This window comes from Amblyomma maculatum, chromosome 10, assembly GCF_055883805.1.
Source record: "Amblyomma maculatum isolate TAMU_Amacu chromosome 10, ASM5588380v1, whole genome shotgun sequence".
Lineage (NCBI taxonomy): Eukaryota > Metazoa > Arthropoda > Arachnida > Ixodida > Ixodidae > Amblyomma > Amblyomma maculatum.
The window spans coordinates 99,535,613-99,607,701 of NC_139353.1; the positions used below are offsets into that span (position 1 = coordinate 99,535,613).

Genomic DNA, 72,089 nt, shown 5'->3' on the forward strand with positions numbered 1-72,089 from the left:
GATTGCCCTCTTTTCATAGTTTCTAGTGCTTTCTTGACCTCGTCCTTCGTCACTGGTGGAACGTCTGACTGTTTTTCCCTACCGCCAATCTCATTACGGTCTTGACTACTTTGGCTACTGCAGAGATCTGTATAGAATTCCTCGGCTACTTTGACTATCTTTTCCGTATTAGTGATGACGTTTCCCGCCTTGTCCCTTATCGCATACACCTGGTTTTTGCCTATGCCCAATTTCTTCTTTACCGCTTTAAGGCTTCCCCCGTTCTTACAGCATGCTCAATTTTCTCCATGTTATACTTCCTTATATCGGCCACCGTGCGCTTATTGATTAGCTTCGATATCTCGGCCAATTCGATCTGGTCTGTTGGATTGGAAGCTTTCATACTCTGGCGTTTCTTAATCAAATTTTTCGTCTCCTTAGACAGCTTGCCGGTATCCTAACTACCCTACCGCCTACTTCGACCGCGCACTCAGTAATGAAATCTCTGAAATTATTGTTCCTTGCCTCTAGGGTAATGTCGCCATACTCAGTTAAAGCTGAATACCTATTCTGTAGCGAGATCCTGAACTCTTCTACCCTCCCCCTCACCTCCAATTCGTTGATGGGTTTCTTTCTTACTAATCTGCTGCGTTCGTTCTTTAGATTTAGGCTGATTCGGGACCTCACTATCCTGTGGTCACTGCATCGCACTTTCCCGATTACCTCTACATCCTGCACAATGGCAGGGGTTGAACAGATTAGGAAGTCGACTTCATTTTTAGTATCTCCGTTAGGACTTTTCCATGTCCATTTCCGGTTATTCCGTTTGCTGAAGAAGGTATTCATGATTCGTAAGTTATTGCGCTCTGCAAACTCAACTAGTAACTCCCCCCTACTATTCCTAGAACCAATGTGTTAGTCACCTACTGCCTTGTCTCCTGCCTGTTTTTCCCTACCTTGGCATTGAAGTCGCCCATTAGTACAGTATACTGCGTCTTTACGTTTCGTATTGCTGATTCTACATCTTCATAGAAGCTTTCAACTGCCTGGTCATCATAACTACATGTAGGTGCATAGGCCTGTACAACCTTCCGTCTATACCGCTTATTAAGCCTAATTATAATGCCTGCAACCCTCTCATTAATACTATAGAATCCATCTATATTACCCGCTATATACTTATTGACAAGGAAACCTACTCCTAGTTGTCGCCTCTCTGGTAAACCTCGATAACACAGTACATGCCCATCCTTCAGTACAGTATATGCCTCATTCGGCCTCCTAACCTCATTAAGCCATATGGCATCCCATTTCATGCCTTCTAGTTCCTCTAACAGCACTGCTAAACTAGCTTCACTAGCTAGGGTTCAAGCATTAAACGTTGCCAGGGTCAGTTTCCAATGGCGGCCTGTCCAGGTACTGAAAATAGGTACTGCGTGCTTTTGTTTCCTGTGGTCCTTTGCGCACAGAAAATATTGCAGACACGAAACCACGATTGAGCCTTTGACAATGTTTAAAAGAATGTACTACTCAAACCAACTGTCATGCACTGAGTACTTATTCTTGCAGATAAAAATATAAACTGCTCGAAAAACGGGACAATAGGTGAAGGAACACAAACACGACAACACAGGCGCAAACTTCCAACTGGTTATTGGTGAACGAAAGCACATGCTATATACATGAGGGAGCCGAGCCAAAAAAACCACGGCTATCTTTCACACAAGACGTGATAAACGGCAAGAAGGTAAAAATAATTTATCGTAGTTTTCTTTCACACTATGAGAAAACTTATTGCAGAATGCCAGATAAAAGGTCGAGCACTCAAACGTGATGTTCCCAAAAGGCATCACAAGAAAACCATCAATCAGACTGAAAAAAATAAAGCTGAAGCAAAAAATGTTTGGTAAGGCTGTGAAACAACGTATGGGTGTATGGAAAAACAACGGTGGCGTGAAAACTTTGACAGAGATGAAAAGAAAAGGTGAACATTAAAGGAGGAAAAAGCGTTTCCGATAAGAGGCCAGGGGTAAGCGGAAAAGACGGAACAATTATAGCCAGCTTAAGGAATCATGTGAAAAAATGACTGGATGGAAGTAACAACGAACATTTGTAAAGGTAAACCTAAAACTATTAATATCAGCTAAAAAGAATCATGTGAATCGAAAAATTAACAAGGAACAGTTGAAAAGGTGAGCCTGAAACCATTAAAACCAGGTAGAAGGATTATGTGCAACATCGACAGAACGGATAAAACAAAAAACAGTTGTAAAGGTGAAGAATAAAACTACGCAACAAATTGCATTTGGAAAACTGAAAACCGTTTATGACCAAGATTAGGACACGAAAAAGCATCAGAAAACTTAAAGATGGCCTTCCAAAAACAGAATTTCACTCGCTGAAAGCAAAATTGTTGGAGTGCTCACACATCTCTCACCAGTTTTTAAGATATGAAAAGCTTCAACAACCAGCTCGCTCGCAAAAATATTCTACTTATTATTGACTCTGTAAAATCACATGGCAGCACTGAGGTTCCGTGTAACTTGTTTTCCCCTAGTTGCCCTAAAGTACTTTCAATAAGGGAGTATCACCCATATTATTATTGTGTATCCTTGCCGAAAACAACCTCTGCGACAACTAATGTTGCCCTCATGGAGGCTTGCATTCGTATAAAGCAGCAATCATTTTGACTTTGTGCTGTGTTCATAGCAAGCCAGCACGTTTAACCATTTTGCTTTGCTTAGACCACGAGGTAAAGTATTAAATTGAACGTGTTCAGCTTGGAGCATCCGTGTGGCATGTCTTCAGCCCACGTTTTCGCAGCAAGAACGTCTCAAAGGCGGCGTCTTAACAGGCAATGGCATAGGCCCTCGACTATTAAGTCGGGTGATCCGAGTTTACTCCTGGCTGCTGCTCATGCGTTTCGACGTATGCCAGGCAAAAAGCGCCAGTGAGCTGTCCGATCTGAGTGTACAGCAAACGATCCCATCTATGTGGAATAATTAGAAGCCCTCCTCTGCGGCATTTTACATAACCATTTTAGCTTTTCGACGTGTAGCCCCAAAAAAACCCTGGAAGCAGGTGATTGTCAATGCTCTCTGCTCTGTTGTCGAGGGTTCCTGTTTCCAATGTAAAAACATGACCTAAATTTAAGATAAGTAGTCATAAAACCCTAAAAACAAGAATAAAATACTCGACATTTTTTTTTACTTTTTCGTCCGATAAAAAAAACGAAGAAAACTGCGTTTTTAAGGTTCCTTTTTTTTTTTTTGGGGGGGGGGGGGGGGGGGGGGGGGGGGGGGCTTTGACATTTCCATCCAAGGTGTACAGCCGCCCTGGTTTTTAACAATATAGCGCGAGCACCGACCAAACTTGTGGTCAGCGCTTCATAACAGCGATAAGCGTGTAACACGGCGAGAGTTCGCGAATGCGCACGAATGTGGAGCGTCGTCTACTACGCTACTCCGATCATGAAGACACACGTCCGGCCACAATATCTGTTCGTAAAAAAAGAAAAAATAAAGCGGCGGGCAATAGAGCACATGTGCTTTGCTTAGTGCTTCTGTTATCGTGTTTGCACCTGACTGAGGGCCGCTAATATCAGAAGGTTCTCATTACCTGGTATATTTGCTTTCTTTTACATTTTTCTTATCTCAACTCTGCTTCGCCAGCGCGGCCTTTCGTAATAGGAAAAAAAAGAGATAAATCACGTCTAAGTGTCATATTTCATGCGCATTTGCTCTACGGCCCTTCGGCTTTTCGTAAACAGATATTGGGCAGGGCGTGTGTGCTCTTATCGGAACAGCGTAGAGGAAATTGCTCCCTCTTCGCGCGCGTGCGCGAACTCTCGCCATGTTCTACGCTATCGCCGTTATAACGCGCTGACTAGCAGTTTGGTGGACGCTCGCGCTATATTGTTAAAAATCAGGGCGACTGTACGTTAACCAAGCTGTTTTTTTATATCAACAAATTGTGAGCTCCGTGACCATAATGGCAGTCGTCACCAAGAGGCTTACAAGAAATATTTTCCCCAGAACCATCTGCACAGCAATAACAAATTAACCACAGACTGCTTGGCATGTGTAAAGCTCAAGGTTCAGCAGGTGCACGAAAACCAACAACAAAATTGAGCAGTATTATTAACCACCGTGGTCAAGGTCTGTTCGAAGTGTGTGTGGCCGTGCATTTTTCTTATGCAGTCACTCCTGCTGCTCAAACCCCACCCTCCTAACAGGAAGTGACGCATGCCTTTTACTCTATTTTGCCATGTATTTCATAAAGTTTAGAGGGAAAGCTACGGGCGCTGCACTTCAGCCAACATAGGTGCTCTAAGCACCATGGGCCGGTGTACTACGTGGTGCGGGATAGTCGGATTTTATCAGGAAGACAGAGTGGTGTTGCTACAAATATTTTATAATCATGTGTGTGTGTGTGTGTGTGTGTGTGTGTGTGTGTGTGTGTGTGTGTGTGTGTGTGTGTGTGTGTGTGTGTGTGTGTGTGTGTGTGTGTGTGTGTGTGTGTGTGTGTGTGTGTGTGTGTGTGTGTGTGTGTGTGTGTGTGTGTGTGTGTGTGTGTGTGTGTGTGTGTGTGTGTGTGTGTGTGTGTGTGTGTGTGTGTGTGTGTGTGTGTGTGTGTGTGTGTGTGTGTGTGTGTGTGTGTGTGTGTGTGTGTGTGTGTGTGTGTGTGTGTGTGTGTGTGTGTGTGTGTGTGTGTGTGTGTGTGTGTGTGTGTGTGTGTGTGTGTGTGTGTGTGTGTGTGTGTGTGTGTGTGTGTGTGTGTGTGTGTGTGTGTGTGTGTGTGTGTGTGTGTGTGTGTGTGTGTGTGTGTGTGTGTGTGTGTGTGTGTGTGTGTGTGTGTGTGTGTGTGTGTGTGTGTGTGTGTGTGTGTGTGTGTGTGTGTGTGTGTGTGTGTGTGTGTGTGTGTGTGTGTGTGTGTGTGTGTGTGTGTGTGTGTGTGTGTGTGTGTGTGTGTGTGTGTGTGTGTGTGTGTGTGTGTGTGTGTGTGTGTGTGTGTGTGTGTGTGTGTGTGTGTGTGTGTGTGTGTGTGTGTGTGTGTGTGTGTGTGTGTGTGTGTGTGTGTGTGTGTGTGTGTGTGTGTGTGTGTGTGTGTGTGTGTGTGTGTGTGTGTGTGTGTGTTCGTTGAGGATACGCGGCGGTGCTGTTTACGCCTCAGTGATGACGATGCAATCCATTTTAATGTGCATAGCAGCACTTCCATTCGAAAGGTTGGGAAAGGTTTAAATACCGTAAAATGGGGTTACTTTGTGACAGATTTCATACGTTTTCATTCTCTCGCTGAACAATTATCAACATACAGACGAATGAATAGTGTCATAACGCTGCTAAAGCCTTCCCTCACATGACGGTATGTTCTATAAATCCACATCTTTATTACAAACGGCAATATTCTGGTTAAAAGCTGTCACAAAGTTGCCCCGCCGTGTGGGGCAGCTTTGTGACAACGTTGTTTTTCTTTCTTTCTTTCTTTCTTTCTTTCTTTCTTTCTTTCTTTCTTTCTTTCTTTATTTATTTGTTCCTTTCTATTACAGAAAGCCGGAGCGAAAGCTAAAGGCTACAGAGCCTGACTTTTCGCTGAATATCATTGGAAAAAAAGGGGCTGACATAAAGTTACCCCATCAAAAGTTTATTTGCGTTGTCTACAATTGGTTTCTGCTCCGGCAGCGTTACAATTGTATTGCAAATAATTGATACATGTACCTCCTCAATCAAGATCTTTTACTTCAAAGATGCCTCGCTTGCCTACTGGCTATAGGTGATTCAATTGTGTACAAAATTTCTTCTTTTGAGTACAAAATAGCGTCTTCGCGGTCCGGCCATCTCCAATTCTTTTTGGTCCTCTCCATAGTGCTGACGATCTACCCCTCAGGTTTGACTTCCGTCACTCTTCCCGGGAAAAGTTGTCCTTCGAAGTTTACTACGACAAAGTCATCCCCCTTGAAGGTGCTTTCTCCGGAAACCGTACCGCAAACCCTCGAGACGTTGCTAGTATTTGGAACCACGGAAGTGGTAGGAGTTTCCGTTTCCGATAGGTTGTCAAGACTTCCGCAGAGTACCTCGGAATCACTTGTATCTCTTTCGGACCACTTTTTGTTGTCTCCATGCTGACCATCTGAAGACGATTCGCTGTCACTGCTTTCTTCTGCGCGGTCGTCCTCAAGAGAAGACCTCTTCCTAGGTCGTCTAGCTCTGATACCGGAAGAAGAGCTGCCCTTGTTTCCGACTGTCCGTTTTCCCGTCCTGCTGGCTTCTTCGTTGGCGTGTCACAAAGTTACCCCGCGAGGTATCAACATTTCAGTCTCCTTTCTACAACCTTATACAAACATGACTTGATTAAATTTAAATTACAGCTTATTTTAGCCTAGATATTAGCAATCAGAAGTACATAGCTGTTTTCGCTGGTTTTCGCATGCGGACGGGTCGAGCACACTAAGATTACGGTGCTTCACCAGATGGGCGCTAAGACACGATTCAACCTGTCGACGTCTGGGTTACTCCGGAGCGCGGGAACTTCGGCCGGGTGCCGGTAGGTGGCACGGCATATCAGGCGAACTTGTTGAGTGGCTCGTAACTTTTCGGCGGCGCCTGGTCGTGGCGCGAGATGTAAAATACAGAAAACCGAGCGCTTGTCACAAAGTAACCTCATTTTACGGTACAGTTTTCCCTGCAACGCATGTTTGTTTACTGGCGGCCAAACAGCCACAAAGTCAGAGAGTGCCAAAACAGATTTTGCTGAGGATAAATCTGGTTTTGGTTTGACCTCAATAACCCTTTAAGCTCGTGCTCTCTATGGCACGCCTGTAGCTTCTTTCAGTATGTTTCAGACTATCTGTGGACCTAAACGTCACTGAATAGAATGTGCGCACCTGTTGTACTTTCGTTGGCCACCTGCGGCGAAGATAGATTAGCTGCCACGAGCTCTTCTGACTTACTGCTACATCGCACAGCTGAGTTATTCATACTGTATGGTGTATTTGTAAGCCTCGAGTGTACTTTCACTGATCCAAATAGCACAGAGCATTTTTAAAACGCTAAACGCTATAAAACACCGAGACTGAAGATTACATGCCCTAGTGTGGCAGGTGATACCCACCTAGTCATTAGGGGTGGCTGAATTTTCCGATATAAGGCCTACAAGTGCGAACCCAAATTAACTGAACCTTCGAACTCACACTTTGACATCACTTCACCTAGAAGGCAGGCACGCCGAACAAAATAACAGCAAACGACTTTTTTTTATCAACATTTGAGGTTAATATTATCCAATATTTCTTACCTCCGCGTGGGCATTTATGACGCTGTTTAATGAATACCATGTGGACTTGTTAAGGTTAACCCAGCATTAAAAAATGGCCGTGTTTTCTGCCCAGCCGACAGAATTCACATCTGTGTAGCCTGTCTTAGTATGATATAGACTAATTCGGTAACATTTTAAGTACTAGCTATTCAAAACTAGCGGACACAAACATTTTGCACCAGTGCACAATTTGTCATTTTATTTACCAGCCTAAAGGAATGCTGTCACAAGAGCAGTTGTTGGCGCTTATCTCTCCTTTAATACACATGCAAAACATCATTACTCAGAACGCTACAGAATAAAGACAAATGTTCTCCCTGAGACGTGTCTTTGCGCCTTGTAGATATTTTAAATATTTGCTGTCGCCATTTTAAATATATAAATATATTACGTCAGCCCTGTTGTCATCTGGCACCTTTTTTTATTGTGTGAATTATGTTTGAGAGCAGGTGGACAAAAGTACTTGACATAAACAGTACCTAGATAAAAATATTTCTACCAGCTCTTTTTACTGACCCCATTCCACAACTTCCTCTCTTTTTATCGTGTGAATTATGTTTGAGAGCAGGTGAACAAAAGTGCTTGACATAAACAGTACCTAGATAAAAATATTTCCACCAGCTCTTTTTACTGCATTCCACAACCTCCTAATTTACACATTGATTGTGAGCGAATATATAAAAAATTGCTGATTAGTATTTGCTAAATAAAAAATTGTTGATCCAAGATTAGGCCGCGCAACTCTCTGCCCCCTCAGTTGGTTCCATCGGACTAGGCCGTCTCATTTTTTTAAGCATTTGCTTAATTTTTGCTGCAACACCCGGCGTCTTTTATAATAGTCGGTAGACAAAAAATGGTACCCATAGGAAGATATTTCTGCTCATTGTATTGTAGCCCATCACTGATATATATATATATATATATATATATATATATATATATATATATATATATATATATATATATATATATATATATATATATATATATCTTGTGAAGAAGAAGAAGATGAGCCCTTTTTGCTGGACGCTGATGAAAAGGAAGCAGTCTGTGGAATTGTGATCACGCAGATCATCGTGCACTTCCTTGCCGACCTCGACGCCGTCCTCGACGTATAGATTAAACCTTCTCTTACACTTGGTGGAGGTGCGGCCTGATACCCTTGCCTCACGCTGGAGCTTCGCACCCGTACGCTACCGGTAATTCACATGGCCGAAGACAAACACCCACCAACCGCCCCGAAGACCCCGCCGGTCATCTGCTCTGGCTCCTTTCGCCAGCGAGACCCTGCGCTCTTCAGTGGGACAGACGACACCGACTGTGACCACATACTTGCTTCATACGAGCGAGTGAGTTCGTGCAAGTGGGACGACTCAACAAAGTTAGCGAACGTTATCTTTTATTTGACCGGAGTCGTCAACCTGTGGTATCGTAACCACGAAGCCGATATCGCGAATTGGCACTCATTTAAGACGTAGCTTACCACCATGTTTGGTCGTCCTACTGTACGCAAGCTCCGTGCTGAACAATGCTTGCACAATCGAACGCAGCGGCTCGGCGAGACGTTTGCCAGCTACATTGATGATGTGCTCCACCTGTGCAGTCGCGTAAACGCCCAGATGCCCGAGGCACAAAAGATCAAGCACATCCTGAAGAGCATCGATATGACACCTTTCTTATATTAACATCCCGGGATTTGACAACTGTTGCACAAGTTGTCAACCTTTGTCAAAGCTACGATGAATTGCGCAAGCAGCGACTCCTCCCTCGACAGCCTTCCGCGCCTGTGGAATCACTTTCTGGCCTCTCCGCTACATCTGAGACCTCACCGCAGCAGCTCAAAGATTTCATCCTTCATCCGAGAGGAAGTTGCTCGCCAAATATCACTATTGCCCACAAACTGCGAGCTTTCCCGCAATTTGGCGCCCTTTCGACAGGTCATCGCCGACCGCGTGGCGGACGCCCTTCCCCCTGTGCACCCGCCAGCGCCCATTCCTCAGCCCGCACAAGCCATTGAGACCCTCGCATACGCCGACGTCGTTCCACCTGTCGCTACACCAATTATATGCGGCCCCACTCCTGTCGCACCGCTGACGTACGCTGCGGTCGCTGCCCGACCACGGCCACTATAGCTACCCTGTGGTGTACGCTACGTCTCCAGCGCCTGTACAAGAATATCTTCAGGCGCTACAGCCTTTCGTCCCGCCTCGACCTCAGCGCCGCAATCCATGGTGAACAAGTGACAACCGTCCCATTTGTTATTCTTGTGGATGTGCTGGCCATATTGCCCGGTACTGCCGAAATCGCACTCCCGATGATTTTCTATCGCCCTGAACATCAGCTTCCTGGCAGCCAACCCGGGATCAGTACGCAGCCGCCGATTCATCTGCAGGTTCCGTTGCGAATGACCGTACTACCTTTTCTCCACACCGCTCAACTTCGCCGCGTCGTCGCTGATATATATATCAGTATACTATTTGCTTATTAATTAACTCTTAATCCAAGACTAGCCCCGTAACAACTTCAGTCCCCGCACCAAATCTGTGTACGCAGCCTGCGGTGAGTTCCTTGCACTAGCGACCGTCCTAATTACACACCCAATTTGTTGAGCACTTACCAACCGTACGATTGACTGATTGATTTAAAGGAAGGGAAAGGCGCGGTAACTGTCTCACTTGTTTTCTGTGGACACCTCAACCGCGGCGAAAGCGAAGAGAGGAAGGTAGGAGTGAAGCGGAAAGGGAGAAAGAGGAGCCGTAGTGGAGGGCTACGGAGTAATTTCGACCACCTGGGGATCTTTAACGTGCGCTGACATCGCACAGCACACGGACGCCTCTTCGTTTCGCCTCCATCGAAACGCAGCCGCCGAGGTCGAGTTCGAACCCGGGTACTCCGGCACAGTAGTCGGGCGTCTTACCACTGCACTACCCCGGCGGGGCCCAACTGTACGAACCGAAATCTTTTTCATTGCAATCTTGTTACGGGATTGTTGCTGCCACAAATGATTTCCAACCGTACGAACTGAAATCATTTGTAGCAGCAACAATGGCGTAATAAAATTGCAATGAAAAACGCTTGTCTCTAACTGCCGACTTTTTAGAGCGCGGCTCTTTCGCCCCCGTTCCTGCGTTTCGCGTCATCGTCGCCGTCGCCCTCGGCCTTGTAACCAGCTCCGGCCCCCTCTCAGCCCACTAGCTTCCTACGTAGCACTAACCAGTAATAATTGCTAAATAGTCAGTAACAAGTGCTATTACCTAGTCATTATATACTTCTAATTAGTCATTACTCATGACTAAACAGTCCTGAGTAATGACAAATTTGTACGTCATCACATATGATGTCATCATGATGTCATATCCAGCCATAACTAATAACCTGAAGTGATAATGACGTCACATCTGGTCATAAGTGCTGATGACGTCACTAGGAGATTCACGCATATACGAAGCTGACCCCGCCGGGCGTTCGATCCAGGCGTCCGTGCGGCGCCTTTCATTCGGCTCTTCCTCGAACGCCGCACCACAGACCATATAGAAATAGACGCAGTACAGCCGGCATCAGCGGTGTTTAAAATTGATTGACATCAAATTAAAGGCGCAGTATCTGTCACGAGAAAAGGAGAAAAGTGGCAGTGAAAAAAATGAGAAAGAGATGCCGTAGTGGAAGGCTTCGGACGGCCACAAAACTTAATTCGTGGCAGTTAAGGACTGTTAGTTGAGTGTTTCTTGAACGAATATGTGTGAGCAAATAAAAATGTCTGTAAATTGTACATACATGTCTTGCTCGAATTTTTTGCCGCAATCTATCGAAAAGGTGTGATAGCTGATGAGCTACGCTCAAATTTCGCATTCGAAAGTAACGTAATCGTCAGCAAATTTTTTATGCAAATGTTTCATTTCTCCCTGCACATACACTTTATTCGCTCCAAAATTCTTTTCTGGAGAAGGTAATCTTCGGCTATATAAACACAAACGCACCATTTCATTATAGCTCGCACAATTCGGACTTCGTTTTCGCTGAACCTCCGGCACCGACAATACTTCTACAACACCTAACCACATCACCAACAAGTGTTGTAAAGTAAACAGGCAAATAAGCAACTGAGATATAAAGAAGGAAGGCAAATCGTCGCCATATCAAATTTTATTACTCAACAAAAATTAAATAAACGAAAACTACTTAGCGCAAGCCATGTCAAGGGTAAACATGAATCTCGTCGCCATGCATTGTCATGCATATTCTTGGATTTGGCGGAAAGGCGCACAACAGTGTGTGCCGCTAAGATTTTACTCTTACGTAGATATTCTATAATAGGTAGTGCGTGTGACAGAGCTCTTCAGGCTGTGTCATCTAAGGATAATTTTATTACCCTTAAGAGCCTTTTTTGAGAAAGTGAGGAGGTAGAACGAAGGCCAGACACCGCATGACAATAAAACCAAATCAATAAATTGAGTTTAGCACTGTACTGTGAATTTCAAATCATATATTCTTGTGCAAAAACTAACTAGCACAAACTACAGCTGTAATGATGAAAAACCTCTCAAAGATGACTACACTAAGGAGAAGTTTGGCCCCTGTCTCATCGTACATCATTTCTAGAATAAAGCGGCAGACATTGGGACATGTCCTTTACATAAGCTCTGCACAAAGACACTGAAATCGCTATTGAAAAAAGAGGCCCCACTTCACAAGCCAGTAGATTGGCGTGGTATAAATCGCAATTTAACAGAATCTAATTGGTTTAGGCTGATGCTGGAGTCATCCAGGTTGCATTGCAACGGCTGATCAAGGACCACGGTGTACTTTCGCAGTAGGAATGTCACCAGAAGGAAGATCTCCATCGAGGCGAAGACTTCTCCCGGGCACGACCTTTTACCTGCAATATTATGAATAGCAAAATACATACTATCTATATAAAGTCACTGCACAAAAGATTCGCAAGACTTTTATGATCCAGAAGGACTCCCAGACTATGCGGTTGCAGATATGCACGAATGCCAGCTTTCCTTTGTAGTCGTATGGCTGCACTTTAGAGGATGTCAATGCGTAATTACTTCGCTGTTACGAACTCTGCAAAAATTAACCTCCGCCCCATTCCTGCGAAAGAGATGAGTGCCGCTGAAGGTGGTACCATGACAGCACCTAACCCAACCAGCTGAATGGTGTCTCTGCACCCTTGTTGTTTTAAAAGGTTTGTGGCTTTCTCTGAATAGGCGTCATCATCAGCACCTTCGTTTCATGACATAACCCAAAATCAATCGCCTCTGCCCGATCGCCGGTGAGAATCATATGCGGTTATAAATTGCAGTTGTCTCTTTGAGCCCCCCCCCCCCCTCATTATCTTTATATAGAAAATAAGACATTTAGAAACTTTATCACTTCGATTGAGCGCTTCCATAACATACCGATAAAAAATGCCGGTTGTCTACTAGGGAGAACAATTTACATCAAGTAGCCCCTCCCTCAGGACCCGCCATGACTTTTAAGGGCTATGATGCTCGGCTGTCAAGCGCAAGCCTTATAATAACGCCAGTCACAGCGGTGGCATTGTACGCAAGCGAAATGCGTTGCGAGATGTCACTGCATTTCACAGAGCTTGAGCGGTTTAAATTAGCCCTGAACCCTACATTTTGGTGTCTCTCATATACCCTCGGCCCACGAAACTTCGAAGCCCAGGGACCGTACCCAATAACACATCAGGACAGAACTTGCCAGCATCTTCCCTGTAAGCAGATACTGTGTATTGTATTCACACCTATCTCTATCGTCAGTATCTCCCGCGGACACTTCGCTGTTGGCCTTTGAGTGAACGTCAAAGTGAATATGCGAGCACAAGGAGGCGGTGTTAATAAAGCAACCATTTCAGTGTTACAAAAACAATCGTTTTCACGCGTTATAAAACATTGATAAAAGTATAGTTGCAGAAACATTAACTCACCTACTGCAAAAGGTATCACATTCTCGAGCTTTTTCTGAATAAAAGCGCCTTCCTTGTCAAGAAATCTGTTCGGATTAAAGCGTTCTGGGTGATCCCAAACTGTGGTGTCGTAGTGGGCAGCCCAGAAGTTGAAAAGGACGACCGTCCCTTTCGGGATAAGAAACTCGTCCACTAAAATGTCTTCGTTTGCCCTGCGCACAAGAATATGCAGTCGCTTATATATAGAGCTCTGATACACCGCATTATTGCCTATACAGGGCTTTCACAATGTTTTCTAGAAAATTCCTTACAAAAACTTAGGAACGTTCGCCTTTATCTAACTCCCATTGAGCGGAACATTCGTTGTACCGAACGCAAGTGACCTTTCTCTTAATAGCACCAACGATCACTTTGTGCAAGCGTGGCAAGGGCGGCTGCGCAGTTTTATCCCCCTGCGCAGTTTTATACCCCGTCATTTCATTTCATTACCTTAACGACCCCGTGTTGGTGGTACTACATAAGCGTTAACGGAGTAAGACCACTTGACTAGGCAAACATCGAGTATGGTTAGAAATGGCCGTCGGTCCGGCATGCCTGCTTTCAGTGCGACACTGCTGCAATGCCAAGAGGCCAACCTTTAGTGACTAGCTGTTCTGCGGTGAAGCCGACTTTGTTACCCGAAGGCTTTCGACGGATCTCGCGTGGCCTGCTTCGCTGCTGAAAGAAAAGGAGCAATCACCTGAACCGCGTTTTGGCTGGTTTATTTTTAAGTTCCTAGTGGACAGGAACTCTCCCTAAAGCAGCGCCCGCAGAAGCTTTAATCAACCCTAACTCCAAGTGCACTTGTACCGCGCAAGCCCTGACAGCGCGTTCTGTCCCAATGAAAATATGTACAATCGTAAACTTACGTCTTCTTGCGCGCAAATAATTCAAAAGCATTGGGAATTCTGTCATGCCACCTGGTGCATTTGACTGACACTACGCTTGCGAACATCTTTTCCATTAGCCCAGTTGGCGTAAGGGCGCGTCATATTTCTCTACGTTACATAAAAGAGTGGCGCAGATGGGACGTCTAGGAAACGGAGATGTTCTCTGCAAAGCGAGAGATCGTGTTGCAGTTTTAAGCGAGGAGTGATCGACTTCGGCGGTAGTACAGTGCTCTCGTTTGTGGGGCATGAGCGGTGATCTTTCTTGTGCGACTTTGAAACCCAGTCACGGCAGTGACCTCTTTTTTTCTTGATTGTTAATTCGCACGAATGTGCTATTCTGGCATGCTGTGTCCACAATTTCTGTACACGCCAGCCTTGCCAAGAAATGCTTTCGCATTAATACTAAGAGTGCACACTCGCGCCCGCGGAGCGACACGGAGAGATGCATCGCTATTTTCAATGCTTGACACAAATGAACGCTCGACGCGTGGGGGCGCATTCGTGCGCCCAGCGAGCAGCTGCACACGCGACAAGCTGTGGACTTCCAGTATGCCGGTAGGACGCATATCGCAGTAGGAAGGGCGCCGCCAGCGTGCGCGCAGTTTATGCTCGTTTCTTAGTTAATGAGAAGCTCATCCGTTGGCACCACTTATATAGCGAATTGCCGATATATCAAACCACATCATGATTCCTCCGAGTTCTATATTTCTGAAAGCGATTTGAACGTTAAGTATTTAATTGTCTCGGCAAGAAAACAAAGGCCGCGTCAGGAAGTGCAGACTACCGACGATCACTTATAAGGCGCAAGCTTTTTTAACACAACCTTTTCATATTTAATTGCTGAAAAACCCTGCGTGTTACTATTTATACGCCCAGATTATTCTATGACACTGTAAAAACAAGCCTAATTTATATTCACTTTTGGATTCTTTTAATATACCACCTCGCATTTCGTTCTATGTTAGTGCACACTTCCCATAACCTACCACGAATCCGGCCAGTTGCACGCAATTTTTTCAGCGAGATGGCAATAGTCTTTATTGGGTGAAAATGCGAACCACAGCTAAAAGTGCGAGTATGTAATAAAACTAGCCCTACTTAGTTTGAAACTATCGCTTTTCAATTTGAGAAGAACAGTGGCGCTTTTAAAGTTGTCACCTAACCATATGCATGGCAAGACGAAGGTTTATAGCAATGTCGATTCCACAAATTTAACCCTGAGCTTGAGATACAGCTAACTTATGCCAGCAGAGCTCCTAAATTATTCCCCCATCTGATCCTCTCATCTTCCTCGCCCCTGCTGCGTATGCTTCCTCTTCGAATACATGGTCATCGTTATTTTCACTCCGCACATCAGCCCTGACCATGCCCGTTATTTCTGATCCATGAGCTTGGACAACTTAGACTCGCGTTTGTCCCTGCCCCACTAGGCTAACTTCCTTGAAATCGGCATTGCACCCAGTATATGAAACACCAAATGTAATGAACACGTATCAGAAATAAAGTGACTAATCTTCCCGACTCACTCTCTTGGCATTCCCAGTGGAGGCGCTGGCTTCCACCGGTGAATTTCCCAGGAGCAGGCCAGCGTGTAAGGCATCCTGCGTCGATCGTCCCATGTTGCATCCCTGTCAGGGCCAACAACTTTGTCGATTTCTTCCTGTACGAGGACCTGCACCTCGGGTCTAGCGGCGAAGTTCACCAAGTGCCAGTGCATAGTGTTGGTCGTGCTGAATGTGCCAGCTATGAGGAAAGTCTTCACGTTGCCCACCAGAAATCGACCTAAAAAAAACAAAGAATATTGATTTGATAGCTTTCCGATACTCTGGGTTTTCCCTGTCAATTGAAAGTGTGAAACGTGTTTATTCTAGTATAACTAAATATTCCGCAAGGCACGAGGAGAGAAACAGAACGTTTCCTACAGTGCGATTTTTTTCTAAAAGGTGCGATTTCTGAAATTTCACTTTCACAATGACTACAATTGCGCATAGGTTTTCCTAACCCTAAAATTATCTGCCGCCAAAATTTGGTGTACAGTTGGATTACTCTTTTTGTACAGCCAACTGTTTAATGACGAAGTGCTGGTAACCACATTTGCACTGATGATTTCTCACACATAGGCATTTTGGTGCTTTCTGAAATTCATTGCCACCATGCGCTCTTAATTCTGCACTTCTTGCCTTACCTCGCCCTGTCCCATTCAATACCCTCATCACTTTGCGATCTTTTCGACCGTAATTCGCCTCGTTGCTTAGATTACTACAAAAACCAGCAGCAAGGGTCAGGTTTTCAATTGCAAGTCACTGTAGCTTTTATCGCAGTTTAATTCTTGGATTTACCTTGAAACGGAGAGTATTTGTCGATGCCTTCCGCTATCTTCTTGATATATCCCTCGATGAAATCTCGTCCTTTTGTCTCCCTCGAGCTTGACTTGTATGACTGTATCTGGTTCCTTAAAAGAAAGGAGTTAAATTTATTTATTTATTTACTTATTGGTTTGTTTATTTACCATTGCGTAGCTCCATCAGGTAGTAGGAGGGGTGGGTGTTGATGCACATTTAAAAAACGACAAAATATGAAGAATAATTGTGTACTTCAAATCAACTAGACAAGCAAGACAACAAAAGCACAAACTAAAAATGTAATGGTATTCACCCCGATAATGATCAACTGTGGCGCGATTGCATTCACCAACTCATGCAATAAAAGGGAGCAATACGAGCCAGGTAGTCTGTTCCATTCCTCGACCGTATGAAGGTAAACATTCTACTTGAACATGCTGGTTCCACCAAAAGAAAGACTGAGGTTAAGTTCATGTTAATGCATTGCGAACAGGCAATGCGCTGGATTAATAGAACTGGTAGAAAAAAGCAGCTAATGAACATGAACAATACAATAAGAAACTTTCAAATCTTATACTCGCCGGCGACTAGATAATATCGCTAGCTGCAATGAAGGAAGGACGGAAGTATGCGAAAAATGCCTTCGATATTGGGGACAAATAAAGCGAACAGCTTTGCTTTTAAGACTTTCGATCTCGCAAAAATCTGTCAGTTGGAATGAATTTCATAATGCACGTATAACCAAGTAAATGAAGGATTAGCGATTTTTACATTAATAACTTGACTTCACGTAGAGCTTGAGCATGAGCAAAGTTCTATCTTAGGTATCGTAATACTTTATGGCTTTACAGCGAATTAAATGTTTATATCAAAATAAGTCATTGGCGAGAATAATACTCGAATACATATATGCAAAACTGTTTGCATTTATATACTGCCAGTCTAATAGGCAAACAGAATGACCACATTTCGGTACTTTCGTTCACTGTCTTCAATTACACTTTTTGTTTTCGTTTCTTCAAAAGGCGCTTGAGTATCTCTAGGCGCTAGCGTCGTTCCAGTCGCCGATGAGAGCTCGTTTCGACAGCAATAAATAAGCGGATTTTCCGCTGAACTAGACAAGACCTTTAACATGGTGAACATTTGGGCTAGTTGGTGCGAATCTAACGCATTGAACTAGCGAAAACACAGAACCACAATAAAAGAAGTATACCGGAAAGTGCTGGATCCAGAGCTGTCCCGTGCACTTCTTCTCCTGCGTTTCTGTGACTTTCGCTGGTTTGGTATGTAAGACAGGACCATCGTAGTTAAACAATTAAGGCAACAAACATGAGCAAACACATTTTTCAGCAAACGCCTGGCAAATTTTCGAAACGTAATGCAAAGCGAAACCGAAACAGCTTTCCCTGCAGAAATTTCGAAAGAAATAAACAACAAAGGCCTCCTCCTCTCGAAAGGGGAGACAAGATTTACTGTCGTCCTATATTCTGGCACCAAAAGTTGAAACAGGATGCACTGTACTAGCTACGTGATCGCGAACCCTCTTGGGTGTTCTCCATGTGTAGAGTCCATGCGATTTGTCCTCCTGCCTCCCTTCGTAAATCAAGCTGACTTGCACTGGCATTTCTATTGCGTTAACGTTAAAACTGCCATGCGAACGCAAACTTGACCACCCATATGTTAGTGGTCGTGTTTACGGAACCAGAAAAAAGGTCACAATCTTTTTCTTTTTTTTTACCTGCAGCACTATCTATTGCGCTACCTGAGTGAACAGATCCGATTCGCTTTCGCTTATTTGTACTATGCCATCACCATAGTGGCTTCGTCGCGTACTGAACATTACGCCAGCCATTTCCGCTAGGCTCTAAATTTCGTCTTATCAATTTCCATCCTTGAGGGAGGCAGCACACGCGCAAGAGAATGAAGGAACTTATGCAAGTAAGCTCTAGATTTAACGCATGTTCACTTCTGTGAGGTACCGCTGACAAGCGAAACAGCAGGCGACCCCACATGACCGATTTGAAGTCTGCATTTGATGACTAATGTACATCCTGTTTGAATAAATGAACGATATCACACATGATATTAATAATTTCGAAAACTTTCAAAGGATTTTGTCGCATCGGAAATTAAATTCTCGACACTGTAAATGAATTCACTGTGTCAACGTTATTCGCACATGAAATCGAAGCCCACATGCTAACGCACTCTGTTCATATCCATCACATTGGTTGCCTAAGCGCATCATTTCATTTTAAGCGTTACATTTCGCGCCCTTTTTCATTTTTCTCCATAAACTACACTTGGTCTTTGCTTTTTTGCCCGGAAAAACTTAAATAAGCAGACACACTGTCCAGAATGTTCCATTTGTGGCATTAACGCAAGCGGGGAACGTTTACATCTAACGCGAAACGCTAACGTAAGCCGTTTTCTTCAAGCGATTTGACTCACAGATGGGTATACTCCTAGACGCCTGATAGAGATATGAAAACCTCTCCAGGCAATACGGGCATTTTCCAGCCTTTGTACCACACTGCTCTGAGGCCAAAATTGAAGCCTCGGATGCACTGCCTACACAAATGCTGCGGAATAGCAAGGAGGCGACTTTTTTGTGGTCTTTGGAGTGATCTACTCAAGGGAGGCATTAATGGCTGTCTCAATCAAAGCAAAGAACGCACGGACAGTGGAGGAGGCAGCTATTGCCATGGAAATGGTCACAGCCAACGCGGTCACCATGTTAGGCACCTCCAAACTGCCTATAAAGATTTTCGCGAGCAGCATGATTTCCAAGAAGACAATAACGAACACAAAGAGATCAACAATAGAATAAAAGAGAGGTGGAGCTTATTGGTGCCATTACATACTGGGAAAGGAGTTCGAGCGCAGCACAGCTTGAGGTTATGTCAGCCGAGCACTAAGTCAGACTGCCTCGAAATTTCACGAGAGATGCATTCATATACTTTCATGACTTCTCTAATCACTTTCAACTGGGAAAGACTGTATATCCCATATCCACTATCAGACAAGAAGCTCGATGAAAGGCAGGAGGTAGCATGGCGACGGCTCCAGGCGCGAGCCTTCTTCAGGCGTCGAAACTTGCACACATTTACCCAACGCAACACAATTCAGCCTTCAAAGAATGTGGCAAATTAGACGGATACCATCACATTCTGCAGCGCTGCAAAAAAGGCGTCTTGAGAGAGGACCTACATACAGTCCCTCCTCTAGAGTGATGAAAGAAGATACTGCCCAGCTTAAACCCGTTCACGCGTCAGGGACATCTAGTGGACATACAAGGTCACCACGAGCCACGAGCTTAAAGCCATCTAGTCTAGCGCCCACATAAGGCTTAGTGCTGACAATAACTTTTTCCATCACAAATTCAAGTCTCCTGTCACTAGATCGTCATTCATCGCTACCCCTTACTTCTCTTCCCCAGTACAGAAGGCCAGATATTTGCCTTTTCGGCCGAGCTCCCTCCCTTTAAAATAATAAATTTATCTACCTGTCTATCTGTGTGCTCATCTATCGGTATACCTATATACCTCCTGTCTGCCAATCTCAATGTCTACGTATATTAACAGCCTCTGTTTCTGTCAGTGTAGCTATATATCTATCCATCTATCTCTCGATCTATCTGCGTATCTACCCATGTCTGTGTGTATGTTTGTCTGTCCATATATCCTTCTATCTGTCTGCCATTCCATCTATCTATCTGTCCGTCTGTCTGCCTGTCATTCTATTGATTTATCTCTCTGCTTCCTGTCGCTCTCTGTCCCTGCCAACCTATCTCTTTGTCCATCTAAGCATATATCTGTCTATATAGCAAACTATAGCCTTTCTCTCCCTCATTCTAATTGTATTTGTTTAGCTCTCTCATTTTTCATATATCGTTTTATTTGCCTCACTACCTGTCTATCTATATGGCAGTCTCTGTCGGTCTGTTTAGCCATCTTTGTATCTGTCTGTTTATCCGCCTATCTGTCTGTCATTCTATCTATTTATCTGTCCTTCAATCTATCTACTTACCTATATATTTGTCCGTCGCTCTTCCTGTTCTATCAATCTATCGATCTATCAGTCTATCTATCTGCGTAAATTTTATTCTCTATATCTGTCTATCTATCATCTATCAATCTCTGTCTACCTATGTCTACCGATGTCTATATCTATCTAGCTACCTATATCTCTATCGGTCTCCCTGTCTACTGGTTTGGTTCGTGCTTTGTGGGGTTTTAACGTCCCAAAGCGACTCAGGCTATAAGAGACGCCGTAGGGGAGGACTCCGGAAATTTCGACCACCTGGGGTTCTTTAAAGTGCACTGACATCGCACAGCACACGGGCACATTGCTTTTCGCCTCCATCGAAAAGCGGCCGCCGAGGCCGGGATTCGATCCCGCGTCCTTGGGAACAGTAGTCGAGCACCGTAACCACTGCGCCACCCCGGCGGGGTACTCTCTGTATACTGTATGTCAGTCTGCCTCTCTATCTGTTTGCCTGTATGCCTGTTTATCTCTTCTTCTCTCTCTCTCTCTCTCTCTCTCTCTCTCTCTCTCTCTCCCTCTATATATATATATATATATATATATATATATATATATATATATATATAATTTATAGATCTCATTATTTGATCTCTCACTAGACATCTCACAGATCATCTAACCTTGTGTTTGGCGCATGATAGCAGTAGTTGCTTATGTGCCATAAAACCGCGTATAACTAACTATCTCATTATTTATTTATATGTCCATCTATCAAACTATCTATCTATCCTTTGCATCTGGCTGGTTCTCTACTACCTACTTATCTGTCTGTCTCTCATTATATCTATATATTTCTGTTCCTTTTGGACACTACTACTATGCCGACATTTATAAACACGCTTAGCTCGGAAACATTTGCATTACGAGCGAGGATTTTCAAGCTATAACTGAAGGTAAATAGTGCATTTATTACATTTACCGGCTGAGAATGCAGTATCAATAAGGCCTGAAATTTCTTGTATCTGCTTGCACTGTTAAATCTTTGCTGCTTTATTATATATGTAGAGTTATGCATTCGCCGATGCCCGCTCTTCAGGAATTACATCATGTATTGCTTTTTCTGCTTGCGAAGGTGTTCTACTATATGCGATTGACACACGCGGACTATGTATTTTCATTAGAACCGCATAGGTCGATTTCTCTAGACTCGTTTGCAAACAACCAAGCGCAGCAGGAGACTGATGCCGAGTGCGTCACTGCGCTCGACCATGCCACGTGACCAACACACCTGCCAAGAGCCAACTGCAACCTGCCTCTTACCAATGCTTCGGCCCTCTTGACTATGTACTCTTAATTTGACCATATGAAATCCCAGACTCCGAGGACCAGTCAGCGTTCGGTCATGTCGCGTGGCATCATGACAACCCGTAGACTCATAACGTATCACATGGCATAGACCCCTAAATGCCACGTTTTTTCCGGATAGCCATTTTTCTGTTATCGCAACAATACAGTCAAATCAATGGTCATGAAACAAGTAACTGTAAGCATCCTTTCACAAACTAGCTCAGTCCTTGAATCTCTCTGAACATGAAATTCAGTAACAGTTATTTGCTCAAGTTCCCCAAAACATGATGCCTCCATTATAAGCTCTTTTTTTCTCCACGCACCTATATTCACGTAAAACATTTTGGCATGATATTACTTGAAAGAAACAACTGAAAAACTTGGAAAACCAGCAAGTGGTCCCAGTAAGTCAAGTTTTCGCTTACTTAACAAAGTTGTCCATTTCGTCCATTATAGCTTGCACTTTTCCGTTCCTGGTGAATGGCACGTGGTAAAGCAGGTTTCGAAACAGGCTGGGGAGAAACTGGATGACAGCACCTCCCGACATGATATTGCGCATCCTTTCCAAAATGCTGCCGACCGTGTCCAAATCTGCCATCTCTCCAGCCAGTCCCGAAGGGTAGAAGAACGATATTATGTTGCTAACAACGCATGTTAGAATATACGGACGAATGGATACAGGCTGAGCTTTGGTCTCGCCTAGTTTTTGTTCCAGCTTTCGGAAGTCTTCCTGGAAAGAACAGAATAAGAGCAATTCGAAGGATAAAACTGTAACTAGTAATGAGGGGAAGAGAAGCTCGCATTCAGAAGCGATCACTGGCTTAAGCGTAAAAGAAGACAAAGGAATGATTAAACCAAATATGCGGTTTTAACTGCGCACCCACATCACACAATACATCGTCGTTTTCGTTCAGCACCTTCTCAGAAACGGTTCCTGAAGACAGATCAAACTAATTACATTGGTGTCACCAGCCAAACTAACAGCAAAACCTTTGAGCCGCTAAGGTGAGCACGAGGAGAAATATAGGTACTCACAGACAGCATTTATTAAGCCACATTGATAAAAGTGCATGACAGACAGAGAATGATTTTAGCCGCGTGACTGAATTTGCCCTTAAGTGGCACTGCTGAACACGAGCACGTGCAAAATGAGCTGTGCGCGTCCAGTTCTCTGTGCATTTGCTGCCATCCATTAGCTGTATCATAAGCCGCCAGATGCGACCAAAAAGACCAAAACAAACATTTGCTTCCTTCGATATTTTCACTTTAAGCCTTATCGAGGAAATTTCTCGTACCTAGGAAGCCTATAACATGGACTAACAGGACAACAGAACAGGGCACAGCCCCACCTATCTGACTAATTCTACGGTGCCTCCGTGCATTGAGCTTTATGCTTTTGTCAAAGCAGGAACAATGCATGAGACAAAGCAACTGCAGAGTAGGGCACAGCTCCATATATCTGGCTCATTCTACGGTACCTCCGTGTTTTGAGCTTTATGCTTCTGTCAAAGCGGGAACCTTGCGTGAGACAAAGCGACTGCAGAGCAGGACACAGCTCAACCTAGCTGGCTCATTCTACGGTACCTACGTGTTTTGAGCTTTATGCTTCTGTCATAGCGGGAACCTTGCGCAAATCTACTGCAGAGCAGGGCACAGCTCAACCTATCTGGCTCATTTGCGGTACCTCCATGTTTTGAGCTTCTTCGTCAAAGCGGGAACCTTGCATGAGGCGAAGCGACTGCAGAGTAGGGCACACCTCAACCTATCTTGCTCATTCTGCAGTACCTACGTGTTTTGAGCTTTATGCTTCTCTCAAAGCGTGAACCTTGCACAAATCTACTGCAGAGCAGGGCACAGCTCAAGCTATCTGGCTCATTCTACGGTACCTTCGAGTTTTGAACTTTATGCTTCTGTCAAAGCGGGAACCTTGCATGAGGCAAAGCGACTGCCAAGCAGGGCACAGCTCAACCTATCTAGCTCATTCTACGGTACCTCCATGTTTGGAGCTTCTTCGTCAAAGCGGGAACCTTGCACGAGACAAAGCGACTGCAGAGCCGTGCACAGCTCAACCTATCTTGATCATTCTACAGTACCTACGTGTTTTGAGCTTTATGCTTCTGTCAAAGCGGGAATCTTGCAGAAATCGACTGCAGAGCAGGGCAAAGCTCAACCTATCTGGCTCATTTTACGGTACCTTTGAGTTTTGAGCTTTATGCTTCTGTCAAAGCGGGAACCTTGCATGAGGCAAAGCGACTGCCGAGCAGGGCACAGCTCAACCTATCTAGCTCATTCTACGGTACCTCCGTGTTTTGAGCATTATGCTTCTCTCAAAGCGGGAGCCTTGCATGAGACAAAATGACTGCAGAGCAGGGCACATCTCAACATATATCTTGCTCATTCTACGGTACCTCCGTGTTTTGAGCTTCTTCGTCAAAGCGGGAACCTTGCATGAGGCGGAGCGACTGCAGAGTAGGGCACACCTAAACCTATCTTGCTCATTCTGCAGTACCTACGTGTTTTGAGCTTTATGTTTCTGTCAAAGCGTGAACCTTGCACAAATCTACTGCAGAGCAGGGCACAGCTCAAGCTATCTGGCTCATTTTACGGTACCTTCGAGTTTTGAGCTTTATGCTTCTGTCAAAGGGGGAACCTTGCATGAGGCAAAGCGACTGCCGAGTAGGGCACAGCTCAGCCTATCTTGCTCATTCTGCGGCACCTACGTGTTTTGAGCTTTATGCTTCTGTCAAAGCGTGAACCTGGCCCAAATCGACTGCAGAGCAGGGCACAGCTCAACTGCAGAGCAGGGCACAGCTCAACCTATCTCGCTCATTCTACGGTACCTCCGTGTTTTGAGCATTATGCTTCTCTCAAAGCGGGAACCTTGCATGAGACAAAATGACTGCAGAGCAGGGCACATCTCAACCTATCTGGCTCATTCTACGGCACCTCCATGTTTTGAGCTTCTTCATCAAAGCGGTAACCTTGCACGAGGCAAAGCGACTGCAGAGCAGGGCACAGCTCAACCTATCTGGCTCATTGTACGGTACCTCCGTGTTTGGAGCTTCTTCGTCAAAGCGGGAACCTTGCATAAGGCGAAGCGACTGCAGAGTAGGGCACAGCTCAGCCTATCTTGCTCATTCTGCGGCACCTACGTGTTTTGAGCATTATGCTTCTGTCAAAGCGGGAACCTTGCATAAGGCGAAGCGACTGCAGAGTAGGGCACAGCTCAGCCTATCTTGCTCATTCTGCGGCACCTACGTGTTTTGAGCTTTATGCTTCTGTCAAGGCGGGAACCTTGCATAAGGCGAAGCGACTGCAGAGTAGGGCACAGCTCAACCTATCTGGCTCATTCTACGGTACCTCCGTGATTTGAGCATTATGCTTCTCTCAAAGCGGGAACCTTGCATGAGACAAAATTACTGCAGAGCAGGGCACATCTCAACCTATCTGGCTCATTCTAAGGTACCTCCATGTTTTGAGCTTCTTCGTCAAAGCGGGAACCTTGCACGAGGCAAAGCGACTGCAGAGCCGGGCACAGCTCAACCTATCTTGATCATTCTACGGTACCTCCATGTTTTGAGCTTCTTCGTCAAAGCGGTAACCTTGCACGAGGCAAAGCGACTGCAGAGCAGGGCACAGCTCAACCTATCTGGCTCATTGTACGGTACCTCCGTGTTTTGAGCATTATGCTTCTCTCAAAGCGGGAACCTTGCATGAGACAAAATGACTGCAGAGCAGGGCACATCTCAACCTATCTGGCTCATTCTACGGTACCTCCATGTTTTGAGCTTCTTCGTCAAAGCGGGAACCTTGCACGAGGCAAAGCGACTGCAGAGCCGGGCACAGCTCAACCTATCTTGATCATTCTACGGTACCTCCATGTTTTGAGCTTCTTCGTCAAAGCGGTAACCTTGCACGAGGCAAAGCGACTGCAGAGCAGGGCACAGCTCAACCTATCTGGTTCATTGTACGGTACCTCCGTGTTTTGAGCATTATGCTTCTCTCAAAGCGGGAACCTTGCATGAGACAAAATGACTGCAGAGCAGGGCACATCTCAACCTATCTGGCTCATTCTACGGTACCTCCATGTTTTGAGCTTCTTCGTCAAAGCGGGAACCTTGCACGAGGCAAAGCGACTGCAGAGCCGGGCACAGCACAACCTATCTTGATCATTCTACGGTACCTACGTGTTTTGAGCTTTATGCTTCTGTCAAAGCGGGAACCTTGCAGAAATCGACTGCAGAGCAGGGCACAGCTTAACATATCTGGCTCATTCTACGTTACCTCCGTGTTTTGAGCATTATGCTTCTGTCAAAGCGGGAACCTTACATGAGACAAAGCGACTGCAGAGCAGGGCATACCTCAACCTATCTGGCTTATTCTACGGTACCGCCGTGTTTTGGGCTTTATGCTTCTGTCCGAGCAGGAACCTTGCATGAGACAAAGCGACTGCACAACGAAGACTCAAGGGCGATAACGAAACGCCGCACACACATGCCCAGGCTTTCGACTTGATCTCATCAAGCAATACAACACCTATTAACCAACGTCCGTGGCTCACTTACAATCTGATAAATGTATTTGAACGCGTGTAAGGGCCAGCACCAGGAATCGAGTTAACAAGACTAGATACTAGCATCGATATTCATGTGGCATCATTTGCGAGGCCAGCTTTTCAGAACCGTTACAATAAATCGCTCCGCGAAAATACACTTGAGAGTGTATCCTGGGTTAAGTTCAAAAGCTTTCAGCTATAAGAATTCCTCCACAGAATTTCAACTGCATCTGAAAACGCGTGTGCTATTAGCAAGAAATCATGGGCCAATACCCGAGGATCCAACAATGCAGACTGCTGCACCTGTTAAATATTGCCATAACGTGAAGAATAAAATACTAAAAAGGTACTAACCGTAACTCAAAGAAGAAACAATAATCAAACGACCACTGAACACTCTAAGAGTAGAACAACAAAAAATCCAGACGCTCTAATATAATAGCATGTAAAACTTGTTCAGAGCAGAGTCATCAATAAACATAGACAAAGTGGTAATACAAATCAAGGAACACCTGAAAGAGTCATCAATAAACACAGACAAAGTGGTAATACAAATCAAGTAACACCTGAAAAAAGCGTTACAAAAACTGCTGTTTTGGATACCTTTGTTGAAAATGAAAAGAAAACGAAAGTTATGTCACTGCATAAAATAGAAGGCTTGGCCATGCAAATGTCCTAGATGATGGTGTAAAATTTTGATTTCAGTTGATTTGGTTTATAGGGCTTAATATTCCAAAGGAACCCTAGCTATGTGGGAGACCGCAATAAAGGGTACCAAAAACTCTGACTCCCTGGTGTTCATTAACGTGGGCTCGTATTAACGTGGGCTCGTATCGTATTGTAGTTTATGCACTTATGAATTTGCTGAATTCACAGAAATGGTCTTTACTTTCAGCCTATGCTCTTTTGCATTTTCTAGAAACACTCTTCACTCTGACCTATTATACTCTGCCGCATTTCAGGGCGACACTGCACACCACACCCAATTCGCAATCTGCCAGCTTCATTTCACTTCTGACGGGGGGCAGATGTGACCTTTTCATTTTTGAGCATCTAAAGCACGTCTTAGAGCTTATAGGGGACTGAGAGTACCATTCTGACGCTACGTTTCCTCTCGATTATCTTGACGTTGTGCAAAACTTTGGGCACTGGCAAATATAATTACCTTCTTCGTGTCCCCAGCTACATTTAGTTTGTTCGCTATCTCCATCCTCTGCCACACAGTTTCGCATAAGCTGAAAATGATATGTCATAACTACGTAACTGCTTGTAAGAGCTGAAGCTTGCCCTGAAGGTTTTATCCGCTTTGCAGCCGGATTACGCATTTACGGAAGACAGGACAAGCCGAAAAATGGCCCCTCTCGTTACAGCATTCAAATGTGTATTCCTGTACAGAAGGGTTGCTTTTTTCGCTCTACATTTGCAGGGCCAGCGAACGCACTATTTATACGCAACAAGGTGAAATCCAGGAATACAAGTCAGTACAGACGAAGAAAAATTCATATGCGTGGTTTTTTCTTTGGAATAATGCTCAAGAGGATAGTGTACGTGAATCACCACGTGGAGTTTCTTTGCGCAAGCTAAGTAATTTACAACATTTTTCTTATTTTTTTTGGCCATAGTAAAGATAGTAGGATAAGATAGTAAAGTAAAGCTGCAGCGGTGGCGTAGCGATAGAACATCCGCCTCGCATGGAAGAGGACCGGGATTCAAATCCCGGTGCCGCGCAATTCTCCACCGGATTAAAAAAAGAAATCCGCGTGCCGATGGAATTGCATAAACAGGTTTGGGGTGCGACCTGATGCCGGTGAACACCTCCAGCAACGCACTCCCTCACCAGAACAGGAGTTGGCCACCCTGGTGCAGTAATTGGCCGCAACCTCTCATGATAAGCTCCACAAAACCCCGGCCCTCAGTCACCAGCGGAACAACTGACCACGGTGGCGGTCAGACCTGTGACGCAGCAGGGGGTGCTAAGAAAGCCTGGCTCCGCTGGACAGGCCGCCGTTGGAAACTGACTAGAACCTGACTAGAACTGACTAGAATGCTAGAACCCTAGCCAGTAAAGCTAGTTTAGCAGGGCTCTTACAGGAACTAGAAGGTATGAAATGGGATGTCATAGGGCTTAGTGAGGCTAGGAGGCCGAATGAGGCATATACTGTACTGAAGGATAGGCATGTACTGTGTTATCGAGGTTTACCGGAGAGGCGAGAACTATGAGTAGGCTTCCTTGTTAATAAGTATATAGCGGGTAATATCGATGAATTCTATAGTATTAATGAGAGGGTGGCAGTCATCGCAATTAGGCTTAATAAGCGGTATAAACTGAAGGTTGTACAGGCCTATGCACCTACATGTAGTTATGATGACCAGGCAGTTGAAAGCTTCTACGACGATGTAGAATATGCAATGCGAAAAGTAAAGACGCAGTATACTGTACTAATGGGCGACTTCAATGCCAAGGTAGGGAAAAAGCAGGCAGGAGACAAGGCAGTAGGTGACTATGGCATTGGTTCTAGGAATAGCAGGGGGGAGTTCCTAGTTGAGTTGACAGAGCATGATAACTTACGAATCATGAATACCTTCTTCAGCAAACGGAAGAACCGGAAATGGACATAGAAAAGTCCGAACGGCGAGGCTAAAAATGAAATCGACTTCATAATGTGTTCAGCCCCCGCCATTATGCAAGATGTAGAGTTAATCGGGAAAGTGCGATGCAGTGACTACAGGATTGTGGGGGTCCCGAATTAGCCTTAATCTGAAGAAGGTTGGTTAGTTGGTTGGTTTGTGGGGTTTAACGTCCCAAAGCAACTCAGGCTATGAGAGACGCCGTAGTGGAGGACTCCGGAAATTTCGACCACCTGGGGTTCTTTAACGTACACTGACATCGCACAGTACACGGGCGCCTTGCTTTTCGCCTCCATCGAAAAGCTGCCGCCGAGGCCGGAATTCGATCCCGCGTCCTGGGGAACAGTAGTCGAGCGCCGTAACCACTGCGCCACCCCGGCGGGGAAATCTGAAGAGGAACGCAACAGATTAGTAAGAAAGAAACCCATCAACGAATTAGCGGTGAGGGGGAGGGCAGAAAAGTTCAGGATCTCGCTACAGAATAGGTATTCAGCTCTAACCGAGGATGGCGACATTACCCTAGAAGCAAGAAACAATATTTCAGATATCATTACTTAGTGCGCGGTAGAAGTAGGCGGTAGGACAGTTAGAGAGGATACCGGTAAGCTGTCTAAGGAGTCGAAAGATTTTATTAAGAAACGCCAGAGAATGAAAGCTTCCAATCCAACAGACAGGATTGAATTGGCCGAGATATCAAAGCTAATCAATAAGCGCAAAGGTGGCCGATATAAGGAAGTATAACACGGAGAAAATTGAGCATGCTGTAAAGAACGGGGGAAGCCTCAAAGCGCTAAAGAAGAAATTGGGCATAGGTAAAAACCAGATGTATGCGATAAAGGACAAGGCGGGAAACATCATAACGAATATGGACAAGATAGTCAAAGTAGCCGAGGAGTTCTATACAGATCTCTACAGCAGTCAAAGTAGTCAGGACCGTAATGAGATTGGCGATAGGGAAACACAGTCAGAAGTTCCACCAGTGACGAAGGACGAGGTCAAGAAAGCATTAGAAACTATGAAAAGGGGGAAATGAGCTGGAGAGGATCAGATAACTACCGATTTGCTGAAGGTCGGGGGGGACATCGTGTTAGAAAAGCTGGCCACCTTGTATACGCAGTGCCTGGTGTTATCGACGATACCGGAAGTATGGAATAATGCAAACATTATCCTCATTCATAAGAAAGGGGACTCTAAAGACCTTAAAAATTACAGACCAATCAGCTTACTGTCTGTTACGTATAAGGCATTTACTAAGGTGATCGCTAATAGAATCAGCACAACCTTAGACTACAATCAAGCAAAGGATCAAGCAGGGTTTCGGAAACGGTACTCTACTATCGATGATATCCATACCATCAATCAGGTGATAGAAAAATGCTCGGAATATCACCAGCCCTTATACATAGCAATCATTGATTACGAAAAAGCATTTGACTCAGTTGAAACCTCGGCGGTGATGCAGGCATTGCGAAATCAGGGTGTAGACGAGCCGTACGTGAAAGTGCTGGAATATATATACAGTGGCTGCACAGCAACCATAGTTCTGCATAAAGAAAGTAACAAAATTCCCATAAAGAAACGTGTTAGGCAAGGAGACACAATCTCCCCAGTACTGTTCACAGCTTGCTTAGAGGAAGTATTCAGAGACTTGGAATGGGAGCAGTTAGGGATAAGGGTAGATGGAGAATACCTCAGTAATCTGCGATTTGCTGATGACATTGCCTTGCTAAGCAACTCGGGGGATGAACTGCAAATAATGATTGATGACCTAGACAGGAAAAGTAGAAAGGTAGGCTTGAAAATCAATATGCAGAAGACTAAGTTAATGTTCAACAGCCTCGGGAAGGAACAGCAGTTTGCATTAGGTAGCGAAATACTGGAAGTAGTGGACGAATATGTCTACTTAGGACAGGTAGTAACCGCAGGTCCGGACCATGAAAAGGAAATAAGGAGAATAAGATTGGGATGGAGCGCATTTGGCAAGCACTCGCAGATTATGTCTAGCAGCTTACCGGTATCGCCAAAGAGGAAAGTATACAACAGTTGCATCTTACCTGTACTCACCTATGGCGCTGAAACGTGGAGGCTAACCTATAGAGTTCTACTTAAGTTGAGGACAACCCAGAGGGCTATCGAACGGAATATGGTAGGGGTAACATTAAGAGATAGAAAGCGTGCAGAGTGGGTCAGAGAAATAACTCAAGTTACCGACATTCTAGTGGAAATTAAGAAGAAATGGACATGGGCAGGACATGTAGTGCGAAGAGAGGATGACCGATAGTCGCTTAGGGTAACAAACTGGATTCCAAGGGAAGGAAAGCATAGCAGGGGGCGGCAGAAAGTTAGGTGGGCGGATGAGATTAAGAAGTTCGCAGGGGTCAAGTGGATGCAGCCAGCACAGAACCGGGTTAAGAGGAGAAATATGGGAGAGGCCTTCGCCCTGCAGTGGGTATAGTCAGGATGATGATGATGATGATGATGATGATGATTAAAGATAAGTCGGGCTTCCCAGCTCCCGCGCTGGATCTGTCCGAGACAAATTACACTTGGTGGAACAGCTTCTTAATGAACCAGAGAACTTTATACAGACTATATACAAGAGGGGATACAAGAGTCAGGCCGGATTAGCTTCCCAAGGGAGCAACAATCAGAGGTGAACGGCAACTGCCCGCGCCGACCGCACCGACCGCTAAAGCAGAGCGACAAGGGACCCCGCGTCCCCGCAGTCGAGCTGGCGCCTCTTGTCCCAGCTCCAAAGCAACCACTACTCCCAGCGCTCGCCAGCGCGATGGTCCTATCCTAAGGAGTAGCTCCAGCCACGGCCGGTCTCGAGGGAAAGGGCACGCACTCTTTCTTACGGCCTTCTCAATCGCTGCGGGAACAATGGGAACTTTTCTCCTTGAGCTACGCTCTCCGCCACCACAAGGGGCGCGACCTGCTCACTGTTCGCTCCGCGTCTGCTTCAGCGGCGGCGGGTGGTTTTTGCCTGGTTTCGTGTTGTCGCTCGCGAGTTTCGTGGTGAGTGCAGCCCCGAAATTAAAGAGCACAGAAGGTAGATAATGCAGCGGAATGTCGTCAACGTACCACACGTGAACGGATATAAAAAACACTGTCGTTCAGCAAACGTTCGACAAGCATGGCATACATTGCGGCACGGTAGCTACTTTTGTTCATTTTAATCCGATTTTTTCTCAAGCCTGTACATGAACGGGAACAAAAAGAAAACTGAATCAGCAGTGATCACATCGAAGCTTCTTCAAGGCTAACATGACAGCAACTCGTCTGCAACAGCAAGACCGTCTTTCAGCGCTAGATGCGAAACCATTCTTGTAGCACCGAAGATGAAAATAATTTCATAAAAATGCATTGTTAAACAACAGCCCCCGCAGGTTTTGGAACATTATTAATGGGAACGAAAAAAAACCCATAGACCTTACATCTGATGATGATCTACCTATTCCAAGAAGTCATTGTTGTACTGTCTTAAACTCCATTTTTTCGTTGTCATTTTGTACCATTGTGCCATGTTCATTTGCTACTTTACCTGCTTGCAGTTTTTCAGTGATGGACCCGATTGTAGTTGACTGGGTTGGCATTAGCAAATTACTCGAGAATATAAAGTTTTCTTCTCCCGGTGAAGATGGAATAAACCCGAAATTTTTAAGAAATACTTCCATATACTCTTCAGTGATACTAACAAATATTTTTTCACAGTCTTTGGAATCATGTGTTCTCCCTGATGACTGGAAGGTGGGGAAGGTGGTTCCTTTGCACAAATCAGGTGACTCTCATTGTCCACAAAATTACAGGCCCATATCATTAACTAGTGTACCATGCAAAATTTTTGAGCACATCATTTATTGTCACATTGTAACCTTCCTCGAGTCCAATTCATTTTTCAGTAACTATCAGCATGGCTTCAGAAAAAACTATTCCTGTGAAACACAACTGCTCTGCTTTACTAATGACTTATTTTCTGCTATTGATCGTTCATCCACTATAGACTGCATATTCATCGACTTCGCTAAAGCTTTCGACACCGTATGCCACAGATTACTAATGCTCAAGCTAAGTGCACTGAACTTCGATCCTAACGTTCTTAAGTGGATAGAATGCTTTCTTTCTAACCGCACGCAGTTCGTAACAGCTAATGATTGCAATTCACCCGTATGCCCTGTAACTTCTGGCGTACCACAAGGATCTGTCTTAGGACCTCTGCTGTTTTTAATATACATTATTGACTTACCTGACAACATATCTTCTTCAATAAGACTGTTTGCTGACGATTGTGTTATTTATCGCGAAATCCTTAACCCTGCCGATCATCTTGACCTTCAATCTGATCTAGATACTATTTCTTTTTGGTGCGACACTTGGTTAATGAAACTAAACCATACTAAATGCAAGACAATGCGAGTTTCACGTAATCTTACTAACTACCTTCCCTGCGATTACAAGCTTAATGGTGCCCATCTAACCAAAGTTGCATCTTATAAATATCTCGGCGTGCACATTACTGATGACCTTTCATGGAAAACTCACATCGACTACGTAACAAAAAATGCCAGTCGCACACTAGGTTACTTACGCCGGAATTTTTCTCTTGCTCCTACTAATATAAAGTTGATGCTTTATAAAACCCTGGTCCGACCGAAACTCGAGTATGCGTCATCAATCTGGGATCCGCATATCAATACACTTATTAACAATGTTGAAGCCATCCAAAATCGTTCTGCACGTTTCATACTATCAAACTATCAGCGTACTGCCAGTGTCTCCATAATGAAGTCAAATCTTAATATGCCTGATCTGTCTCTTCGCCGAAAAATATCACGCCTCTGCTTATTTCATAAGATTTTTCATTTCAATTCCACTCTTAGATCCTCTCTGTTTCAGCCACCATCATATATTTCATCCCGCACCGACCACAAGTTCAAGGTTGCCATACCCAACTGCCGGACGAATCTACATTTAAATTCTTTCATACCAAAGACTTGTTCTGACTGGAACCACCTTCCCGCCTCCCTCGCTGCCATTATTGACACCAGTCTCTTCAAAACAACCATTTCTAATACCATTTAATGTACCATTGTTTATATTGTATAATGTATTCAGTTCCCTGTTCTTGTTTTTGTTCAAATTGTGTTTATTAACCCACTCCTCTCTGTAATGCCTTGGCCTTGAGAGTAAATAAATAAAATAAAAATAAAAAATGTAAATTGCAAAATGCTTGCATGATATAAAGTATTAGTATAACAGTCAAAGTAAACGTTGTAGGGTTGAGTTTTAAGTGTTATTACAATTCATATACTTGGCAATGTGTGGTATTATAAACATTATTTTAATTTTGCAAATAAACATTGTTTTAATGAACTTTTTACGTGATATTATGCTTGATATGAAAACAAAAATTGGTTGATATTCATGACACGACTTGTGCTCGAAGTGGTAAAAAAAGGCCAATAAATGATGAAAGTGATACTCGATGCAGTGACTTACAAATGAGTTCACCTGCTATATCGAAAGTATGCAAGAAACGTCTAAAGCGTTAAAGATGTACACACTCACTGATGACTCATTTCAAGCCTTATATAGCGACCCATTGAGGCTCTCTTCGGGAAAGTAAGGTTAATGTGCGGAAGGGAATGACATATGCCAGATGCGAGGGCCGTAACAGCTAGCGGCACATGACTATATGACTACATTATGAAGACGGACGTTTCATCTGAGAGCAAAATCAAGGCACGGAAGGAAGTGATGGCATCTCCTACCATCCCATTTTCCACTGTCACATATTCCGGTTCACCTTACGTCTCTGGATATATCGTTTAGTTAATCAAATTCGGGTCTTACGCTTGCGCTATTCTTCTTGGAACTAGCGAAAGAAGCAGCCCCATGTAGTACGCTCTTCTACGAGGACAATGTTCTGGTGGACTGCATTACCCGAAACGAGAGCTTGTTGCCCTATTGGACAAACCTTTTTTTTTTTTCGAAAAAGCTGCCGTGCACCTACTACACACAAATGTTCTCGAAGCACTTAAGATCCTGATTCAGTCAGCATTTCAGAACTCAACACTGAGTTGCCCGAAAGGAATTGACAACAGCTATGTTATTAGGTCCGTTTCTTTGATATTTGGAAAATTTCTCAGAATTCTTCTTCTCAATTAATTATACCGGAAAGTGACAGAGAAGACCGAAAGGCCAACTCCTTATGTGCACAAGCCGTGCAGGAAGATTTTGAGCTTGAATTTTCTAGACGCAGGTCGCATTTTGATGGATTGATGAATATATAGTGCAACGTGTAACTTTGAAGGAAAATTTTTTTTATTGTTTCCTGCTCTTTTCGGTTCTGCTCAATGCAATCAATCAATGCCCATTTCATTGATTAAAAGTAGTCGCGAGACTACATATACACTTTCGGTCTTTCAACCGACTGATACGTTTTGAACAAAGCTAGAACAGCCCACTCCACTAGACAAGTGGAATTTTTACTATATGAATAAATTTTTGTTATTTACTCTGAATCTGAGACGCGCCATGAATTTTTGCCGGAGTCTCTTTTGATCTAAACGAAAACGGTAGCGCTTGACAGAATCTCCTTCCAACAGTTTGCCGTGCACTCACGCCAGGTTGCGCTACACCTGCTTAAAACATTCAAAGGCATATTGCATAGCCTAGTAAACTTATTTTTGTACAAAACTTAGAGGTAAAAAATGTTGAAGTGTACCCGAAGCTTCATTCGACCGTGCACGGCCGCACTGACGAAGGAGCGCGCGCGTGAGCGCATTGTTGACTGTATTTTATTCCTCGTACACGATAAATGTTCGATGTTGACGACGGACATTGTATAAACCATAAGGGGCGAAATTTCAGTACCTGCCAGTTGCAACTGACGCGGGCGAAGCTAAAAGCGAGCGCGCGTTTCCCTTGCGCGTGAACGGCTGTAGCGGAGGAGCAGCAGTGGGGCGGTGGCGACCCCACCGAGGCGCGGCGAGCGGTTGAAACAGACCCCATTGGAGAGGCCGTAAGAGAAGAGAAGCGCTCTCTCCCTCGAGACCGGCCGTGCTCCCTCGAGACCGGCCGTGCTCCAGCAAAAGACACCCGGGCGCCGTCCCGCGCTCCTGAGATGAGCCGGGAGCATGCCCCTTTCCACAAGTAAAAAAAAAATAAAAACACATATACTGCAAACTGTGTCTTCTGCAACCTTCGCAAAGAGCACCAGATGCGCGCTATACATCGCAGTGCAGCGCGACGAAAGCCTGCCCCCCCTTCACGGGTTTTATGGCCTCTGGTCGCTCCCACTCGTGCGACGGCACAGCGGGAGACCGCGTTAATAAGGTCCGAGGCGAGGCAAAAGGGGCGCTTCTCCCGTCTCCAAAAGCAAAGGGAAAATAAACTCAGATGGGGGTCTGAAGGAAGAGCTCGCTTTTTAGAGCTAATGCTCTCCTTCTAGGAACTAGAACGCGACGCGCAGTTCAGCACGGCCACCCAGCTAAGAAATGCTCCAAAAACGCAAGTACAGATATACATCAACACATACACGAGGGTCTGGCCTAGAAACTTACACAGACAACCCAACAACCACTGAGGCCGAACAGAGCACGGGCCTTACAGCCATGTACGTTCAGTTTCCGTTTCAGCAGCTGAATGACGTCTGTGACTGCTTTGGTAAAGACGCCTTTCGATAAAGAAAACAGAAATAAAATTGTTGCTTCTTTATTTTTTGAGATTTCATCTTGGTGTGCAAATCTTGAGCAAACATTCGTGCAGATAGAAGTGAACAAAGCTGTGGTAATTACTGCACAATTCTTGCCCCTCACATGACCGCAGCTCATCTATGGTGTACAGCTGCCTTTCGGTAGGTGTTGCCAAATCAAAAACTGCATATGAGAAGCAACTTTCAACCATAACCTGTTTGCTCTTTTATTTTGCGCAATCTACATGAATATTCTTGTTGAGAAATCTGCGGTGCATCATTCTGCAAACCGAACAGACAACCAAAATTTTGTTTCTCTGCTCTTCTAAATTTTTTTTGTCGAACACTCTCTAATCAACACCAGCCGACAGAGAATTAAGAAACAAGCAGCCAGTACTTCTAGGTCCTGTCCTTCAAGCTTGCCTCTCTGAGCAGCACTCAAGAACATCAAATAATCGCTGAAATAACTACACACTCGTGTAAGGTCTATATGCTCTCCTTTAAAAATTTTTTGATTTCGTAAAAATGCCTCAAGATCTGTATATATATCTGCTTCCTATATAAGGTTTACTTTGTGGGGTTAAACGTCCCTAAGCAATTCAGGCTATGAGAGACGCCGTAGTGTAGGACTGCGAAAATTTAGACCACCTGGGGTTCCTTAATGTGCACTGATATCGCACAGCACATGGGCGCCTTCTTCCTATTGTCAGTTTCAAACAACTCTGAATGTTCCAACAAACTGCACATGTTGAGGCAAATTCTAACGAGAAACCGCCATAGCCAGTCAAGCTCGTTTTCTTTTATGCTGCTGAAACGCACTATAATGGGGAATAGGCTGTACTATCGTGAACAAAATTACGACTGGTTATATAAACCGACCAATCCAATTTATTCGCCTTGTTTTTCCCCTCGACATATTTTATTGCTTCCGCTGGTAGTTGTTGTGCGCCTTTCATAAATTTATTGTTTTTGCATTCAGTATTTATTTAATATAACTGGCATCAAAATATAGAAATATTTTCCAGCCGGTTATACTTTTTTCTTGTGACGGAAATTGAAAACTGCACGCTTATAAATCAAGCATGCGGACCATTTTTTTTTTTTTTTTCATTTCTTTAAGTCTTTACAGGTAGCTATAGTAGTGATAAATCAAAAAATGTATGAGCTTTTATTTTCGTCTTAATATTTAAAGGCACAAAAGACAAAGCATAAGCACACAGAAGACAACGGGACTCTCTCTGTGTTTGTCCTGCGGTTTTCACGCCTTCAGATATTGCACTGTAACCAGCTAGCCTGACATCAAGTCCTCTTAAACAATGTCTGTTCTCGCGCACTGTCTCACTGTATATCTCAATACAAACCTGGAAGTAAACCTTGGTGCGAAGAACAGCCGCAGAGTGGAAACATTTCAACAGAAACAAATTCTCAAGCATTATAAGGCAGGATCCTTGTGTGAGGCAAAGTACCCGCCATAAAGAAGTTGAGGAGGTGGAATTGGACCCTAAATTACCTGATGGAATAAGCGCAATATCCGGTCTCTGTAGTAGTCTGTGGCGCAACCTGTGGTATTCTTAACACTCGACAGAAGGCGACAGATTGGTGCAGCGGATCTCAAGCTGGTTGGGGAAATTATCCCGGTGCCGGAAATTCAAGTACTTCGGCGTATGGATCATAGAAGGAGCCGGCATATACGACCTCCGTGAGGCGAATCATCGGAAGGCCGCTCTTAAGGCGCAGTCCATACTTCGTCGCTCCTGCCTCTGAGGCTACAACCGCTAGCTCATGGTTCACGACTTGTGGAAGCTGGTTCATGCGCCGGGCCTCGCGTTCGCAAACGCGGTGGTATGCCTCTCGACGGCAACACGGGATTGGCTGGAGGGGCGACAGCGAGCGGTGAGCAGCACCGCGCTCGGATGTCATGGCCGAATTGCGACCGAGGTCATTCAAGGCGACGGCATTTGAAGCCCGAGAGGCGACGATCAGTTTGGTCTACCTCAGCCACCTGTGGTCCATTCCCCGAGACCGATGGCCCAGCCAGGTATTTGAATGCTTGGAGGCTACAAACGTCCGAACGACTTGAATACGCCTTCTATTTTAGCTGGAGAACAAATGCGGCATTTTCTGGGAGCACACTGGAGCCGACATTGTGACCAAGTGGACGGTCGGGGTGCGTGGTAGCGTACAGCAAGCCGAACGGGAGGTGTAGGCCACTAATATCAAGAAATGATCCACGCTGACCTTCTACCAGCTCCACGAGACAGACATCGGTGATATAGCAACCTCATCTTCGAGCCCGGGCTAGGACTCTCCTGACGCTGTATTATCGCAGCCGTTTTGTTGCAGAGGTATCATGTATGATGTGTCGAGTGTGCGGTTCGGAGGAAGGAATGGTGGAGCACCTCGCCCTCAGTTGTTGCGGACTCGCGGCACCACCCCTGGAAGGCGCTGCGCTGTCTGAGGCGCTCGGCTTTAGGCCAATGAAACCGGCAGCAGTAGACCGCTTAAACTTATGTGTTTTCCTTTCCTTCTATGCTGTGAAGGTTTGGTTTCTTCTTGGTCGGACTCCTAATCAGATGTCCACCCGTTGAAAAGGACAACACCTAGACATCGCCATAAGCATCATAGTATTTTAGACGCCAAGGAAGAGCGCCTGCTAGCGTCTACTATATATACGTGTCAATCCTACCCTGGCTTTTTGCAAGCTATCGCTCCCGCGTTCTCCGCGTGCCAGTAACACAAAGCTATTTCCCTCCGCATCCGGTGGCCCTCGCAATCATAACGACAGAAACAGAGAATTCACACATTACGTGCTGCACGCTTAATCACCGACAGCACCGCCACAGCAAACTGCGCAGCGATCACCGGAAACAGCTTTTCGATTTGCCAGTTGCGACTTTTTCGAAAAACTGCCGCAACTAATTGCGATCCCCGAGTAACCTTGCCCTGCTGAAAGCATGCGTGGAATGCGACAGCGCTGCTCAGGGAAGCTTTAAGAGCTAAAAAAAAAGTCTGAAATCAGGTTATAGGCAGGGGGAACTGGTAGAAGACAGATACCGAAAAGCAGCAATTTCGTATAGTCCGCATCCAGTAGTTGTTTGTTAGAGGTGAACGTTCCTTCAGAAATTAAATGTATCACTTATTGTCCACACTGCGTATACAGATGCACAGCTTCGGCGTTCAGACGAAATAATATGGGTGGCGAAATGTCAATGTTTTTCTTTTTGATTATTTTAAAGTGACAAGATGACCCGCGTTTACCGTGCTACATCATGCGATATAGATTAAATACTCAAATGGACTTCATGGGACAAGGAATTTATATATGGCATATAATTTGTGAATGTTTATCTTTGTAACTTATGGGAGGCTTTTGTCTAGAATGGGCTTAGGCCAAGTATTTATGTCTTCATTGTGTGACATTCAGTTTTTATCCCGAATATTGTTTAATGACTTGTTCAGAGTAAGCAAGGGCGTATGCCTTGCTTCTCATACCCATATTTTTTTCTTTTGTAATCGCAACCAGCGTTTCCGTGTAACACTCGCAGTAACACGAATAAAGGTAAAAATATCAACAAAGATACAAGAAAAAAGAATTGGTTTGCCTTATACAATCGTGATGCCTGCAAGACTACTGCCACGTATTATGACGGCAGGAGCTGGCGAACAGACATATCCGTGCTATATTAAACAGCGCGGAAGAGCGGCAAGCAGCTCGGGTACGCGAAACGTAAACGTGACTCAAGAATGAAGAATAAAAGCGTTAATATAATTACACGCATTTGTCCTAGTGAGCCTGTTAGTTCATTTATGGACAGTGACCATTGCGTAAAATACTACCGTTGAAACCTATACATTGCACGAATTACCCTCTACTAGAAGTATGATGCTTGAAATTATTCCAGGGCGAATGAACCCTTTAACCATCAATTTATTTTCCGAAAATCGTACCAAAAGCGCCCATCTTTTTTTAAGTGACCATAACTTTCTCCATCATCGACGGTACCGGAACCATGGAAGAATGCAAACATTATCCTCATTCACAAGAAAGGGGACTCTAAGGACCTTAAAAATTACAGACCAATCAGCCTACTGTCTGTTACGTATAAGGTATTTACTAAGGTAATCGCTAATAGAATCAGGACAACCTTAGACTGCAATCAAGCAAAGGATCAAGCAGGGTTTCGGAAACGGTACTCTACTATCGATCATATTCATACCATCAATCAGGTGATAGAAAAATGCTCGGAATATAACCAGCTCTTATACATAGCATTCATTGATTACGAAAAAGCATTTGACTCAGTTGAAACCTCGGCGGTGATGCAGGCATTGCGAAATCAGGGGGTAGACGAGCCGTACGTGAAAGTGCTGGAAGATATATATAGTGGCTGCACAGCAACCATAGTTCTTCATAAAGAAAGTAACAAAATTCCTATAAAGAAAAGTGTTAGGCAAGGAGACACAATCTCTCCAGTACTATTCACGGCTTGTTTAGAGGAAATATTCAGAGACTTGGAATAGGAGCAGTTAGGGATAAGGGTAGATGGAGAATACCTCAGTAATCTGCGATTTGCTGATGACATTGCCTTGCTAAGCAACTCGGGGGATGAACTGCAAATAATGATTGATGACATAGACAGGAAAAATAGAAAGGTAGGCTTGAAAATCAATATGCAGAAGACTAAGTTAATGTTCAACAGCCTCGGGAAGGAACAGCAGTTTGCATTAGGTAGCGAAATACTGGAAGTAGTGGACGAATATGTCTACTTAGGACAGGTAGTAACCGCAGATCCGGACCATGAAAAGGAAAAAACAAGAAGAATAAGATTGGGATGGAGCGCATTTGGCAAGCACTCGCAGATTATAACTAGCAGCTTACCGGTATCGCTCAAGAGGAAAGTATACAACAGTTGCATCTTGCCTGTACTCACCTATGGGGCTGAAACGTGGAGGCTAACCAAGAGAGTTCTACTTAAGTTGAGAACAACCCAGAGGGCTATGGAACAAAAAATGGTAGGGGTAACATTAAGAGATAGAAAGCGTGCAGAGTGGGTCAGAGAAATAACTCAAGTTACCGACATTCTAGTAGAAATTAAGAAGAAATGGACATGGGCGGGACATGTAGTGCGAAGAGAAGATAACCGATGGTCGCTGAGGGTAACAAACTGGATTCCAAGGGAAGGAAAGCGTAGCAGGGGGCGGCAGAAAGTTAGGTGGGCGGATGAGATTAAGAAGTTCGCAGGGGTCAAGTGGATGCAGCTTGCACAGAACCGGGTTAAGTGGAGAAATATGGGAGAGGCCTTCGCCCTGCAGTGGGTATAATCAGGCTGATGATTATGATGATGATGATGATGATTATGATGATGGTGAATTTTCTCCATGTAATTATGGTTCTGAATATATATTACTTCGATGGTTTGTCGTTAAAATTTACACTAAATGTTAAAAAAAAAACGTCACAAGGGTGGCTTTCCCACAGTGCATGTCACAGTAATGGGTAGAACGCTCCGAAATACGGCGTATTTATTTCATAATAGCCAACTTATGTTTAAGTGACCATAATTTCCTCCATGTAATTAGCGTTCTGAAAATATAATATCTCGATGGTTTGTAGGTAAAATTAACCCTAAAAGTTAAACAAAAAAACTGTTCACGAGGGTGGCTTTCCCACAGTACATGCGCATTGTGAAATGACTCTTTTGGGCCTTCAATTAGGCGTTAAAGGCGCAAAATGCGTGTTTTTATGGTCGACTAACTCTCTCTCTACTATTCAAAATCGCAACCACTGCATTTGACCACCGTAAATCATCTTTCGATATGGCAGCACCGCAATTCGGGCCGGACGAGTGTAACTCGTCATTGGCAATTGGGGTACGATCTGCCATGACGAGTACAGCTCGGCATTGGCTCTTCTGGGAGCCATCCATCTAACCGAGCAATGCCGGAGAGTTTCACTGCTACAATAATGATAGCGTTCCGTGATAATAAGGCGGCACACGCAAGCCCCTATTTTAGACATCTGTGCCCGGTCAGTTCAACCATTGGATTACAATTTGGGAACTGACATTGTAGGTCAAATATCTCCTTTATATGACAGCATTATAGATCATTTGTTGCTAATTGAAGAGCAAAGTGCAGCTGCGCTATATAAAGTACCTTATTGGGAAACACAGCGCGGAACAGGACACAACACAAGAGAACAAAGGTAGACAGGACGGAGCGCTTGCCCAACCAACTAGCCCAACAGCAAGTGTTGCATAAAGTACCTGAAATATCCTAAATTTTAGGCTAAACAGTGCACACACACACACGAAACTTATGACCGACCAAAACGGTAATTGTCAAAAACAAGACGTTTCGGCTTTGCACGGCGATTAAGGGACCACAAGAATTACGTAAAAAACAAGATCAGTTCTAACGCACTTGCGGAACACGTAGAAGCAACGCAGCATGAGATCGCTTGGGACAATGCGTCAATCATCGGAAAAGAAAAGAACTGGTCATCACGCCAATATCTGGATTCCCTGTTGATTCAAACGAAGAAACATACACTTAATCACAACGCTGGTAATCTTCCGCCAACGTACGCGAGATGCCTGGGACGATTAGTGCAACACACTTAAGCTTCGGGCTTTGAACATTCCATCCAGTGGAAGCCGAAACGTGTTGTTTTTTGACAATTACCTTTTTGGTCGGCGCCCCTTATTCCTTCATAAATTTACCCGGCCAGACGAGATTTCGTCAAACTTTAGATTTCAACACACGAAATTTCATATCAAGACGCAAACAACAAATCCGCCTCGAAATTTAAACGTGTTACAATTCCCACTGACATCGCCTACACTAAGAGTGATGTGAGGGTTCTTATTCCATACTGCCACCGCTGCAACTAGAAATATCCGAGTCAGTATTCTGCACCTGCAGCACACGACAGATTCCCCTAGCTAACAAAAAGTAAGTAGAGCATTCGGCTGTTCGTCTACATTTTCTGACGTTAAACTTACCTTTTATTCGTCTTACGCTAGCTATTTAGCAAATATTGTAATGAAGGGCGCTTCGTATTTTCCTGCATCCGTCCATATAGTAATAAAGATATTTTCAGCAAAGAATCTCCGGATGCGAAGTAATTAAACAATCCCAGCGCCATCTCGGCAATGCGGATTGTCGATAACAGTTAAGCTTGGTTATATTTTTATACTTGTTCCTTAATATGTGTGTGCAGCTGTGCTTCCTATTACTCGTCTTCGGACGATAGTCTGTACAGCATGTGGTAACTACGATGTTGAGTAGACTAGATCCAGATTTTAAATGCAGTCTCTCTTTGCAGGTATTTCATATAACACAACGCCTTAAAACAAATCTGCTTTGAACCCATTGCCGCCATTCAAACAGGCGTTCTCACCCTCATTCGTTCCTCCATGGACGTCTTAGCGAATCCACACTCACGCAACACGCTCATGCAGTACTTTTTGTTGGCCGCCCACAGGTTGCCGTTCAGAGTAGCAAGGCCTTAGAGAAGAAAAATTAAGTCAACAAGTTTAAAATTAGACATCCCTGGTTTGCTTTTCGTTCGTTATTTATTCCAAACACTGTTCATTCATTTAGTGACTATAAATGAATTTACACTAATTCAGTATCATTTCCATAAATCATGAGCTTCTTGATCGAGCCCCGTCAATAAACTTCACATTTGCAAAATATAATCTGAGTGTTTTACGTCATGGAAAGTTGTTTTCCAATCAAACATTTAGACGATAAACATAAAACCAAAACAATGATTGTTTATCACTATTTTTGGAAACGGTTTATCACTTGTATACATGAAAACGTTTCCCACCCCTTCAAAAGGAGCGCCTTTCCCTGACACTGAATACTGCTTCGAGTTTTTACAGGTTTTTATGGTTGTGTTCAGGTGCTTTAGTTTTGAGTTAGCCTATTCGCGTTTCATTTTACGGTGCTCAATTCACGCTCATCTGTTCGCATTTGCAGAATAGTGCCACCTAGTGAGCTCTCTAATATCAGCTACTCATTCATTTGATCCTATTTTTGTGTCTATAATAAAACGTGTAATTAATACATGTCTGAATGAAACACTCTATTTAACAACGTACAGTACGTTGCATAAACGCTTGTGTAGGGCTGCTTATTGCTTGCGGCAAGGCTGTTATAGCTACGACAGTTTCTGTCATTAATAACGTGAGGAATGAGATTAGATTTTTTTTAAACCCTGTTGTCTGCTAGGCGCTTTACTCTAATTAAGAAATAGACACGCAATGTATGATACCTAAACCAATTTGCTATCTCGAGCAAATTTCTGCCCCTTGGCCTCCTGAAACGCGCCTGAATGTTCAGTCTTAGCACTGATTTGGTTGTGTATGTCTGTTTGTTGAGAATATTTTGTTCCTTTTCTTGAAATCTAAAAACAAGTCGTCACTCTGTATACTAATAATTTCCCATGAACTTACCTTTACAGTAGTCACGACCCACAACAAAGCAGCCTGAACGGTACAGCCCCTCGCTGCTCTTGCAGAAGGTTTTAATGCTTTTTATGTCATTCAGTACCACCACGTCGGTGAAGTTAAGGCTTAACCTGCACGTGGATAAAGTGTCCATAGCGAAAACTGATAGCACACAAAAGCGTTAACAGCATGATGAAAAAAAAAAACGTCAGCACTTTTTGACACTCACATTATTTATCCACTAGATAAAGATTGCTTATCACCGCAGATCATGCATCATTTATTGCAATCCTGTAAATTGCAAAGCATCCCAGTCTGCAGTGTACTCAAGTGACGACGGTTTAAACATTTAGGAATATTTACTTTTATCGTAAAAACGATATCACATGAAAACGAATTTTGACTTTTGCTCGTCACAGCTTTTTTTGGAGTCGCGTAGCAGAGTTATAGCACAAGTGGAAATTCCAACTGGTGAGGGCGACAACAGTTGCTTTATCATGAGACATGAAATACTGGCAGTACACGAAGCGCCGCTGAGCCCGGCCTAAAATCAAACTACATGGGCTCTTAAATGTCGGCAAAGGTTTTTAAGCGGTATCTATTAAACACATTTCAAAGACGAAGCTAAAATATTCATGACAACTTTCTAGAGTTGTGCCGACAGTCATTCCTGTAAATATTTTAATATGTGGTATTAGCATCGCATAGTTTCACATTGTATGGTATGGTATGGTGAGGTATGGTATGGTATGGTGTGGTATGGTATGGTACGTTATGGTATGGTGTGGTATTTTATGGTATGGTGTGGTATGGTATGGTGTGGTATGGTATGGTATGGTATGGTATGGTATGGTGTGGTATGGTATGGTATGGTATGGTATTTTATGGTATGGTATGGTATGGTATGGGGGGTATTATATGATATGATATGATGTGATATATGTTATAATATGTTATGTTATATGTTATGGTCTGGTATGATATGGGGGGGGGGGGTACGGTACAGTACTGTGCGGTATGGTGATGTATGGAATGGTATTGTATGGTATGGTATGGTATGGTATGGTATGGTATGGTATGGTATGGTATGGTATTGGTATTGGTAGGGGGGGGAAGTATGGTATGGTATGGGGGGAGTATGGTATGGCTATAGTATGGTATGGTATGGGGGGGGGGGGGTATGGCAAAGCAGAGTAAGTAACGGTAAGTAGGGGGGATTCTGCGCGGCACGGTGCTTGGAAACTGAGTACGCAGTAGGGCACACGTCAGCATGTTGTTAAAAGCATGTTGACTCATAAAGGGGGATCCTAATTAAATAATTTCGCCACCACTTACCTTAATGAAAATATGAATAGAAAATGCAGTCTAGTGTTCGACAAAATCTTATCTACCGAAATTTGTTTCAAAAGTTCACCTCTTCAATCGCTCCATGCTCGTCCTAAACTCTTGTTACGATATGTAGATAATTGAGTTTGTGTTATTCCCCTCATAACAACTAAATATTTCTGGACTATCGCACCAACGTCGTAGTGAGTGTTCACGTTAGCCTGCATTCGTGTACAAGACTCAGTGCAAGGACTGAGATGCTTCGTTCATGGCGAGTCGGGCGAGTTTAAAAACAAAAAGACTAAGAGGGCATGACTACGACCTCAAAAAACGTCGCGCGTCCTTCAAAGCCCTTGCCAAGCTAGGTAAAATAACAAAACACACTACTGTTTGGAACCACGATATATTCTTGGACACAAAGAAATCGTTATCTTCACGATTGCTTCTCGACTCCATTAACATGCATACCATGAAGAATGTTAGCCGGACACTTTCTACACACTCTCACTTCGCTTTAAAGCACGGTAATAAGCGGCACATTTTGTTATTTCTTTTTATTGAAAGGACCCGTAGGAGTTTCTAAACGTCATACTTTAAAGCATTTTTTCACTCTTTGGCGAGTGCGTCTTTTCATCAGCCAATACATAGTAAACGCGGATAAAGAGAAACGGTTAAGTGCATTCAGCAAGGTTTATGCTCATATAGCAAAGGAAAAAAACCGACTCGCACTTATAGCCTCGTACAAAATAATGGTATACTTTCGTGAAAAACACATTCGATAGAAAGGATTAAATAAAGTTCACCGAACATCGTTACAATCTGTCGATGTGACTTGCCTACCCGTGCAATTGCATTTCCGGGAGCAATTTACATTGTCGGTCTACTTCTGTTTTTTTTCTTCCTGCGCGGTCCGACCTACAACACGTTTATTTCCGTGTATCATTCTTCCAACAGCGACGTCATCTATTCTTGTTTTTGTTAAACCGCCTAAACGCTTTATTAGAATAAAATTTTGTTGATAAAAAGCCATTAATTTTCCCAGACAATCTCTGTTAGCTGCTACTGCCTTCCTGTAATTCTCAGGCTCGCAGGACACTTGTACTCGTACCACTTGTAGCATCCGGTCGAATACGTAGGATCATCAGTATAGTGCGGACACAGATATATTTGTCATTATCATTCAGAGAACAAATTTAGGATATTTTCGGTCCTCCTGCAATAGGTCGACGAATTTTCTACGAACGCAAAGCCCCAATCGAAGGTCCCTTGTGAAGAAACATGCGGTGGTGCAAAATCCTTTAACTTTCTCTCTTGTAACCTCTTCAACAAACACTGAAGCATATGTCTTTAACTAAGTATGAATGATATCACGTCATAATACTATAGGTGAACAGCCATTCATTTACAGTCGCACGAGCTTACACATTAGATGCAGCATTTCTAGCTAAGTAGTGATTTATTTTTGTTTGTTTGTTTTGTCGCAAAAATAACAACGGGTTTCTCTGTAATGCTTGCCTTTCACGACACAAACAGCTGAAGTCTGTGGCGGGTTCTATTCGAGTCAATGGTTCAATTCGTGTCCTTATACAGCCAAAAATAGCAAAGAGAAAATGCGACTACCATCGCCACTTTGTAAGTACTATCTACTGAGTTCATGCTGATGTGTCATTGTAATGATTAAGTCCTAGCTAGCCCAAAAGAAGCGGTAATTCACTTTCTTTGCTAGATATTGGCTCAAACATTAAAAGCCAAGAATGGCATCTGCACGTGCGCAAAAATGCGCTATTGAAATATATGAGAAACATAGACGCCGACCTAACTAACGCCATGTATTCACACGTTCATTGGACGCGTTTGAAAACCTCGCAAATACTACATATGCTCATCACATCAGATACGTAATGCTTTATCTATGTTGAACGCTGACAACAATGATCATTACCTGTACACGGGCCCATATTCCTTCGCCCATTCCATGGCTGTCGTGAAGTGGAAAGTTCTCTCGTTCAGCTCTTCGTGGCCGCGTATGGAGGTGCGCGGAGGCATTGGAGGAAGCCTGGTTCCTGGTGGTAAGCTTCGTTTCCTTTGGAGACGCTCCAGAATCCACTTCAACAGCGCGCATAATGCGAACGTCACAACAAGGACCACCAGTGACATGGCTCAGACTTTCCGGCCTTAAACCTAGACGGTGAATTCAAAGAGAATTAACTGTGTATACTCTTTACTGTGTATTTTCAGCGTCCCATTTCAAAAGAACAAGTCGTGAACAGTGCATGAAAAAATGTTAGCACTCACTAATAAAACATTATATTCGGCCACATATACAAAGCACAGCTATAAGTGAAGGGCAACCACCTTCGTCTTTGCTGAAAGGGAAGCTGTTTTGTTTACATTTATTTCAATCGTTGGCTGTTCTTTTGAAACTATTTTGTTTGCATTTACGTCCTACGTTGGCTCTTTATGCCGTAGTCAGGTTGCCATCATTTTTATTCCATTAGCATTGCGTCCTTAGGTGTGCGCTCATCCCTTCATGCCCCGAAAAATGAGAGTGAGAGCACACGAGCAATTTTTGTTGGTGCGTACCTTTAGGCGTTACTCATCTTAGTACAGTGTATATATTCGCTGGCATTCGGAAAATAGACGCAACTAATTATATGAAAAACATGTGCTTAAATTCGCCTCCGACCACGTTTAAAAGATGTCTCATTCTAAGGATCTGCAGCCAATTTCTTAACTCATAGTTAAGCTAAATCATGCTTTGTCCCTCTACGCGAAAAGACGGTGGCGTCGGTGTCTGATAGGTAGCTAGAAAAATACATCAGCAGCCGCACAGCAAGAAAGGGCGAGAAAATGAATGACGTCATCAAGCGGCAACATAATGTACAGATCAAGCCGAGCATCCGCGATGCATCACTCTGATGTATCTGGACACATCCGCGGCCGAGACCACCACCAGTTCAGGCAACCATATGTTTGTCGTTCTTCTGATATACTGCCCACTAAACAACACCCATGTGAAGCCATTTCTCTCAACTTTCGCTACGCAATTATGAGACAACCGACAGACGTACAGGATTTCGGGTAGTCTGATAAAATTTAACGTTGTAGATAGCGTACATGTGCTAGTCAACTTTAAGTCTAGCTGGCGATATAGATTTGATCCAGCGACCATATACCTTCAATTTCATCACTTCAAAAGCAATATTTCGGTAAAATACGGCACTCAGAAGCCGCGTGAAGCGGTGCAACCTACGCAGAATACGTAAACACAAGCATGGAATGCAATGCCTGAGCAAAAAAAAAAAATGTCAAAAGCTGTCTCTATAACATTTCGCCATAAAAAGAGCACAATGCTTCCTCATTCATGCTCGTAGAAAGCACTAAGGGAACCGCCAACCTCATCTTTAGTTCGGTCATCTATTGCTCAGTAGCAATCAGCTGCCCTGAACGGGTTCTAACAAGGCTTGTTTTACATAATCTAAAGTAAAGCATATAGTGACAAAGACCAAAGTACAACCTGCACCTTTTCGGCCATTGAGCGCATGTGACTTCTTTGAAATTCCTTGTTTTTGTTTCACTTCTTGTCGGTTTTGTTCTGTTAATTTCTACCCATGTTTATTAACTGATAATTTCGTAAGCCTAAATCTACACATTATACGTTTGACTCCGCGAACATGTATTGCCGCACTGAAGACAAAAAATCAGGATTCTCCAATATCAGGTGAGGAGCATAACCACAAATTCTGGGAAGTTTTTTATGAGCAGACATTTTCACTTACCACCAATATTCACCTTTATAATCAACATATCCGCAGGTAAGCTTCTGGTTTTTCCAGAAAAATTCAAACCGGTGGTTTTCTGTTGCCACTTTATGCGAAAATATTCCTTCTCTCATCAGTGGCGTCGACAGTATTTGTGAACATTGCGTGTCCGCAAGAAGTGGAAATAGGAAAGAAAATATTGTCGCGACTGGGCTTGAAATCCGTGCTATAAAAAGCAGACCCGCTACCCTTACCCTGTTTCGAGGCCACTATGATATCGTCGAAGCCGACCACCCCTCTTGTAAAACTTCAACACACTCTCGCACTGTTCAATAAAATATCGCAGTCTTAGTGAAGCTCCATCTGCTCCTAGCCTTCATTTAACATATAAAAATACGCAATACATATCCACCATCTGGCCGAGTGCGGCCGATGTCCGCTAGCATAGTGCGGAACACGACCACCAGGCGGCGGGAGCGATCTCGCAATGCTTTCGCCTTACTACACCTAAGCGGACTGAAGAGCACCCCTGGAATCATTAATTTTTCTGTGAGAGGGCGGAACAAATTTTCACTTGAAATTGTTGCTATTAAAAAATTCCAACCAACGTATAGCATAGTACCCTCAAAATTAGAAGTGGTATCTGCGAAATCTGGGCTTGTATTTCCGCGGGTAATAAGGCGACGGAAACGTTTAGACGTATCCAGATCTGTGAAATATATTTAAAGATTGCCCCTTGATACACTCTGCGTGAAACAAAGACAATCAGTACTATGCATAAAAATGACATCTTTATTGGAAAGACGCTCACCCCATCCTATGATGATCGAGACAATCAGAAGGCCCGTCATATACACGTCGACAGCACATAGCTAAATATGTGTACAGTGTGTTCAGCGTAGCTTGAACTATGGTTTTTTTTTAAAGTGGAGCACAGCAACCGGATCAAACAAACGACATACAGTTGGCGGTCATGGCGATATTCTTATATTCCTTTTAATAAATTCAATACGTACCTCCTAACTAGTTTCTTCCAGAATTTGAAGAAAGCCCTTAATATACGAATAAATGCTACGTGTCTGCGATCTCGCGCTACCATATTGTTGTGCTGCCAAAGGCGTTTTTCATCGAATTAATGAATTATTGAAAGAAAAACATTTATTTACATTCCGAATCAATCACTAAAGCGTACACGCTCGCCGTCTTTAAATGAGAGAGAGAGAGAGAGAAACAACTTTATTTGCCCCGGATGTCGTGAATTAGGGCAGGTGGGTCCTGTGTGGCCCCCAGGTGGGGGCGACATCCTGGGCCCACGAAATAAGTGCGAATTGTGTGTTCTTGTCTGGCTTGGTGAGGAGTTGGGGCCAGGGAGCTGGCAGGAGGGTCCTTGGGCGCAGGTTATTTTCGCATCCCCAGAGGATGTGCGCTGTGACCACCAGCACTGTCAGCATAGTCCCGAAAAAGTAAGGTTGCCCAAAAATGCGTCAGCACATTCTGCCAGAGCATGGAAAGCTCGATAAGTGATGGATAGGCCAGTGACAGGCAACTTGGACGCAACGTTTATTGCACTATTCACACTGACAAAGCAAAAAAAAAATGAAGAAAAACTCTAAAGTCGCTGAATTCAAAGCAGGCTCGGTTTTCTTTATTTGCTTGATGCTGCAGCCCGTCGAAAGCCTCGGCGGTCGCTCACTTCGGCATGGTCAGCGCGCAGGTTTCATTCGTCCATACTCTGTTGGGAGCGTTGGGATATGGTGGAACATGAGCGCAGCCACGTGGCGTTTTTGTAGCGAGGGCTACATTACCCGCAGTCTCGCCGTTTCGCTGTGGCTCTCGCTTCGCCAGTTCTGCGCATGAGCGAGGAGCCGAGTGGCGTCAGAGCTGCGCAGCTGCCGGTGCCATACGTCGACTGCAGAGCAGACGACGCCTCCGACAAAGGAGTTTCGCGGTGTACTGCGCATGCGCGCGTTACCGAGAAATCTCGCGTGCGCAAGGGGGAGGGTTCGCGGCATCATGTAAAGCGGGGAGGGGGGCTGGGCGGATGATACGGCGGCGTAACCACTGCCCGTTGCTCGGCGTAGAAGACCTTAATCAGCAGTGCATTTTGTCGTGTATCAGTTTGGCCGCAAGTGCGCATGCGCGAAACCACGGCTGTGTCGCGCGTAACGTGCGGCGGCCAAACAAAGAGAAGAACGCCTTGCCAAGCGGAGAGGCCAAGGTGCAGAGCGTAATATTAATAATAACCATAATAAATTGGTTCACAGGAAAGGAAAGGCGGAGCATCTGTCACACTTGCTCTGTGGACCGCTGACCCGCGCTGTAAAGGAAGGGAAGAGGGTGGGAGATAAAGGGGAAAGACAGAAAGGGGAGCTGGTAGTAGAGGGCTACGGAGTAAGTTCGACCAGCTGGGGTCTTTAACATGCCCTGACATCGTACATCCCGCGGACGTATGCTCAGCCCGAAAACGTACCTCTCGCTACCTATATCCTGGCATAGTTGCTAAGCAACTGCCATCTTTCACATATTTTGTGGGGTTTTTTTCCTGTGCTGGAAGACATGAACACGTCGCAGGGTCAAAAAACTGAATCGGTTGCTTACGAACCCTAGTAACGAGTCGAGCAAACCCACTTGGCCCCGCACTGAATAAAACTTTTTTGCATAATTATTTTTCGTTTATTGAACTTATTGAGCGGAACTTAAAACTTCTCTCCGGAGCGATGCATGAACACAAACAATGTAGCTGTTGGTCTCACCAAGATGCGCTGTTTTTTTTTTAATTATTGGTACATTACTGAACTTTCCCGGAGATCGATCATAATATTTATCTTTAAATTGCCCAGTTCAGATTCCATGCAATAAAGAGACATGAGAAAATGCTATGCAACGACATGAAGCAGTGCATTTGTTCAGTTTCGATTTGATCTTAGTGGCGCACTTTATTGCGCGCCTAAAAGGGGGCAGTGCTGTAATGGAGGGTATGAGGCCTTGCCTGACCATCCCGTCCACAGGGCTTTAAGGACAGCAGGAGTTCTCAATTTAGGTCAGCTAAACCATAATTGATGCCGGGTACCCAGATGCCACAAATGGAACCGCGTATGTTGCGACAGATTCTAATATATTGTCAGGCATGCGCACAGGAGAGGACAAGGTAAGTGTGAAAAAGAGGCTCTCCAGAATAGAGGTTGAGGAAGAGGAAGCCCACCATCTGTTGGTTAGCGCACCAGGCTAAGGTGAAAAATCACTCTGTAAATAAACCTTAACAATATATTTATATTTCGTGTAAACTAATATTAGTTCGATATCTACTACAGTGAAATTTAAGCTAATAAAACATCTCCCCCGCCATATGTGAGACTTCTTTTTTGAAAGGGATAATTTATGAGTGACTTTCGGGATACCGTATCAGCCGGCCATAAAAGACCGAAATACGAAACATATTTCCGCCTTAAAATTTATTTTCTCACATGGGTAGGAAAAAATTACTGTCTCTTTGTAATATAGAGAAGATATAAACATTAAATAGGTGAGATTAACCCTTTGGTTGCAGATGGTACTAGCATGACTCTTTAAATGTATCTAGTGCACAGCACTCCACACTACGCGCCTTTCCTTTCCCAACACGGAAACGCGTTCAGTCGTTCTCGCAAGTTTTTCTGGTCTTGTCGAAGCGATCGCCTGCAACTGTTCGGCCTTAGGTAGGCAGTTGTGGTCCGTGGTGGCCTTATCACCTTCGTGGCCAGCCGCATAATCATGGCGTTTTCGTCTGGGGCGAGCAGTTTTCTGCCGTGGCGTGAAACTCGTAAACATGTATTACGCAAGGCACTTGCTGCCTCTCCTTTCATCAGACTCCATTTTTCGGCATAAGCAGCTTTAAACACGACAGGAAACTCCAGAATGATGCAGATGCGTACACGACCACGGAGAGACACTGGCCTGAAGAAAATATGCTGGGCAGCGCGTTAAAGTGCTACCTGAGCGTCTATACAACAGCCTGCTAAATATAGAAACGCCATTAGCTGACAACCCAACAAAGTGGCAGATTTGATTCAAATGTCCAACGCTCTTCAAGTTGCTGCCTCCTTGACCGCTGACTTCGCGCGAGTATGTGGCACAGTGCCGCCATCTTAGGGGAGCGTGCGGAAACCTAAAAAGGAGAACTCTACTCATGAAATCTCGTTCAGTGCTTGGATGTTCGCGTTTTGGTGCCCGCTGGGGAGAAACCACTGCTGAGATGAAGGAGTAATAGAGCCCGGATGTTGGCTCTCGGTGCTTACCACGTCTTATCAAGGTCACCGTCAATGGGAGCTAGAATGTTTTTCATGCTTACAAATTTATCATCACAACTTTTCTTATTTAGCGCGCAATTTTTCGGTTGTGCGTCCGAGGGCGTCTTTATATTCTTAACTTGTACAATAACCTCAGCCGAAAACTTCTCAAACAGCAAAAATATAACCAACCAGAAGGATATTGCGTATGGAAATGTGAATCGTGAAGATCTTTTTTTGTTCGTTGCTTTTTTTACTGGATAGCGCCAACGTAAGCGTACCACAAATCATTGTAGTCTCTCACAGCGGTTTCATTTCCAGGTGTGCGATCGCATATGGGCGGAAATGCAGGAAGTGGGGATACTAAAAAGGGAGGCTTTCAAGCAGTACCTCTTTTTTTATCTACTCCATCTCGCTGAAGGCAGGGCGACAGGCAATAAAATTTCCTTTTTGACTGAAACTTACTGCCACCTGCACCCATCAATGCCTAATGCTCAATTTTTTTAAATATATCTATGGTGATGTTGATATAAATCTTATCAAAAATGCAGTTTGACCGTTGCTATAATGTGAATAGACAGATTAATGATAGTTGCTCTGAATTGGGTTATTCATTGTGTTCATGAAATGCGTCGTGATATATTTCACATATTACTCTTGCTTTAAATTCAAAATAAAGTAAAAATAAACAATTTAAGAACTAAAATTTTCAGACTACAATGAAACTAAGCTTTCTACTTAACACCAGCAAAACACGGCTGCTCTTCACCCAAACAGAACGCCTCCTTACATGCGCACTTCGCTGCCGCGCTTGCATATGACCGCATCACCTTCCCGTTTTCTACGTAGGCACAGTAAACAAGATACGCCTTGTGCTTCTGATGTACGCCGTTTGGAGCACAAGTCTGGAGAGTTGCATGTGCTGAAGTGGCTTAAGCTGGTAACAGGCATTCGCATTCCGGCCCCGTCAGCTGCTGAAAGTTTGCTTTGCAGTAGCAGCAGCAGTCTAAACCAATGGGGCCATCAAAATGAAAGGAAATTTTTCCCTTATTTTATCATATTTTTGCCATACCTTTCATCAAACTTAGTAACAATAGTTGGCGACAAGCGTTTACTTCACATGCCACCAGTTATGCATTACTTCTGTCACTATAACCATCCGATAGAAATCGATCTTCAAATGCCATTGCTCTACCAATTCGACTATCACTCCCATTTCGGGTGTGGCAGTTTCTGGACCTATGGGGCTGGGATGGTAGGTCAGCGCCGCTTGCGGCGGGGGCTAGCTAGCCACCGAATTTTTATCTGTTGTAGGCCGTCATCGCACCCGCCACGGCTTGGATCGTGGAGGACGTCTGTTGTTGCGGCGCGCGTCTTTCTCTCCCTCTTCTTTTTCCTTCTCTATTTTCTCTTCTGTCCGCACGAGGCAGCGGAGAGAGAGAGAGAAAACTTTTAATGAGCATAATAATCAGTAAGAATTCGCAGGAGCTGGGTGGTCGGTGCCCCTAGTCCAGGGCTCCGCTGGCAGCAGCTGACTTGCGGACTAGCTGGATAATCCAGGCTTGCTGGTCCAGGTTGTCGCTGGTCAGGGCCGCCTCCCACTGCTCGTGTGTCGGGCATGGCACTAGTAACGTTGGGTCAGGTTTGTCCTGGCATTCCCAAGAGATGTGATAGAGTGTGGGGCTTGCACCGCACCGGGGCGGAGGTGGCTCAGCTACAGCGCCAGTAGCAGGCCCGTGCATTTTCTTTTTCCTTCTTCTTATAGCCACAACAACAACTCCCATTTCGGTTTACTTGCACTGAACTTAGCTACACTTGGACGTCGCCGGCTACTATTCGTTTTATTTGTGCGCCAAAGCTTCTTTTTCTGCTTTCTCAGTTTAGTCTATGTTATTAATCCCTCCACTTCACTGTCTAACAATTATTGCGCATTTCTTGTTAGCTAACATCGCCAAAACAGTTTCCATGAACCTGGCACAAATTTTCCAGTGTTTGTTACCTTACAACTGGTTTGCTTTCGTTTATAGGAGTTAACATCTCAATTCGGCACGCCTTATGCTATGACTGCTTGCTGCCGCAGCAATACTCGGATATCGGACAGAAACAGTAATTGTAAAGTTGACGAAATCCATTGCTTGACTAGACGCAATCCCGAATTAAAGGACGTGTTTGAAATGAAGCCTCGAAGTGACAGGTTTTCGTATGGGCCCTTACGGTTAATTAAGCAGAACGGTTAATTATTCAGGTTATTTAACCATGGAGCCACTTACTGCGGTCGAAAAGTGTACAAATAGAGAGAGAAAAATGTCTCCTTTCCTCTCCTGGCAGAACAGTAAAAGAGCTCAAAGTTTCAAGTAGAAAAAGATACCCGTATATAGCGAAACAGTTATAGGAAAAGTCTTGTGATCAATTTTGCTACTCATTGGACGCAAACGTAAATGTTTTCACTCTATATATAAAACCCGCATAACCCTTGTAGCAAGATTAATGAAGACATCTAAATTTATCCAACGCCGATGTGCTATATAGCACACACGAATCATTTATTTAATGATGACGTTTATCGAAGTTAATTCTCTAATCCGGGGCTGCCTCCTTTCCGTTTGTCATGAACAAAATTTCGCGCAAACTCCGAAACTTCCGTTCTATTGTTTTACTACTTCGGTGTCTGTACCTAATTATTTTTTTTATTTTGTTTGGTCTGATTTACGAGGTTTAACGCCCTAGGGCAACTCAGGCTGAGGCGCCATAGTGGAGAACACCGGAAATTTCGACCACCTGAGGTTCTTTTACGTGTTCTGACGTCGCTCAACACGCACAGGCACCTCGCGTTTCGCCTCCATCTAAAAGCGGCAACGACGGCCGCGATTCGATCCCGCATATTTGGACGCAGGAACAATTGGCCACTTTGACCACTGAACCACCGCGATGGCGATTATTGACTTTTGGTTAGGCGCTTATTTGGCTACACTGTGGACTTACCCCTTAAGTGTCCATGTCATCCTCCTTTTCTTGGCTCACTCAGATATTCTCGATTAGTGTTTTAGCCTTATCGCGCTTGTAACTCTTTGGTGACTTTTATAACGCTCACAAGGCAGGTTAGTTTACGAATGCATACCGATCAGACTACGACTCATGGGCACTGTAACTGGACACATAACTGGCATAAATGTTCTCCCTCAGTAACTTCGTTCCTGACTGGTCAACAAAGGAACCTTGTTTGGACTGTCTAATCTACATTTTACTCGTGCGCAGTGCACGCGCATTATAGATAGACACTAACACCAGAAGTCACTTCAAGTCAGAAGTGATCCTACCAGTCAACTTCATAAGCTGCTTTCTAAACGAATGAATCGCACTGGAAGAGAAGCATGTGGTAGCCATGTAAGCTATAGATGCGAGGCTTCCAAAACACCACGGCAGACTCAGATAAAAGCTTGCTAATGCCGGCCTGCTGTTTAGATTAACGATCAGGGGTTGACCACTTGTGCAAAACAGTGCGGAAAAACGCTCCACCGAGTGACAGGAATTGCAGATAGTAGAAAATGTTCGCAGTAAACACTCTGCGGTGCCGCAGCAATGAAATCACTACAACTGAACTAATGAATAAATGCAATTTCATGATTTACTGGCACCGTCATGAAATAAATGCAAAAGAAAAACCAAGATCTATTCAGAGAATGTGCACTACTGCATAACAAAACAAATCATTTTGGTCATTTGTGAGTGTCTGAGGATAACTACGCGCAGTTAGACTTGTACACTAGATTCGGAGAAAGGATTTAAAAAAATACTTAGGCCCGCCAAATACTGAGCATCACGACCAATATCAATTTACTCTTTCTTGCAATTAGGATTCACATTTTCCTGAATTTAACTGCGAGCAGCCCCTATGCAGACCTGAGATGTGACAGTTTAATTGTGGGATAATAAATGTCATGAAAGGTGCGCTTCTACAGCTATACTACTCATGTTTATCGCCATGAGATTTAAAATGAAATATATTGCTTTTTGTCACATTCCTTACAATAGCAGATTAGCTGAGCACTACTGGACAAAGCCGGCAGAACGTAAGTCTTCTCAAACATGCTAAAATATGTTGCTTCATCATTCTCACATCCACACTGAACTGCAGATAGCATACAAAACAGAAGCAAGGTTTAGCGAGCATTATTTTTTTCCATAAATTTAATTTCAGCAATTAAATCGGAATTGCAAAAGCACCGCAGCCTGCGAATTGAAGGCGTCGAACTTACCAGCGTCGCAGTGTGTATTTGACCCCACAGTCAGCAGTGCAGATAAGACAGCTCCCCTTTGAATACTCGATAACTGTATTTAAAACTTCCGGTATGTGCGGAAAGCCTTTACCGTAGAGCGCTCTGACGCCGCTAATGCTAACACCTGCGTCAACTCGCCTCTGCACGTGTGCTCACAGTGCGGGAGCTGAGCCCACTTCCTGTACATATGCATCGCTCTCAGGTGGCTTAAAGCGTGTTTCTAACAAACTTGTCTTTGTATACGGCATCCGGGAAATTGATATATTATTATACCCGCTTCTGGTTACTACGGAGTTGTCAGAGCGAAGGCTGTATGCAATTTATATTTTCATGCTGAGCGCCTAGCAACACATGTTTGTTTAGTTTCTTTGCAGAAGCTATGTTATTTTACGCGCACACACAGAAATTAAACAGCTGCCAATTGTCGATTTCGAAGTATTCCACACAATCCCGTTTACCTTTCCGCCAATGCAACTGCCATTAGAATTAGCGTCAGCTATAAGGGAATGGGTTATAATCATCTAGTCGCTGCGGGATATGCAGCATCTCATTCTCTCACTAGGAGAGGGAAACAGCTTTATTGGCTCCAAGGCCTGGGTCAGGTGAGGGAGGTCGGGGTTAGGAGCAGAGGAAGACGGTGGGCCTTCAAGCCGCTCTAGCTGGCCGAAAGTCCTTGGGCTTCGTCGGCCCCCATGGCCCAGCGCACGATCCGGAGTTGGTCTTCCGGCCTTAAGCTGCGCAGAGCAGCCTCCCATTCCTCTTGTCGCTCAGAATCCCCCTAGGGTGGAGTAGGTTGTTGTGGGCAATAACAACATAAGTGATTAAAGTCTGCCCACGGAACCGAGCAGACACTAAAATGGGGTGAACGGTCACCTGGATGAATTAAAGAATTAAGATAAAGTGTTCGTTTGTGGTCGGCGCTAAACACCTTGCTCGGCCAGGAAGAGGTATTTATCCGGTGGAGGGTAACTCACGGGGGAATTGCGGTAGTGTAAGATAATTTTGTGGCCTCGTGCTGCGAAAGAAAGATAGGCCGTCCGCTGCATGGTTGACGAGTGCTCGGCCGTGTTCATGGGCGGCTGAATTTCCGTGGTGCCCACAGTGCGCTGCAACCCATAGGATGGTGATTATGGGTGGGGGAGGTGAGATAAGCTTGACGATCCAGTAAGCGGGTGCATAGATATGGCGTACAGCAAAGCTACGAGTCGTCATTTTTCAGTTTGAGAAAATATATTCAGGCTAAATGTGAACAATTGCTAGATCAATGGTGGCTTCTTCCGCTTCGATTGGCTGAGTTACACGGCCGAGGGTAGCGCTGCAATGGCGCTTGTGGGCATCATATATTATTTCGCGCAAACCCTAATGATCTTCGAGCGGTTCTATTGTCATTCATTTTTATAACCTTCTCTTCATCATCAAACAGGACATGATACCGAAACGTTGTCTTGGGTACATGCCGCAAAACTGGCATTGACACCGATTTCAAAGATAAAGTGCGAAACATAGTGGAAACCGGAACCAGATGCGACGCCTAGTCAAAGGTTGAAATATGTGCGATCACTGGCATTTTTATAGGTTTAGTTCAGTTGAGTCGTTCAGTCGTGTCCGACTCTTCATGACCGTATGGACCATATCACGCCAAGCTTTCCGATCTCCCACTCTCTTCCTAACTTCACATAGCTTCATCTGCAACGCCTCGAGGATGCCATCTAACCATCGCGTTCGCTGTCTACTCCTTCTCCGGCAACCCTCAACCTTTCCCAACAACAAAGCTTTCTCCAGCGATTCCTCTCTTCTAATCATATGACCAAATTAGCTGAGTTTAACTTTAGAATTTGACCCTCCGATGAGCCGTTCAGGGTTTATGGTCGACAGTATCGATTGATTTGATCTTCTGGCAGTCCAAGGAACTCTCAAGAGTCTCTGCCAGCACCACAATTCTAAAACTTAAATTCTTCGGAGGTCAGCCTTCTCGACAGTCAAACTCTCGCATCCATACATCACAAATGGAAAGACCATAGCCCGAGTTATACGGATCTTGGTTGGCAGACTAATGTATCTCCTCTTTAATACGCGGTCAAGGCTAACCATGGCTCTCTTGCCCAGAAGCAGTAGTCTCCTAATTTCATGGCTGCAGTCTCCTTCCGGAATAATGAAGCCCAAGAAGAGAAAATCTGTCACAACTTCCACTTCTTGTTCCTTGATGCTCCAGGACTTGATAGGGCAAGACGCCAAGATCTTTGTCTTTTTAATGTTCAGTTTAAGCTCAAACTTCTCACTCTCTTCTTGTACGCGCATCAGAAGTCTCTTGAGTTCTACTTCACTTTCTGCCATTAAAGTGGTATCATCCGCATATCTAAGGTTGTTGATACGATTTCCAGCAATCTTCACTCCAGCTGAAGACTCGTCCAGACCGGCCTTCCTCATGATGCACTCTGCATATAGGTTAAATAGGCAGGGCGACAGTATGCATCCTTGCCTCACTCCTTTCTCGATCGGAAACCAATCAGTAAGACCATGCCCAGTTCTGACTGTGGCCTCTTGTCCTTCATACAGGTTCCTGAGGAGACAGATGAGGTGAATTGGAACTCCCATCTCTTGGAGAGCTTGCCACAATCTGCTGTGATCTACGTAGTCAAACGCTTTCGCATAATCAATAAAGCAGAAGTAGACGGGGTTTTGAAACTCTCTTGCTTTTTTTCAGGATTCAGCCAAGGTTGGCAATCTAGTCTCTAGTTCCTCGTCCCTTGCGAAACCCAGCTTACACGTCCGGAAGCTTCCGATCCACATATTGCTGCAGCCTTCCTTGGAGGATTTTCAGCATCACCTTGCTAGCATGCGAAAAAAGCGCGATCGTGCGGTAGTTGGGACAACCTTTGGCACTGCCTTTCTTTGGAATGGGGACGTAAACGGACCTCCTCCAATTCTATGGCCACTGTAGGGCTGTCTAAATTTGCTGACCTAATGTACACAGAACGTTAACAGCAAGCAACTCAACTGGAATGCCATCAATTCCGCTAGCTTTGTTCTTAGTGAGGCTGGCTAAGGCCCATTCGACTTCAGATTTCAGACGCCCGGCTCGAGATCAGTGGTCACAATCTTCTTATGTTGGGCTTGCACATCAGGATTCGTCTTGTACAGTTCTGTTTATTCTTGCCACCTCTTCTTTATCTATGAGGCTTCAGTGAGGTCCCTGCGTCGTTCGTCCTTTATCACGCCCAGCTTAACACAGAAGCTTCCTTTGATATATTTGATTGTCTTGTACAGACCTCTTGTGTTCCTCAATTGGTTGTTGTCCTCAACTTCTTGTTACTGTATGTTCAGGAAGGCATTCTTGTCTATCCTTGCTATTCTCTGAAAATCAGCATTTAGAACCTTGTATCTTTCTCTTTCACCCATAACTTTTCCCATCCTCCTTTCCTCAGCTATTTGCAGTCTCTTCAGATAACCAGTTCACTATCTTGCATTTCTTTTCCTTTTGAACTACCTTAGTAGCAACATCTTGTATTATATCACGAACACCAGTCCACGTCTCTTCAGGCTCCCTTTATACTAGATCTAATTCTTGAAATCAGTTCCTCACTTCCACAGCATATTCTGATGACATTTGATCCAGATCATACCTGAATGGCCTTCTAGTTTTCTGGCCTTTCTTCAATCGAAGCTTAAATTTGGCGACAAGAAGCTGATGATCGGTGCCACAATCGGCCCAAAGCCTTGTTTTTAGTGCTTGTATAGCTCTTCTCTATCTCTGTCGGCCAAGAATGTAATCAATCTGATTCCTGTACAGACCGTCCGGTGAAGTCCATAGGTCCAGAGAAATAAATTGCGCCGGAAGTAATTAATTGCCAGGTATGTTTGTGCGTTTGGCCATTGTCACTGTGAAAAGGTTAATGTTTGTACACGCATTTGTAGCTGGGACTACGCTATGCACTGGAGACAAGGAGGAAGCGCTACACATATAGTAAACCAAGGGCGCAGATAACGCCGGCAGCCTAGCCACATGTGAAAGCAATTGTGGCCGCGCCTGCAGAACTGAAATGAAGGGAACGCATAACACATTGCTATAGTCGACAGCGATCGTGGAACGTGGTAGAACCGCTCTTTCTCTCCGTGTTCTAGCTATAGAGAGCCGCTAGCTCTCTAGACGCGGCTTCCTTGTGAAGCAATCCTACAGTACGGCGTTATTATGAACACAAGGATGGGAGCAGTAAACATACCGACTGCTAGAAAACTGACTTTTAAGTTTTGTCCTGCGGTCACACCGATTATTATCAGTCGTAGATGTAGTAACAATGGCAGTATTGGTCTGCAGTTCAGCTGCGCAGAGAAGACTAAGGCCAGAAAGCTCCAAAATAGTGTTTGGCTCCGTGGTGTTAGGTGAAAGCGGATTGGAATTATGACGTTGTTCGGCGAACACGACGCTATAAATCCATCGTAAAAGCCTGGCATTCAAAATTGTCATAAAATGCAATAATGTGCAAGACTGCCAGAACCGAGACTCCCGTAAGCTACAAACAGATCAACGAAGCCATAGGTAGCGTAAGAGGGTTCTAGCACAGCTTTCGCCCTCGCTCTTGATCACGTTCTACGTGACGCTAGCGGTAACAAAGGACGTTCTACGTCCGCCGCTATGGCTGAGGGTGGCGCTGGTGAACACTCTCAAAATTCGTATGCAGACAACATAAATACCCAAGCAAGTAGCAGAGGGGACAGCGGCCGATGTAGCTCAGTTGGAAGAGCACCGGACGCGATATTCGGAGGTCGTGGGTTCGGTTCCCACCATCGGCACGTTGTTTTTTCTTCTACTTTGTGTTTAATTATCTTTCCCCTAAACAGATTACATTACTAATTTCTGTGATTATCTAAGCAAACATTAAAGAAAAAAAAACCTAAAGTACCATCCCCAACGCTTTCCTTGGCCTCGCCGTTGGCTTCTTTCCTTCATGTATTATAACGAGCACCCTCATTTCCCCCCTATATATATATATATATATATATATATATATATATATATATATATATATATATATATATCAAGATAATTCAAGTCATCTGCCTTCACGCCGAACAGTTGATGTTATCTGGCAGAGCAAAACTAATGTATTGCATTTTTGAGCATCTTCAACAGAAAACACCTCGCATCTTGAAGGAAGATCTGCGAATATAATGGTTTTTAGAATGCAGTCTTCAAATATGTCAATAAAGGTGCTCCCGAACAAATCTCGATTGGAAAAACAAAACGCTGTCCTGATTTTTTGGGGTTCGTGAGTATTCTTTAGATATCCATAATAGACCATAAAATGCCGTCATAGTAGAGAGTGTCCTTCCTATGAAGTGTCCCTATAAGGTGAAAGACGCGCTATAAAGTTTACCAAGAAGACTTACACGTGTCCCTTTCCAGAATAGAAAAGCTTTTGCTCAAAAATAAAATACATGTTTCCACAGACGATGATTCATTCTCTAGCTACGTTCACAAATTGCACTGCAAGTATTGTCCATACATAACCCATACTTTTGATATGTCATCCTTTTTCGCTATTCTAATCGGTCATTAAACCAAAAACCTTTAATTGATTACGATATAGCTCGCAACATCCCAATTCCTCGCTTTTAGATATTAATCTTATGTCTAGTAAACGTGAACAAAAATTGGTGGTGGCTTAGCTTGGTTAAGCCTGGATATCATAATCGAAAAGCTTCAGCCATGCAATGGCTTAGCTTGTGGTTCCTTGGCGTAGTTGTGGCTTACCTTGTTGTTCACGGTTGCACCTTATAGATATTCCATGGCTTATCATCACGGTGAAACATTGATTGCAGCCGTACATCACATAAGATAAACTTTATTCCGATTGCACACCATCATCACCGTTACACTTCTGTATAGACATAAGCACAGCCCGGTGATCCGTATAGTAACATGCAGCTATTTCCATAGTTTTGACACACATGACAGTCTGTGCATGCGCAGAAGAGCGCGGCACCGGCTAATGGTCAACCGGCGGAGTCGCGGCAGCGGCGGCTCCTACCACCAGCGCCTCTCCTGCGCATGCGCAGCTGTGGCTTTTTCTAACGACAGAGCACACGCGAGACTCGGAGTTGACTAGCCTAGTAAAGCTTTTCGTTTCAAAGATATGTATTTCTCAAAATCATTTCAAAGTAGTTTAAGGCAACGTGGTTTACTAGTGACTATGGTCAATTATGTAATTGTCAAATGCAAGGGCGTTTTCAATACCATTCTCTAATACAGGAAGGAGGCTCTATTAGGCTAGTTTCGAATGCTGTTTATTTGAAAATGTTTCCCGAGTTTCTTCTCGCCCTTGGCTGCATTCCTGTGTCGCCTAGTCTTGAAGCGCTTTCTAATTTTCGTTCATGAACAAACTAACGCGATCCGCCACCCTTCTGCACTCAATTTCATCCCTCCTACTAAGTGTTTTTCCGTTTTATATAGGGCATAGATATTCTGTTTATGCCGTATCGTTCAACTGGTAGCTCCGCCTAACCTTGCTACGAACTACCTGCTTCTCAGCCCCTCCACTGGGAATATGATGTGTTTTGAAGTTAGCTTCTTTGATGCTAAGGTGCCCCTGGGGGGAAGAGAAGGAGGAAAAGTTCATTGGAACCCAGCACTAAGACCCATTGAAAAAATTGGCAGTGGCTTGGCTCTGCTATACCTGGATATACGTAGCGTAAAGCATGCGCAGTAACACGCGGCTCAACTGTCCTAAACACAGCTCCGGCTAAATGTCACGCGTCGGAGAGGAGCGTGCGCCGGCGGCGGCAGCGGCGAGGTGCGCGCATGGGCTGTGACGAGGAGGCGACGCACCTGGGTCTCTCGTGACGTCACGCGGCTCTCGCGCATGCGCATAAAGGGCGGCGCACACTCAAGCGAAACTCTGCTCTAACCCGCGTAGTGTAGCTTTACGCTATAAAAGAGCTGTTGCCGTTTCTTCGTCCGCTGCCATTCTCAGGCTGAGTGGCTCTAAAACCGCAATCACAAATTTTGCACGCAGGTAGGTTCATTCTCCCATCAGAAAAAAATTCAATTCTCGCTTCACAAACCTAGACCAATTCAAACCCTTTGGGCGCGAGCTCAAGCAGGTGACCCCGGCATACAAGCGGCACACTCTCATGTTCGAGTGTAGCAGGGCACACCGTAGACCACGGTAGCGCTAGGGATCGGCTCGTCACCTATCAAGACATAGCGCTGCACTACATGGAGCAAAGACTCAGCTATCCCGCACTACACCTCTCCCTCTCGAAGAAATAAACTATCTGAAGACGACTGCAGGCTCGCACATTCCCTTCACCGGCTTTCTTAGCCCTTATCCACCCAGGCCATTACAAACCCGAATGCCCTCTTTGTGAGGCTCCGAGAGCAAACTTCGTCCACATTTTATACCTCTGCCGAGAATTCCAACCACCATCTCGCTGCAACCTGGTTGGGAGATCGTGGTCTACAGCTCCGAACGGGCCTCCCAAAGGTGGCCGGTAGAGTGGGCTGTAAAGTGAGCCACATCTCATGGACTGTTGGCCACCCCCCGAAATCAAGAGCCAGACCAACCCTAAGATTTAACTCTTTATTTAATGCTCATCGATAATGTTTTCGTCTACTTACCTGTAAATTTTTTATCAAAGAAAGGCGCAATTTCTGTCACACTTTATCCGTGGACACCTGAGCCGCGCCATAAGGCAAGGGTAGAAGGTGGCAGTACGCCATAATGAAAGGCCACGTATTAATTTACATCACCTGGTGGTGTAGCTGTGAGCCTTCCCCGAAATTAAAATTAATTTGAGGAAAGGCACATTTTTTATCTCATTTCTCCATGGACACATCTTTTGCAATGAATGGCATAAAAACGCAGACACATATGTCGTTGGTTCAAATCACTACCGGAAACTAGCATCTGCTTTTGCTTGCAGATGAATGCTAAACAGAAAACAATATGCTTTCCCTCCTGAATGCTGCACAAGGAAGGTTTTACTATTTTATACGAAATCGGGTGGCGTTTACCTTTAGGCACTTCTTAAGGACACATTCTGCGGACGCCACTCTTGAGCCAAATAAGGCTTCCGCCTTCAAGGAATAATAAAACGAAACGTTTTCACCAGGAAGAGTGCACGAATTGTCGCAGGGTTCGTGGTCACGAACTGGCACAACAGATCGAAACAAAAATCGTGTCCAAGCCTGGTATCGAACCACCATCCTGCATGTCCTAGCCGAACGCGCTTGCCATTATTCTACGCCGACTTCCTGGAAATGTATCCATTTTTTTATTGTCTTATAGCGTGATGAATCCGGAGAGCGGTCAGGGAAACAAAGATATAAAAATACCTAAAACAATAACAAATAATATAAATTTAAAAATAACATTTACAATAGTTTCAAAATAAGTAAAAAAAATGAAAAATGATGGCCCATCTAGTGTCACACCAACAACAGGATCAGCAACAACGCTCACACTTTCACATTTCTTCTATTCAGGATCCTCGGTGCTCTCAAATTTTTTACCCGGGCCTCGATGACTGAGTTAAGACGCTCGGTTGGAACGAAAGGCATCCGTTTCTGCTGTCGTGTCTGTGCACGTTAAAGAGCGACGTTAGACACCGTTGGCCAAAAACAAACCAAATCATTTATGTGATTATTTCTTTTCAGTGACTTGAACCACTCGTAACGAAACTGTTAAGCAGGCTCAAATTATTGAATATCATTTCTGTAACTTGTGACGAAAGATGAAGCCATTAGGGCTGTTGTCATGGCCTACAGATGCTTAGCTATTCTTGGAAACTGTATATAAACTTTGGCATCCGTGTGAAAGCACTTTGTGTTGCCTCCATTTTCAGTATTAAACTGCACTACAGCACTTGTCTATGTGCTACGTACATCGTAAATATTGGTGACATTCAAAGAGCAATTAAACAAAGCCTTCCATCGGAAATCCTGTCATGATGTCAGTTTTGACTGTTTCTTTTTATTTTTTTCAAAGGCGTGGAATTTTTTTGTTATCAGAGGGGACTTTCAAATATACATATATTTTTTTGCTACTGCTGAGCACGGTTTACATAACGTTGACCGTCAGAACTGCCCCGGAAACGGAGCACTTATATTTCTACCTTTCGAAATGATTTGACCTTGTTAACTATAATCAGACGATCAATTCGATTTACGTGGCATGTATACGCGAGAGTACTACTATTTGACAGCCTGCAACATGACCATGTTATCATTGCCTAAGCAAACAAATGAAAGAGACATGATTGCTACTTTTGTAAGCAACTATGACGCAGCAGCAACTTCCTTTCAGCTCATCCAGACCACATATATCAATCTCCTGTAGCCGTCGGCATTTCTCTCAATTAAAGATTTCGAGCTCAATGGAATAATTATACCCTTCTGATCAATTAAGTTGACCCTCCCATGCCACCTCTCAGACTCACGCTGGTGATTTTTCGAGACGCCGAGGTAAAACAGGTGCAACTGCCCGTCTGTTCGATGACCGCCCCCCTTCTTCTTATGAAAGCGCCAAAAACTGCGTATGCAAGGAATTTCACACAGGCTCAAGAGGGTAACCAAGTAGCCAAATGTAGTGCTCGTTTTCTCGACTCAGACAAGTTGTCAAAATTGTGCATAATGACGAACTCAGTTCCAGACGGCCGAAAAGGATGCATTAAGAGGTATAAAGGTAAATTGTAGATTGCACACAATGAGTGGTATGCCGAATTCATTTCATTTGTGGCCGAATCCAGTCGGAAAAAACTAGAGAGCATTTTCTGATTTTACGGCAGAATTTCTGTGCGGTTTTTGAGGAGAAACCTGTTGTCACAACAGAACATTCTGTAGTAACATCAGAAATTTCTGTAGTTACAACAGAAATGTGCTACAGAACTACACACAACAGAAATATACTAAAAAAACTACAGAACTAGAGAATACTACAGAATTACAGAAAAACCTGATGATTACGACAGAACTACTAAATATTTTGTCGCATTTTTGCCACAGTTCTGTAGTTTTTTTTTCGACTGGGAATGTTTAAATGAAAAACTGGCAGACCCCTAGCGCAGTGTGGCACAACCAAAGAAGGACACCTTGTGTGAGCACTGCTATTACTGCCCTATTAAAACCCGCAAGGCATTGTCGGGGAGTGTGGTGTTGAAGCAAGGAGCATGAATCGATGCATACGTAAAATAATCAAAGCAAGTTTGATTTGCAAGAATGAACCTGTGTGCGTGAGAGCTTCATCGGGGTATCTGTCAGAAAAGGAAATCTCGTTCTGCGATAGTAATTCCATAAGTGTGCAATGAGACTCATCTTATTTTCCTTTTTTTGCCGTTTTCTCCTGTATATATGTTTCCGTGCTCCGAATAACATTCTATTTGCGAGCTAGCGCTATGTTTTGAGTCTCTCAAGTGTCTGTTCTTTGCGCTTCAGGCTTCGCAAACATGAGCCCAGGCCACTGGGGTCTTGAAATGAAGACTCCACTCACTGCCCCCCCCCCCCCGACTTTTTTTTTCTTTTTATTTTTGAAATAAAGTTCTCTCTCTCTCTCTCTCGCAAACATGAGCAATGCGTCAGAAGCGGCGATAGGGGGCCCTGTCAAGGAGTATTTGCTAGGTATGTACAGTCTTTTTCAAAAATATACAGCCCAACGGTTTCCCTTCAAAGCCCTGTAACGCCGTTCCCGGTAGCAATAATGGAATATGAATCTAAGCTAGAGCAGAATGAGGACAAGTTTTGTCATCTTTGAGAGTTCGAACATAAAAGTTGCGATACGAGTCCCGTTATGAGTCTTCGAAGAAAACACCTTGGGCCGTAAATTTTTGACAAAGGCTGTACATACTGTCGTACACCTCGGCGCTTCACTGGCTCAAGACTGGATCGCGTCACAGTTTGTTTGGACGCCAGTGAAACAAATACATTGTGCTAAACTCTGATGATCGTTACTCAAGGAAAGTAATTAATTTACTAGCGCGCTGCATTAAAAATAATTAAAAAGCGGCCACCGCGGTCGGAATAAATGAAAGGCATACGAACAGCACGAACAACTTCACTTCCCTCCCACCTTTCTCCAAAGCATAAGCTGCGCCAAACTTCTGCGCACTGTCTTCCTAAAACTAATAACCAGGAAGGCTTTGTTGTAGAAACACTTTTAAACTGAGTGCTGTACACATTCGAGATAAACGAAAATTCCGTCCATGATGCATGCCGTGCTCCATAGGTTAAAACCGGTACAGCAGCACGCGTCTGCATCCGGTAACGTTTGTGCGTCATCCTCTATTCAGGCTAAATCTTCACCAATGGTTTCTTGAGTATTATATTGGTCGCGATTTTTTTTTTTCGGCGAAATATCCGAAAAGATGCAGTAAAGATCGAAACACGTGCTTCTCGGACTGAGCGCAATTTATTTTCCATGTGTGCTTATGGGTGAACACGAGATACGTTCAAAGTCTTTGCTTCAGTGCCTTCCGTAAAGCACATGGCGCGACCCAGTAAAGTTGTTTCCACCAATACGGATTTTATTTATTCAAGACAATCAAACTTTCGTATGCGGGAAAAGGTAGTTGTTTCATTTGGATCATTCACGACCTGTCCGTATTGTTTGAGGCACGTTTGGGGCTGCTGTGTCCACTCTCTTTTCATGTTCTAACCCAGGAATCCTTTCTAAATCGTTATAACTACTTAAAGTTTAAAGAAGGCTTTAACAAACATCACAAAGACTTCACGCACGTCTTGTTTCTAAAGTGATATGCAGCTGTGATTCAAGTTTGGAATGCAGCAGAAGAAAAGGCGATGGGTGTCACAAAGGTAATCTGCACGTGCCATAACTTCGTAGATACAGACAAGAGTGGTAGGAACCAAACGCACGAGTCTCATCCCATGTTTACCCGTCCAACTGCCACAAGGTGCATCGGATAACAAAGCATGAAGCCTTCTCAATAACACTCTCTCTGGCTTTGTAGTAACAGAACAGAACTGGGACTCAGCATGAACACTGGAAAATACTTAATAGAGTTTTACTGTGCAACGACAAGCTGACACGATAGCTGTGATGCGGAATTTATTGAAGCCCTGTTTGTTGCTCGGTGGTATCAGTCGAAATGAATTCCAGGTCGGTCGACCCTACTGTCCTAGAGGTGCTCCTTCGAAGATGGACGGTGGAGCGATGCCAGCGGGGCTTCGCCGATGGTGGGTTGATTGGAACACCAAGGTTCAGACTCGTCCTGGGATAAAGGAGGCAGTGCAGGAACTGTTAACATTCTGTCAACACGTCACCGAGAATCTGTTTCTCAGAAATGTCCGATTTATTTTATCTCTGCCGTACACGCGACTATAATGTTAGAATTATCCGCCTGCAAACGTCCAAAACAAAGCACGAGACTACAACTGATCTCTAAATATTAGTGCTACGCGCTTGCTCAGGACATCATGCACCCGCAAACTTCTCATTCACACCCAGTCGAAAAAAACAACAGAAAATTTCTGATGGTCTGTAGTCTTGTCGTATTTTTGACCTGTTGTCTGACGTTCGTTGTTTGTAGTTTTGTATTGTGACGTTCATTGTCTGTAGTTCTGTATTGTGACGTTCAATGTCTGTAGTTCTATATTGTGACGTTCATTGTTTGTAGTTCTATATTGTGACGTTCATTGTCTGTAGTTCTGTATTTTGACGTTTTGTAGTCTGTTGTTCTATACTGTGACGGCATGCATTCTGATTTCCCGCAATCTGACATTCCGTACTCTGATGTTCTGTATTCCGAGGGCGCATGTTCATTTCACATACTGTTGTGACTTTCTTCTCTCCTATTGTGAGAATATTCACACGTGCAAAATGCAACCACAGCTAAGTGGGAAAAATTAGTCTCATGGCATCATAGCCATTAATTGGGCTATTTTGCAGGCATAGACCTAGCAGCTCTGCACAAAAAAAGTGTGCAAGCATGCCGAAGACATGCGAAACAACACCTGTGAGAAGCCGCCTTTATTTGGAATCCATAAAGCTGTATTTCCAAAAGGCGCTTGAACGGGAACACCTGAATGACAAAAAGATGCAGATTTCAATTAAACACCTATTTAAAATGCATTTTTAAACAAAAAAAGTGGTTTCGATGAAGAAAAATTGATGCTGGTTATTTTGAAGGTAACCGAAAAATGAAAGAATTATTTTGTGGTTTTCCATAGACATTGGCAATGGAGAATGTTGTAGTGACAGGCACAAGAATATTTTAAACCTCATTGTGCTCATTATGTGGACCGGAAATGGACAGCACAAGGCCATTTTTGTATTACCATTTTATCAAATCATAGC

At 44.2% G+C, this 72,089-nt stretch overlaps 1 protein-coding gene across 1 annotated transcript; it reads right to left on the reverse strand.

Moving 5' to 3' along the window:
- Positions 1 to 11,978: 11,978 nt before the first annotated feature.
- On the reverse strand, positions 11,979 to 48,636 carry LOC146177105 (cytochrome P450 2U1-like). The gene is made up of 8 exons (XM_084581468.1): positions 48,422 to 48,636; positions 45,160 to 45,284; positions 44,097 to 44,203; positions 22,241 to 22,545; positions 16,479 to 16,591; positions 15,666 to 15,921; positions 13,232 to 13,422; positions 11,979 to 12,169 (listed from the first exon to the last, which is right to left on the reverse strand). Exons 1-8 carry the CDS (start codon positions 48,634 to 48,636, stop codon positions 11,979 to 11,981), a joined length of 1,503 nt encoding a protein of 500 aa, XP_084437594.1.
- Between the last annotated feature and the right edge of the window lie 23,453 nt (positions 48,637 to 72,089).

What these genes read in the sequence shown, in the direction of transcription:
- LOC146177105 (XM_084581468.1), bottom strand. Translation starts at nt 48,636, where the DNA reads ATGTCACTGGTGGTCCTTGTTGTGACGTTCGCATTATGCGCGCTGTTG. An exon ending in CCATGGAGGAACGAATGAGG is followed by an intron (nt 22,546 to 44,096) that starts GTGAGAACGCCT and finishes TGTTCTTTCCAG; the next exon opens with GAAGACTTCCGAAAGCTGGA. An exon ending in CAAATACTCTCCGTTTCAAG is followed by an intron (nt 15,922 to 16,478) that starts GTAAATCCAAGA and finishes TGTTTTTTTTAG; the next exon opens with GTCGATTTCTGGTGGGCAAC.